General features: G+C 42.8%; 2 protein-coding genes and 1 long non-coding RNA gene across 5 annotated transcripts; 2 read left to right on the top strand and 1 right to left on the bottom strand.

Annotated features, from left to right (window-relative positions):
• Positions 1–30,253: 30,253 nt before the first annotated feature.
• Positions 30,254–32,143, bottom strand: LOC148049428 (A-kinase anchor protein 4-like). Its single transcript, XM_087713100.1, has one exon. It carries the CDS (start codon positions 32,062–32,064, stop codon positions 30,523–30,525), a length of 1,542 nt encoding a protein of 513 aa, XP_087569226.1. The 5' UTR covers positions 32,065–32,143; the 3' UTR covers positions 30,254–30,522.
• Positions 32,144–45,920: 13,777 nt separating this feature from the next.
• On the top strand, positions 45,921–50,991 carry LOC148049427 (uncharacterized). Of its 3 annotated transcripts, none has more exons than XR_015696413.1 (6): positions 45,921–45,960; positions 47,059–47,092; positions 48,096–48,175; positions 48,453–48,589; positions 50,612–50,728; positions 50,847–50,991. It is a non-coding gene; the product is annotated as an uncharacterized LOC148049427 (long non-coding RNA). The 3 variants fall into 3 exon arrangements; XR_015696412.1 differs by having other exon boundaries at positions 50,571–50,728; XR_015696403.1 differs by lacking the exon at positions 48,096–48,175 and adding an exon at positions 49,391–49,420 and having other exon boundaries at positions 45,927–45,960; positions 50,571–50,728.
• A 14,604-nt stretch (positions 50,992–65,595) lies between these two features.
• On the top strand, positions 65,596–66,856 carry CDK5R2 (cyclin dependent kinase 5 regulatory subunit 2). Its single transcript, XM_087713088.1, has one exon. The coding sequence runs from the start codon at positions 65,803–65,805 to the stop codon at positions 66,733–66,735; it is 933 nt and encodes a 310-aa protein (XP_087569214.1). The 5' UTR covers positions 65,596–65,802; the 3' UTR covers positions 66,736–66,856.
• Positions 66,857–72,089: the final 5,233 nt, after the last annotated feature.

The following is a 72,089-nucleotide window of genomic DNA, read 5'->3' as shown; positions in this document are numbered from 1 at the left end:
AACCTGTGATTAAAGGCATGCGATCATGTTTCATTTTATAATTTGTAAGAAGACTAAATTAATCTGAGAGGTTTTGTTAAGCATCTTCAGAGTTTTGAAGTAGAAATTAAACTTAAAAAATGTATGCACACAACACAAAACAGAAATACAAAGGCTCTCCATTTTTCTGAACTCTGAAATCCCTTGGGTTTTTCCAAAAATCCAGCACAGGTCAGCAAATATTGTACTGCATTGGGATTTCCCCTTGCTGGAGACTGCGGCATCCTCTGGAGAGAGGTGGTGAATGATTGTGTGGAGAGTGTGTGTGTTTTTGGGACTGTGTGTAAGGCTTTTGGTATTCATTCTCTGCTTAGAACATCCATCAGGTATTCTCCCAGAGGCACTGTCAAGGTATTGGGAACACCCAGCCACAGCCACACGCTGGTTTTGCTCAGCAGACAACCTAGGCAAAGGTAGAAGAGTGTTACAAGGAAAGGAAATATGCACCTCTGTTCTTTGAAAATGGCAAGGAACAGAACTACCATCAAAGAAGGGAATTCTTCCTTCATAACTGGACATCCAAATTGTAGGCACCCTCCTTTCTTCTTCTCAGAGGACTCCTGGAAAAATATATGTCAGCCAGTGGTGAGATTCAAATAATTTACCAACCAGTTCTCTGCTCTAATGACCAGCTGGGTAGGCGGGGCTCGGTGGTCATGTGATCATATGGGCATGGCCAAGTCAATGTCACTCAGGTCGATGGGCACTTCGCCTTAGTTGTTACAATGTAATAAGGGTTAACTGGAGAGGCAGTTTTTGTAAGCAGGGCAATAAAGATTAGGCTAGAAACAACACCAGAATGTTTCTTTCCTGCCTTCCTTACAGGATTAGTCCTGTAAAGTGGGGAAAAACAAAAGATTTCTTCCAACAACTGGTTCTCCAAACTGCTTAGAAAGTTACCAACCAGTTCTCCCAAATAGGTGCGAACTGGCTGAATCCCACCATTGATGTCAGCCATAGAAACAATGCCATCTCATTCTAAAACGGCTTTTGCCAACATGTTATGTTTTGGGTATAGGACACAGTTTCTCAGAAATTTTGACAATGGTACTAGAAGAACAATAATGCCACACATCTGGGAAACATCTAGAAGGGCGTTCTAGAATCTCACCAAAATGTCATTTTCCAAAATTGTATCTGCTTCGTCGCCCGCCCGCCCGCCCCGCCCACTATCTAAGCCAGACAGTCATCTCTCTTATCCTTCATTTTTTTTCTCCCCTGGCTGAACCTTTATTTCTAACACCACTTATTATTTGGAAAATAAGGCTATGCTTTTTCCATTTGCAATGAATGGCTGTGAAAGTTAGACCGTAAGAAAGGCTGAGCACCAAAGAATTGAGGTCTTTGAATTATGGTGCTGGAGAAGACTCCTGCGAGTCCTTTGGACTGCAAGGCAATCAAACCAGTCAGTCCTAGAGGAGATCAACCCTGACTGCTCTTTAGAAGGCCAGATCCTGAAGATGAAACTCAAATACTTTGGCCACCTAATGAGAAGGAAGGAGTCACTGAAGAAGAACTTAATGCTGAGAAAGATTGAGGGCAAAAGAAGGGGACGACAGAGAATGAGGTGGCTGGATAGCATCATAGAAGCAGTAGGCATGAGCGTAAATGGCCTCCGGAGGATGGTAGAAGACAGGAAGGCCTGGAGAAACATTGTCCATGGGGTCGCAATGGGTCAGATACGACTTTGCAACTAACAACAAAAATCTTTAAATGGAAAATGAGTAAGGGAATCAAGTCAGCACAATGACTAAGTTCTGAGGAACTGAGGAACACAGAGACGCCTGTGTTCAGTCCGTGTGCCGTGTGTGTGTGTGTGTGTGTGTGTGTGTGTGTGTGTGTGTGTGTGTGTTGAGTAGGGGATAAAGTGGTAAACAGGTGTGAATATAGTCCAGGCCTGTGTTTCTCTCTGGAATCCCTCTTTGGTGTTTTTAAACGACTTCAGTAAAAGGGAACTGAGCAGATGTACTTTGTATAATTGGAAGCTATCAGATAATGACACCATAGTAAGGTCCCTAATTTAGCTGTCCACATTACAGCATACTTAGCAAAATGATTGATCTCTGTAACAAAGGAGGTTCTAAGTGGCAAGAGATCTGCTATGGAAAATGGAGGTTTAGGGAAGGAAAACAAACACTTGTAAGTGACAGGAACATTCAAAGAAGAATTCCTGTGCATCAGATTTCATGTCTTTGCAAGGTACGAATTTTAACCCTGAGCTTTAATCACATTAACCTGTTTTTGTACGTAAAGTCTGACAAATGCTGATATAGAAAGATTGCAGCAAACTTTCCCCTGCTACATAATTTAGGGATTTTGTACATTTGTAAATCGAGATTAGTTGTTTAATATAAATTTTCCAAATCCAATTTTCCGAACTGTTAAATATATTAGATGAAGCGATATTTTTCCACTGTTTTAGTTATCATTTTCTTGAGACTTGCTTATAGCACATTTTCTTGAGACTTGCTTATAGCACATTAATGTGCTTATAGCACATTAAAACATTGACTTTGCACTATACTGAAGAAGTTTCATTCTCATAACCTCTTTTCTTTTCCTGAGAAAATGAGACTTTTACTTACAGCATCAGACAAGTCAGGATTAGGCAACCTGACATCCTCCTAATAATTTGGACTTTATCTAGTACAGTTAGTACTCAATTTACAACCTAATTGAGCCCAAAATTTCTATTACTAAGCAAGGCAGTTGTTAATTGAGTTGTGTGCTCCATTTTATGACCTTTTATTGCCATAGTCGCTAAGTGAATCACTGCAGTCATTAAGTGAAATTTGGCTTTCCCCATTGACTTTGCTTGTTGGAAGTTATTCACATCACCATGGGGATCATTCAATTTACATAAGTGTGAAAACTGGTAATAAGTTACTCTTTCAGTTCCATTGTAACTTTGACTAGACACTAAATGAATGGTTGTAAGTCAAGGATTACCTGTATAGATTTTGACCATAAATTTATACCCCAAAGGGCATCAGATTGTTCCCCCTGATTTGGAAATCAAAGAAAATACAAACTCAAGGTAAACTACTTCAAACTCGATTGCAGGAAATACGACTTCAGCAACAGAATGGTCAATGCCTGGAATGCTCTACCTGACTCCATTGTTACATCTTCAAACCCCCACAACTTCAATCTTAAACTGTTTACGGTGGATCTCACCCCATTCCTAAGAGGTCTGTAAAAGGAGGCATGCATAAGTGCACCAGTGTGCCTACCGTCCCTGTCCTACTCTCCCCATTTATTTGTATTTACTTCCTTTGTTCACAATGTTCATACTTATACTTGTTATCTTGTACATGTCTGGCAAACAAACAAACAAATAAAATAATTTAAGGAGATAATAAATACAGCTTAATGTGTTGTAGATTTTTGTTTAAATGAGGTCTTAGAAAAAGAATAAGTTGATTAAAGAAATTTCATAGAAATTAGCCTTGCCTGATGTCTACTTCAGTATCTCTACCTATTTATACATGCTAGGCCTTTTCATTGCTAATCTGAACATCAATATAGGCCTGATGGCTGTATTCTTGCAGAGCATTAGTCTGTCTGGGATTATGTCTTAGGCCTTCTCAGGCAGGAAAGAAAAAACCTAGGTCAGGGATATCAGGCCTGACATCGAATGGATGTGTGAAAGGGGACTTTTTGGGTGTGCATGGGGGTCTTCTTCCAGCAGCCTCTAGATCAGGGGTGCCCAAGCTTTGCAACTTTACAACCTGTGGACTTCAACACCCAGAATTAACACAGCTAGCCATGCTCTGGGAGTTGAAGCCGACAGGTCTTAACGTTACCAAGATTGGACAGCCCCAGGAGCAGTCAGCTATGGGTTTGCCTAGGTTCAGGAGAACCCAAAGCTAATGTTATGACCGGTTCAGAGAGCCTGCAAATCCCACCTCTGGCTGGCCCCTCCCACTCTGCCCTTCCCTTCCCACCTTTCCCTTCCCAGGAGTCTCCACATGGCCCATGTTGGATGCGAGGTAAGTGCAGGACCCACACGGAGGCTCGGGGAGGGGGAGAAATGGGCCTCCTGGAAGTTCCAGATGGCCAGAAACATCCAGAGCCCAAGGAGGCAGTTTTCACCTTCCCAGAGGTTCGAGGAAAGCCTCCGGAGCCTGTGGAAGGTGAAAACGCCCCCCTCTGCCCACCTGCCATGGTGCAGAAGGGCAACTAGGCCATGCTCACCATGGCCATGCCCACCCAGCAACCGGGCAGAGAACCTGTTGCTGAAATTTTTGAAGCCCACCCCTGGACACCCCTAATCAAGAGGCTGCTGGAAGAAGACCCTCATGCACACCCATGTATGAAGGGACGTGTGCAGTTCCCTTTCACACATCCCTTCAACTTCAAGCCTAGGATCTGGTGCCAGCCACCTGCCCGGCAATTGGCTTGCAACCCAAACTTTCTAGAGCTGTGGGTAAGCCTGGCAGATCAGCAGATGCACTGATTGCCACTGATTGCCATGGAAATGAGGTCTGAGGAAGGGCAGGGTGTCCAAAGCTGCTGCCTGAGCCTGCTCTTGCTGATCAGCATGAAGGAGATCAATGGGCCAGGTGAGGTCTGTCCTCTAATCCAGGCTCTCATGTGGGTGCCTGCAGCTGCTTGTGGTCTGCTCGAGCCCCCTCTCCCCAGTTCTTGGGTGCTGGGGCTTTCCAGCTGCACTTTAATTACAACCCAAGGGATGGACCGTATTATGTAAAAGCAATGTTCAGGGTTTGTGGATAGGGGGTTGGATTTGGGGAGGCTGGTTTCCCCCCACCCCTCCCCTCAGTTTCATAGCACCTTATTCCATTCAGTAGAGTCTTCTTCCAGGGCTGGTGACTTTATCAACACAGCCATGTTGCTTCCTTGGCAACAATATGCAAGTGATGTGCTCTTTATTCATGGGGAAGCTGTATCTATGTAGTGGCTAGGAGTCAACAACCAACTTCATAGCACCTAATCAATCAATCAATCAATTTCCTTTAACTTTTTCCTGAGTTGTATTGATTTCCCAGTCTAGTCCACACTCCTGAGATTTCCTAATGGTCTCCTATCCTGGTATTAACTAATACAGACATTCTGAGAGAAACCAAAGTGAGCTGTTGGCTGTAAAGAAAGGGAATGGCATTCCTAGCTGCCTTATGCTGAATAATTAGGATTAGGCATTCACTTTCAATTACATCCAATGCAGAACTCCAGGGTTTAGTTTCAGAGCCCAGGCCTTCTGCTATGACTGCTGTTTTTAAATTCCACCGAGACAAAAACAGCAACTTAGAGTACTGTTTAGCTCAAAGACAGAACAGTGTCAGTGTTTGCTTGGTCAGTTAGTTCTGGCAAGCATTTCCAAGTTATAAAGAGGGATCTATGAAACCTTTTTAAATACTTACCAGCCAGGCCACCTTAGGGGATCTGTTGTGTAGTTCAGCATTCCTTAACAGACAATTGAATACAAGAAGGGAGCCCAGAAATCTTGCCAGTATTAAATTTTGGGTAGAGGCAAAATGTGACAGATTCAGGTAGGAATGCATATGGAAGATTGGTAATTACCTAGAGATTTTTTAAATATTTGATCAGAGTATATTTTATTCCAGAACTGGGTTGCTACCGTTACGGACAAACCGGTACTGTTGCTCTGGCCTGGGTCGCAGAACCAGCAGCGACCCAGGCTGGCCACGCCCCCAAACTGGTTCTCTAGTCACTGCTGCCATTGCCAGCATGTTGTTTAGTAGTGCGCGTGCACAGTTCACTATAAATTGTTCTGCACATGCACAAAAAACAATTTAAATTGAACTGCACGTGAAGCAAACCCACCTCTGTTTTATACTCTATTAAATAGACGAAATAAATAAACTCTCCCATAAAATTCTGCTACAGAACATGGTAAAAATGCTGACTAGACTGTATCATCATTAGTTAGATACAAAGCTGGTTGAACAATTGTACTCTGCAAGTGTATGTTAATGGGTGGAAGGACATGTTGAGGGGAGTACTGAATTTCTGTGCTGTTTAGCCATTTATAAATGGCTCGGAAAAGGCATTATAAAATATGATAACTCTAACCCTGCTGTGGCCAAACACATTGTTACTTTTATTTGTAAAGTAGCAATAACAGGGTAACAGAGTTGGAAGGGATCTTAGAGGTCTTCTAGCACAACTCCCTCTCAAACAGGAGACTCTATGCCCGTGATGGCGAACTTACGTGATGCGTGCCGGAAGTGGCACTCAGAGCCATCTCTCTGGGCACGAGAGTCCTCGCCTGTTGCTCTTCCGGGTTTCAGTGTGCCAGTTACCTGGTCTTCACACGCATGGGAGTGCCGAAAACTGGAAGAGTAGCCGACCGGTGCGCATGCACCCTCAAGGTCACTTATGTTGGGGGCGCCTGTGGTGACCCAAGACTCTGCCAGTGAAAATGGAGCTCAGGAGGGCTGCGTATGGCCTTCCCAAGCTCTGTTTTCTCTGGCAAACGCCTCGCGAGCCGATCCTTCGCTGTTTCCAGGATGGTCCCACGGACCAGATCTAATCACCCTGCGCCAACCTCCATGCCTTGAGTTTGACATCCTGCTCTACAAAAATCTGAAAATTCCTTTGGAGATCCAGGAATGGAGAATATCTTCTACATGTTTTTCTAAAAAACGAGATCCTGATCTTTATGGTGTTACTTTTACAGTTGTAAAAGTTACTTTTACAGCTCCAAAAAGAGCGCATAAAGTCATCTAAGATCAAATTGTGCCATTAGGCCTTTTAGTTCACTACTGTTCGAGCTGACCTACAGTGGTTCTTCAGGTTTTTCAGAAAAAAAAAGACTTTATGAGCCCTAATTGGTGCTACTAAGGATTGAACCTGTGACCCTTTTCCTTGCAAGCAGGTATGTTTAGCAAGCTTTTGGTCCTTTATTATGACGCTACACACATTCTTTTCAAATGAGAACATGATCTCATGTTGTCCACCTGCAGTTTGAGAAACATTCCCACCTGGCTTCCAACTTTGCAATGTGAATAAATTTCCACGTAAAGTTCTTATGGCTCCAATCTGAATGAGCATGACATGTACAGCTTTAAAGGCCCACATTCAGAATATAGCTCTTATTTTTCATCAAATAATCAGCAAATTAATCATTTATATTTGCAGACTAATCTCAATATATTGGATTTTAAAGCAGTCCAAGATTAGTTGGCAGACTATTTCCTTTAAAAAGTCACGTTTTAATTGCATTTCAAAATTATATCTATCTATCTATCTATCTATCTATCTATCTATCTATCTATCTATCTATCTATCTATGTATCAACACACACACATATACATATACATATACATATACATATACATATACATATACATATACATATACATATACATATACATATACATATACATATACATATACACATACAGAGAGAGAGAGGGAGAGAGAGAAAGGGAGAGAGAGATGTTATAAACTTCTCTTTCTTCACTAACTCTTGCATAGAAATAATTGCAAATGTATACATTATTTGATTAGACAGCACTGCTTTTCCAATCTGCTTTGAGCAAAACCTATACAAATATTTTGTGAAATATAAGTATTTTGTATACATTGGCTTTATTTCACATCCACTGACGTTCTGAATGAAAAGTAAATTGTCCTAAAAGATGTGGCTATGTATGAACAGAAACTACAAATGTAGAATTTGTGTTTGTGGATCATTCTGTCTGCTATTACATGCACTTGGAACATTTCTGCCTGTAAAATAAAAAAAACATTGTTGAACCATCTAGAAGAGATTCAGAAGTGAAGTCTGAATACATAATTCAGTTGAGCTACAGACTCAGGATTAAACTTGTAAGTACAGGTAGTCCTTGATGTAGAACATTTCATTCAGTGGCTGCTCAAAGTTACGACGTCACTTAAAAAAGTGACGTATGACTGTTTTTCACACTTATGACTTTTGCAGTATCCCCATGGTCACATGATCAAAATTTGGATGCTTGACAGCTGGCTCATATTTATGACGGTTGAGTGTCATGTGGCTGACTTTTATGAACTTCTGACAAACAAAGTCAATGAAAAAGCCAGATGACCTAGATGACTGAGAATCTTCAAAGACATTTACCCATGGGGTACAGTAACAACGAGCACCATAGAGCTTGCAGAGATAATATTTGTTTAACATGCAGCTGTCAAGGTAGAGAGAAATGCTAGTGATTCTGAACCTGTTCATTGAAAAGAAAAAGCTGCAATATAAATAAGATTTTGATAGTTAAGAGGGATTGAATGGAAGGAACAGGCTCTTGTAGCTATAGCCGTTGACTCCCCTATACTACCTGTGGAAGACTGCACACCCTAAGAACAGGGGTGGGCTTCAAAAGTTGCAGCAACGTTGCTGGGTGGGCATGGGCATGGGCATGGTGGGCGTGGTCTAGTCTGCCTCCTGCACCATGGAGGGGGGGGGGCATTTTTTTGCGCCCTCCCCAGGCTCTGGAGGCTTTCCTTGTGGGGAAAGCAGTTTTTGCCCACAAGGAAAGCTCCTAGAGCCTGGGAGGGCAAAAACTGCTTCCCCCGGGCTTCAGAGGCTGGTAACAGGCCTATTTCTGGACTTCCAGAACCTCCAGTAGGTCCATTTCCACCCCTTCCAGAGCCTCCATGCAGGCCCTGCACTTACCTGGCATGATGAATAAGCCGTGTGGAGACTCCTAGGACGGGGGGGGGGGGGAGGACCAGCCAGGGTGGCATTTAGGGGTTCGCTGAATGGGCAGAATAGCTAGAGGATCTCCCGAACCCGTGTGAACTCCCAGCAGCCCCACCCCTGCCTAAGACTGGCAAGATGCTGGCTTGACCTGACCATTGATCATTCCCAATGAAGTAGGCCTCTCATTTGGTTTGGGAAGCTGAGGTGAGCTTCGGTTTGATCAACCAGCATATTCCCAGCTGCTGCTTGGGTAAGACCAGATGCCCAGAACGATGCCATGTATAGCCAGGCTGCAAACAACCCAACTTCAACAGCCATAGCTCTGTAATTACCGCTGCATGGACTGTGGGGATAGGGTGGGGTAGGGGAGCGAGTCAAACCTGTGTATACAAACACTGCTGTGCTACCTTCTTGATGGCATCACCCTCAAAGGAAGGGCTCAAAGAAAGCTCTAATTTCAGGGCTTGAGGCTGGGGGTGGTTGTTACCGAAAGGGCTGTGACCATGGACTTTCATCTCAGCTGGCTGAGGAAAAGCACACTTTCAGCACGAGGGCTGGCAGTTCTGAGCCATTCCCAAGGATGTGCCAGCAGCACCACTGCTTGGAACTGAGGATTACTGTAGGTCACTGTATCCTTTTGAGCCTAAGGTCCAGGAGCCTGTTGCGTGCATGCATCCATCCTTCTGCTCAAGATTTCTAAGAAGGGGATGAAGTAACTCCATATGTAGAGTTTTGCACTTCCCCAGGATTGACTCCATCACTGTTATGTTTCTATAGCATTTCATTCTACTTTAGCTGATACTTCATAGGAAACCAACGTCCCAGCAGAAACCCTGGAACTCTCTGGAGATTAAAATGGCACTTTTCTCATTGGTAGACGCTCTTGCCTCACTCTACCTTCCATTTCTGACCTTTGCCCTCAAAGATTAAATGGCTCTAACTTCATGATATTATTTCTCTGTTGGGACACTATAATAAACTGAGCAAGGAAATGGTATCTTGATGGTTTTGAAGCTCCTCTCGTTGCAAATGCCTGGATGTTTTTAGTACCATATCCAAACATACGCTAGAGCCAGACATACCCTGTGTGCCAGAGGTGTGCCAGAGGTGTGCCAGAGGTGGCACACAACACCCTCTCTGATGACACTAAAGCTGTCACCCCAGTTCAGCTCTACCAGGCATGTGCGCGTGCCTCTCACCCGACCAGCTGGTCTTCAGGTCTGTGCCATGCATGCATGGGGCAGGGTGCATGGGTGAGGGCGCAGGGGGGGTGTTGCACATGCAAATGCAGGGGCTGGGTATGTGCGGGGTATTGTGGGTGCATGCACGGGGGTGGGTGCATGTGTGGGGATGCGCGCATTGCATTTGGGGGGGGCGGTGATGGGCACTCAGACCGGAAAAGATTAGCCATCACTGCCCTAGAGGCATTGTTTGGATTTGGTCTTGCATGGAATGGGACAACTTGGTATGGTCAACTCACTGTAGCCAACTCACCACGGCCAACTTGCAACAGGACAACATGCTGTGGGACAATTCAGTAATTCAAGTATTTAAAGTAATTAAAAAATATTTTAATTGTTGTCATTCATATTTCACTTTGGCCCTCCTTTTGCATCCTTTCTTTAATGATCCTTTTCCACTATTTATTTGATATTAGTGTATCTCTTATCCTGTGGCAAGTTGTCCCACGGTGAGTTGTCCCATAGTTAGCTGGTCTAGTTAGCTGGCTCTTGTCTGCATCAAGTTGTCTTAGACCCAGTTTTACAGCCTCTTACTGATCAGTTGGAGAATGCAATGGTTGCCTCCTATTGGATTATCTATGTTTCAATGTAGTGGCAGTGAGCATGACCGGAAGCTGGTTTAATACTTTCCAAAGATCTGAGAAATAAAAACAGAGGTTCTATGGAAGGAACCTGACTCTCATTTTTTAGACATTTGTGATTAAAAAGGTTTTAGGAATACTGGGAGTGGATGGGAGATCATGGAGAGCCGGCCCATGGTATTTAGCCTCTTCCCCTACTGGCAGGATTCCTTACATTGAGCTAACTTTTGATAGATGGTTAATTGTCTCCTATTATAGAAGGCAAGTCCGTAACATCCTTTCTGGAAATTAGTTGGCTTTACTTGGAATTGAAAGAATTGTATCTTGTTATTTATTTTTATTTTTTTTGGCAGCACTGTAAATATTGACTCTGTATTTTTTTTTCTGTGCAGCTTTTCAGATGTTTTAAATTCAGCATTTTTGCACCCTTCATTTTTTATTTTTTTTTGATACCCAAGGCAATTTCTACTAGCCCTTTCTTAAAAGATGGGTGCAAAAAATGATGCTGGGTCCAAGAAAGATGAGAAGCTTCATGTTAGTTGTGTGGAACCCAATCTTAATAGGTGTGTGTGTGTGTGTGTGTGTGTGTGTGTGTGTGTGTGTGTGTGTGTGTGCGTGCACGTGCACGTGTGCACATGCACACACACAGCCTTTGTCTCTTTCTCCCTGGTCCTTTTTGCAAATTACCAATCCTCATTTTAACATCTTCTGGCAATTATAGTTGTGAGTTAAATCAGTAGACTGTTGTGTCAGACAGTTCCTTGATCTCAAGGGCTTGGTATGGAATCTTCCTCATTGTAATGGCAATGAGTGTTCATTAATAAAAACTTGCCTTATCTGTACATTGTAAACTAAGTAGAATTGCTATCTTAAGTGTGCCTAATTGGCGTAAGTCCCATTATGGAAAGCAACAGGAGTTGCTTTTAATTAAATGAGATTAGTATGTGCCTCTGGATGCAGAACTAAGAATCTTATTCTCTGGAAATTCCAAATGCTTTCCTCTATTCTTATGGGTGGCATTGATTCTTCTTCTCATCCTGATAGCTTCCAGGGCCAACAATACTGATTATTGGTGGATAGGTGCTGAAGTCTTTTTCTCTTTTGGGCTGGTTGATTGTCTCTTTTGAGCAATATATAAATATTGTTAATGTCTATGTGTCTATTGATGGCTGATTTGTCAGACTGCCAGGCTTCTAGAAATTCCCTGACATTTTTGGATTTGGCTTAGTCTAGGATTGTGACATTTTCCAAATTGAATCTATGGTTACATCTGTCTATATGTTGCGAAATTAAAGAGTTTTCCTTATGCCTTCTGACTGCCAGTTGGTTTTTGTGGATGCATTCTGCAAGAAAACAAGCAAGCTCAGAGAACACCAAGGACTCCTTGATTGATTGGTTGATTGATTTACAGTACCAGGAGGATATAAATCTGAGAAATAATTAAACAGATAAATTGTCCTATAACTTGATATACTAAAAAGGCTGCTGATTCGCTGAAGAAATTTTTGTAAGAAGAAAAAGATTGTGTCAGTCCTATAAAGCAGACCAGATTAAGAGCCCAATGCCATACTGATTTAAGCTGTTTTCATTAGAATAGCTATAGTAACAGAATTTTGCATCTATGATGTGTTTCCACCGTCCTTCACTTTAACTTCATAAGAAATGGGGAAGGGCTTTCCTAAAGCATTTTCTTAAATTTGAGTGTTGGAATGGCTCCATACCACACGTCTGATCGTTGCCTTGGTAATGGGCCTTCCTACTGTCCTTCAAGGCCTCTACAGGCCTTACTCCCTCTTTCCCCAACATCTGGTAAAACCAAACAACTTCCCCTCTGCTGAAGACAATATGAGAGACAATTCACTCTTGCTTTTTCCACAGCCCCCTCTCCAAAATAATTCAAGAAGGCACAGGTCACCTAAGCTAAAACTCATTATGGATGAAAAAAATATAATACCAAGAAGTGAATTGTATATCTTACCTAGTAAGAATCAGAAAATGAAATGTTGTGAGAACACAGCTCAGCCATGTATTTTTATTAAGTAATCAAACACTACTGTTAAAGCCAACAAAACAGGAAACTTTGCTATGGAGTAATCTTTACTCCATTCAGAGAATGACATGGGAAAGGCACTGTTGTCCTCAAATACATCCTGAAATGGCACTATCAAAGGGGCTCAGTTATGTCAGAAGTTATAGACTCTAGACAGAGTGCAGGAAAAAACAACAAAGTTGATTAGAGGACAAGAGGCTAAACCACATGATGAACTGATATGTCTAGTCCAGAGGTGGTACTAGTTCAGCAGGTTCTGACCAGTTTTGGAGAACCAGTAGTGGAAGTTTTGAGTAGTTCGGAGAACCGGTAAATACCACCTCTGACTGGCCCCGTCCCCATCTATTCTCTGCCTCCCGAGTCCCAGCTGATTGAGAGGAAATGGAGATTTTACAGTATCCTTCCCTTGTCATGCCCACCAAGCCACGCCCACAGAACCGGTAGTAAAAAAAAATGTGAATCTCACCACTGGTCTAGTCTAACAAAGAAAAGGACTTTGGGGTGACATTATATCTTCTAATATTTGAAGGGCTGCCATGGAGAGAAGGGGGTTGGCTTATTCTCCAAAGCTCCTGAAGGCAGGACAAGAAGTAACAGATGGAAACTTACCAAGGAGAGATCCAACCTAGAACTGGGGAGAATTTTTCTGACAATGAGAACAGTGGAATGTAATCAGTGGAATGGCTGGTCTTCAGAAGTTGCTGGTACTTTGGAGGTTTTAAGATGAAATTGGATGGCCATTTGTTCAGAATGGTATAGTGTTATAGTGTCTCCTGCTTGAGCAAAGGTTTGGACTAAAATACTTCCAAGGTCCCTACCAAGCCTGTTATTCTGTATTTTGTACTGGCCAAGTCAGTGGTAGGTTTCAAAATATTTTAGAACCTCTTCTGTAGGTGTGGCCTGCTTTGTGGGAGTGGCTTTCTGGCCATGTGACTGGGTGGGAATGGCTTGCCAGCCATGTGACTGGGTGGGCATGGCCAACTTGTAAAATGTGGTGAAACTCACTTAACAACGCTCTTGCTTAGCAACCAAAATGTTGGCTCAGAAACTCTGGCATTGAAGTGTGCAAGTCTTAAAGCTGTCAAGTTTCAAGACCCTTGCACCCCTAACCCTTTAGAAAAAAACCCCAGAGGTGTTCAAACTTGACAGCTTTAAGACTTGTGGACTTCAACTCCCAGAATTCCTCCTCTCGCTCTTCATCTTGATGATGTGCGGATGGGCGGGGGAAGGCAGCTGGAACCAGTTCTAAACTACACTCTAGATTTGTGGAACCTCTTCTATAGGTTAGAACTGGCAGAAACCCACCCCTGGGCCAAGTGTAATAATGTGGCTAGCTCCAGAAAGAGAATGATAACCTCATAGGCATTTTTCTGTTTGCAAAACGGGGTAGAACTTTCCTCCTCTTTTATACCTGTTTGGTTTGGGAAGGCATCGGGCAAAGAGTGGGCAGTGAGTGGAAGTTTGGCAGGACCTCTGTTCCTGCAAGCCCCATAGTGGCTGCCTCCCCTGCCTTGGCTAGACTTACACCACTCCTGCCTCTCTGCTCTTGCCCTCCAGCTCTGGTACCACCAGTGTCTTGCAACTACCTTCCCCAAGCCTGCAATTAACATAGTACCTTATGTGTTTCTCTTCATGTACAATACATAGCAATTACGTTTTCCTTCAGTCAGCAGCTACACCAAAAGATAAAATAAAACAAAACAAAAACTATAGCCAAGCAGATATAATTAATTCTCTTTGGTATTGCAGGTACTTCAGTACAGTACAGCATTTCAACATGTGTTTATAAAAACTTTATCTCAAATAAAAAGAATTGTACAATATTCCTTAAACTATAAGATAAAGTAAAAGTAGTATTTATTTGGTGACTGAAGCAACCATTCTCAGTTACAATGGCAATGAAAAATAAATGTTATAATCAATCCTTGCATGTATGACTTTTGCAAGTCTGTAAAGCCAAAGAAAGCTGAAGTAAGATAATAAATTGTATTTGTATTTGTATTTGCCTTTATTTGTATGCTGCCCTTTTCCCTGAAGGGACTCAGGGCGGCTCACAATTCAAAAGGGAGGGGGAAAACGACAAACAGTAAACAATACAACATATTAAAAGAGAAAAAACGCAACAATCACACCATTCGAGTGGGGCTATAATCTTAGCCCCAGGCCAGCCGGGACAGCCAGATCTTTACAGCAGCGCGGAAGGATTGGAGGGTGGTGAGGGTCCGAATCTCCATGGGGAGCTCGTTCCAGAGGGCCGGAGCAGCCACAGAGAAGGCCCTCCTCCGGGTAGTTGCCAGTTTGCACTGGCTGGAAGATGGAATTCGGAGGAGGCCTAATCGATGCGATCGAATCGGTCTGGTGGAGGTGATTGGCAGTAGGCGGTCTCTCAAGTACCCAGGCCCACTACCATATAGGGCTTTATAGGTGATAAGTAGTTGTGGTTTCCCTTAGCAACTGTTTCACTTAACAATTGAGTTTCTGGTTCCAGTTCTGGTCACTAAATGAGAACTGCCTATCGTTAAGATAAAGAAGTTCAGTTCTTGATTGCTTTGGACATATTTCTTAGCCTCGCCTTTCTCGGAGGGTTTTGTTCATATGGGTGGAAAATTAGAGGAAGATGTTTTAAGGATGCCACCTACAGCTCTTGGGGAAAAGGCAGCATATAAACAGAACAAATTGACTCATTCACTCATTCATTCAATGTTCATCAGGTCAGGGTTGACTGTTAGGGATTATATAGTTCAATGTTTCTCAAGCTTAGTAGTTTGAAAATGTGTGGACTTCAACTCTCAGAATATTGTGCTGGCTGGAGAATTCTGGGAGTTTAAGTCCAGACAACTTTTAAACTGCCAAGGTTGGGAAAACACTGATTACAGATAGATTTTATTTATGATTATCTCTTCTTATTCTACTATTTTAGATCTTCCACTGCCACTGTAACTGAGACCATGCACATTGCAGCTGGCTGTCCTTTTCTTTCTTTCCCTCTCTCCCAACATCTGTGGCTTCTCCAGAGAGCTAAGTCTTTGGAGATCATGTCTCCAAAGTAAGATCATTTGAGTCTGGTCATTTGTGCCTGGAGTGAGAATTCTGGAGCGGATTTCTTTGATCATCCATTTGTATGACTTCTTCTCAGAAGTCTTCTCTAATATCAAAGTTCAAAAATGTCAATTGTGTTTTTTTTTTTGTGTGCTACTTTTTTAAAGTCTAAATTTTGTTTCCATGGAGTGTCACGGGGATTACTATTGCATATGTTGTTCTGATCTTAGTGAGGAAAACACATTACAGTATCTGAATATCTTTTCCTCAGCGTTCATGGATGCTAATCTGTGGCACACTTGTTCCTTTATTATTGATGGCTGATCCTAAAAGACAGAAGCTATCACTTCTGTGTCTTCATTGTCAAATCTAAGGCTGTTTGTTGCACCTGTGGTCATTAGTTTGATTTTTATATTTGATTTTAATCCCATTGTGAAAGAAAACAAATAACATTAATTTAGTAATAAGATTCATACAACAAATAAGCTTTCCTTTTATTATTTGCCTCCCCTCAGCACCAATGCTATTACGTAATGTGTTTGGTTATTGATCCATAATTCCTAAAATCCTTTTTTGGGTATTCCTCCTTGGTACTATAAAATACATTTAGAATTCAAATATGAATTTACATCACTTCATTGTCATTGCAGCAAGAGTTATTCTAGTTTTTCTGCATCCAACTTCAAGGAATTTTAGTTGTGGAATTTATGCTTATCTCTCCCAGTCCTATTGCTTTAAGGTAGCAGAGAATTTGAGTACTCTGACAATGTAAAGTCAACACACATCCTGGAAAGTTGCCTAAATAAAAATTCTCTATTGCTCTTAAAAGATATGCAGGGCTGGGTAAGCCTTACAGCATTTAGACCATATTTTGCATATTCCTGAGGGACTAAATCTCTTATCTGGATCTACTGATGAACCGGTTGCTTCCCGCTGATATGAGATAACATAAAAGCACAATTCTTTATAAAAAGAGAAGACTTAGCAAAGTAATCATCAGTATTTACTCCAAAACGAATCTTGCTATGTTTCAGTGTACCCTCAGGCAAACAGGTTGAGGTTTACAACCTCATATGGCAATGCACTGTATCTTGTTTAGAAAGAAATTAATCCTGCTCTTTTCTTCTGAAGAGTGCATTACATCGCAGTCTAAGGAACAAATTGCGTCTGAGATATTTTATGCTTTTTTTAAAAAAAAACCAGGGTGATAAAATGGTGCTAAATAGATAGTTATCGAAGGCCTGAACTTTGTCTTCCAGGTTTGTTGTTTCCAGCAACCATATTTGTATATTCTAGCAAGAAATTGATAAAAATAATAATTTCAGGTCAGCTTGATAACCTGCACTCTGATCCGGATCAATGTACGTGCTTTGACTTTGTCAATAAAACTGACCAGCTTATGCAAGTTTTTAAAATATAAATCACATAATTTACAGCTTGCCCTTAATACACTTTAGATCTTGACCAATTAAGCCTGGATTAACAGACAAGAATTCAAGGCTCATTTTGGAGCAATCCTGACACATGACTGTATTTCATCTGTGCCCCCATCTCAATCTGTGATGTTCTGTACCAGTTTATGGTATTGAACTGCCCTCCAGGGTGGCTCCTCGCAGACTCTATTGAAGTAGGCTAGAGGGAGGCAAGGTTATGACCTCTTGGATGATATCACCAGGCCAAAACTGGAGGGCTTGGGGGAGAGGAATGTTTGTAGCCTTCCTATCTGTTGTCTCCAATCAGTCTGTTCTCTGGAGCTTTGAAATTATCATGCTTAATTCTTCCAAACATATCCTATGACAAATAAAAATATAATTCTGGAGTCATTTGCTTTCAGGAGGAGAGTTGGAGGAGGGGAGGGTGGAAAGAAACAGCTTTGCCTGGTGCTTTCCTTGTAATCATAGGCGTATGACCCTGCCAAGGCCCTCTCTTCTGCCATTTTGTGGCTGCCTAAATACAGGTTTCCTCCGAAGCGCAGGCTGGCTTTTGCCAATACCGAATGTGCCTTACAAAGCTAGTTTAAACAGCAGCAGCTGTGTGAAGCATGGACATGTGGCAAGCCCTCCATGGTGACCCCCAACTGTACTTTGCCACTTCTGGATGAAAGCAGGCAGGTAGAGGGAAGACTGGAAATCTCTACAGATCAATACAGGACTCCAGACTTTGGGATAGTCCTGAAAATAATGCAGCTGAACGATAGGCCTAGTCATGGTGGTGAAGCTTCTTCCTGGTCTGACTCTGCAGCTCCACTGTTCTTCTGAGCTGGCCTTCCACCCGCAGGGCCTTTATGAGCTATTATGGTGAGTAAAATGGTCTTTGTTACCCCAGACTGGGAGATGTTTGAATGGGAGTGAAGAAATAAATTGTGCTTTATACGGGGCTTTCCTTGAAGAGCACTCAGTAGCTGCGCCTGGTCCAGAATGCATATGACATTGAGTGTTCCTGGGTTCACCCATGTTACAGCTCTCTTGTGTGAGCTGCACTGGCTTCCAGCTTCCTTCCAGGTGCAACTCAAGATGCTGGCTATCACTGTTAAACTCCTACATGGCATGGCACCAGGTTACTTGTGGGACCGCCTCTCCATGACAGTACCTGCTCATCCTATCAGATCAGACAGGGTGAGCATACTCCATGTCCCCTCCCTGAAATCTTCCAGTTAATGGGTCTCACAAGCGTGGCTTTTTCGCGACTGCCCCTGCCTTATAGAACAGCAGTCCCTAACATTTGCGGCTGGGAGGGGAGCCAAGCTGCTTGTGCGAGTGGAGCTGCATGCACATATGCATATCAGCCTGCTATTTGCATGGCCCTGTCCCAAAAAGGGCCCTGCCCACTAGTGGGCTATGACCCAAGGGTTGGGGATCCCTGATATAGAACATCCTCCCCCAGGCAATTCGACAGATCCCCACCCTCTTAGCCTATCAGAAGGCCATCAAGATCTATTCCCCCACCTCCCACCCCAGGTGCTGGGATAGAATGAAGATACCTGGAGCTGGTTGTGGGGCATCTAGAGGGGATGATTGAGGCACTGGGTTTTTGTGTTTTTTGTTAGTTTGTTTTAAGTTTTTTTAATTGGTTTTATTGTTGTCAGCTGCCCAGCCTTGGTTTAAGATAGGCCTCTATACAAATTTTTTAAATAAATAAAGTCAGGAATAGAAAAAGGAATTGCTGGATGAAGAATGTTCTCCGTCTACCTGCTGCTCTCCTTTAACAGAAATGCTCACTGAACAACTCACTGAAATAGTAGGGGGTGGTTTCACATTTATAATAGTTTATGCCAGTGAGACACAGCTGCCACTTTAGTAACACTTCCCTAATTCTAAGCATTTTTATAAATCAATCTAAAAAAAGCAATAGAGTACCAGTGGTACTATTAATTCATGTTCAAAATATGCAGAGAGCTACAGTACACCCTTTTTCAGCCAAACTTTTTCAGCCTACCAACACCGCTTTATGAATGTGTAAAAATAACAAGCCAATAGCCATCACTAGTTATGATCTTACAATCATGGGTGTGAGATGAAGGCTGCTTTTCTCCTAATATGCTTTTTTTCTGAAAATACACTCACAGTCGATGAAGGGAATTAAAAGATGTGGGCAAAAAAGGAATAGTCCTAGCTCTCAATTTCAGACAACTGTATTTTTTTTTTCATTTTATTCACTCAATTCAACGGGGAACATGAAAAAATAGTTTTGTAATAGTGACACTATTTGATTAGCAAGCCAGCTAGATGTGCATTTAATTTTTGTCACAGAAAGACCTGAGGATAAGATGCATCCCCAAGTTTTGAAACTAATCTGCAAAACCTTCCCAGCCTTGGAATGCCTGGCATTGAGAAAAAAGATGGGTGGGTACAAAACTCTGAAAATCTGATATCCAGCTAAATGAAATGAGGAGGAGGCCTATATTGATTATGGCAATAGACAGGCTGCAACAGACTTTAGGACCGGTTCACATCTAACAGGTGGTGGGACAATCTGGACTGCGAGTGCCCTCTTGTGGGTTGTAAAAGTAATTGCATTAACATAGGTGCTGATTGAGCAGAGAAGCAAGTTATTGGTAGGAGGGCAAGAGAGTAGAAAGAACAGCAATGAATATCCAACCTGATTACTTCTTTCTTTCTTAAATGGAGAGCTTATGCATTAATAGTAGTTTCTGCCAGATTGACCTCTGAGTCCAACCCATTCTACTCTAATGACTCTGAGACACTGGCAGGAGCTGGTGGTATTGCTATTTTCCCAAATGTATTTATTTTTATCTTGGCTTTATTATGTTTATAAATACGGTGAATACCGCAAGGTGGTGAAAATACATAATATTCCTTCCACCTCCAGCTTTTATGCCTAAAGGAGTACCAGAACTCACTGTCACCTGTTTTTTAGCCTGGTGTCTTAACCTCTAGGCCAAGCTGGTCTCTCCAACCCAGCAGGAGGCATGGGTTACCACATTACCCACAATTCTTTTCCCCTTCTCTACAGACAAGGACATCTCAGGTCCTTAGGCTCCACAGCCCCAAAGGAAAATTTCATCCCCACTGTTTAAAGTCAGATCCATTCTTGCAAAATTAATTTCCCTCTAGGGCTAACCCAGGGGTGGGTTCCTGCCAGTTCTAACCTCTTCTATAGAAGAGGTTCCACAAATCTATCGTGCCGTTTAGAACTGGTTCCTGCTCCCTCCCCTCATCCGTCGACACATCATCAAGATGAAGAGCGAGAAGAGGAATTCTGGGAATTGAAGTCCACAAGTCTTAAAGCTGTCAAGTTTGAACACCCCGGGATTTTTTTTAAAGGGTTAGGGGTGCAAGGATCTTGTAACTTGACAGCTTTAAGACTTGCGTGCTTCAAATGTCAGAGTTCCTGAGCCAACATGATTGGAGGAGGAATTCTGGGAGTTGAAATCCACAAGTCTTAAAGCTGTCAAGTTTGAACACCCATGCCAGAGTTCCTGAGCCAACATTTTGGTTGCTAAGCAAGAGCGTTCTTAAGTGAGTTTCACCACAGTTTACAAGTTGGCCACGCCCACCCAGTCACATGGCCAGCAAGCCACTCCCACAAAGCAGGTCACACCCACAGAAGAGGTTCCAAAAATTTTTGAAACCAACCACTGGGTTAACCATCTTTGAAGCCGCTTCATCAAGGAGAATGCATTATAATAAAATCTGCCCTTTAACAATGTGCAAAAGATGTCTGGCCCTGATTGGTACTGATGCCTTGAAAAGAGAATTCTAAGAATCATCACTGAAAGTGTTGGTTTGAGAGCTGTCAGTCTGGGTCAATTCAAAGACATTTAGAAATAGATTGTGACCTTTGTTTAGATTTTGCTCAAAGGAGTGAAAGTGACTGGTTTTAACTTCCTTTGCTTATATTGGGGTTCTCAAAACATGAAGCCCTGGGGAGTTTGTGAGCAAATCTGAGAAGGGTTGAGCTCATGTTCTGTCTGTACATGTACATCAGTGGTGGCTTGCTCCCGGTTCGGCCCGGATCAGACAAACCGGTGGTGGTGGTGGCGGGAGGCTCCGCCCACCCGCTTGGAAGCTTCTGCGCATGCGCAGAAATGTGTGCAAGCGTGAGCGCACATGAGCAAACTGGTAATAAACAAAATTGAAACCCACCACTGATGTACATATTTTATTTTACTTTATTAAATTTGTATGCTGCTCATTTAAATATTAAGCCAGCGATCCCCAACCTCTCTGCCTTGATGACCCAGTCGGGGGATAGAGGGACTGGTTTTGTGTGAGTGGCAGGCATATGTGGTCACACATGAAGCTTCCCATGTGAGTGACTGGGGCAAACCCTTTCCACTCTCACAAATGGAGTTTCATGCATCACGCTGCTCATGCAAGTGGCACTTCCACTTGCGCGGCCCAGTTCCAAGCAGGCCACAGCCTGGGGTTTTGGGAAACCTGTATTAAGCAACTCTGGGCGTCTTCCAATACTATAAATAACCCAATAAAAATTGTAGGAGTAAAACCTTAAAACATAGGCCATTAAAAGTTGAAAAAGTTGAAAAATTAATATTGAACCAATCTAAAAGAACCAATATGTAGTTGGGGTGGAGATGGGATCTTCTACTAGTCTACTCATCGTCCCAAAAATGGGATGCTCTCATTGGGGCCCCAAGCTAGTTGGCAGAACCAGGTTTTGAGACAAACAGAAGTTCCTAAATGCATGAGCTGCAGCTCACTTCTGAGGATGGGTTTTTCTGGATTCCCACCTAAGGCCATTATGGTAGGTCCTGGTCAGTGGTGGGTTTCAAAATTTTTTAGAACCTCTTCTGTAGGTGTGGCCTGCTTTGTGGGAGTGGCTTGCCAGCCATGTGACTGGGTGGGCGTGGTTTTCTGGCCATGTGACTGGGTGGGCATGGCCAACTTGTAAAATGTGGTGAAACTCACTTAAGAGCGCTCTTGCTTAGCAACCAAAATGTTGGCTCAGGAACTCTGGCATTTGAAGCACGCAAGTCTTAAAGCTGTCAAGTTACGAGACCCTTGCACCCCTAACCCTTTAGAAAAAAAACCCAGGGGTGTTCAAACTTGACAGCTTTAAGACTTGTGGACTTCAACTCCCAGAATTCCTCCTCTTGCTCTTCATCTTGATGATGTGCAGACAGGCGGGGGGAGGGAGCTGGAACCGGTTCTAAATGGCATGGTAGATTTGTGGAACCTCTTCTATAGAAGAGGTTAGAAGTTGCAGGAACCCACCCCTGGGACTGGTGTTGAGCCATTGTGCCCATGGCAACCTGCGTGCTACACCTTCTTTTTACTTCTGGCAAAATGATGCCTTGCAACATGCTTCTTTTAGCTGAAGATCCTCCTGAAGCATTTCACCATGTTCTGGATTTTCTCCACTTGGCTGCTCTTGAGGTGATACAATCCCTGTAAGCTGTTTCTCAGTTAGGGCACATGCCTCCCTCCTTATAGTGCCTGTCCAATGGCCTGTTCCATAAGTGATTTTGCACTTAGTTTTCTGACATATTTCTACTTCTGGTATTCAGTCATTCTTTCTAAGATTGCTTTCCAAGGCAAACTACTCTCCTGGGGCCTCTTTAACCTGTTCCCACTTGCAGTTTAGCACATCATCACCATAACATCCTGACAATCCCCTTCTCACAAAGTTGGCCCATCTCATCCCTAACCCATGATTTAAAGTCTTAGATTGTCAGTTAGTTCTTCCTGTATCTGTCATTGCTATCTGCCCAAAGGTCCCCCCCACACACACACACTCTTCACTTGACTTACTGTGGCCCAAATGCCTCCTGGCAACCTCTTTTCTTCTTCTTCTATAATGTTGCTTAATTCTCAGCCCAGTCTGTGAATGAAACAAGCTTAACTTCCCCTGTGCTGTCTTCCCACTATCTGATTCTGTCCAAGGGCAGCTTCAGGTGTGCAAAATTTCTTAAGCTCTGTCGTCCATTACCTGGATGAACAACCAGGTGACAGAAGTGACTTCAAATAGAAGCAGGATAGGCCGAGGTGATGAATTCTGATTTGGGCAGTGGAATTAGAGATCCTCGGGAGACAGATTATTCTCCAAAGAGAAAGAAGATAAATCCTGCCCTGAGTGTTGCATGGAAGGAACTGCTTTGATTCTGGAGCACTTTAAACTGTTTTACATTCTAGAATGTCGCTCGAACAGGATGTCAAACTCACGGTGTCACAGCAGCGTCACATGATCCATCGGGACTTCCCCCCATTCGCTAAACTGGGCATGGTGTGGACAGCACATGATGTATCTAGCCCACGGGCTGGGAGTTTGACAGTCCTGATCTAGAAGAATATTGGTTGTATCATAGGGTGAAGATGAAATAAGTGGGCATGCCGATGGTGATTAGAGAGATGAGGGTTTGTCTGTCTCAGTGCAAAATGTCCAAATCACAGCTTTTCCAGGCATTGTGTGTGCCCCAACTGACAGCAGGAGCCCTGCCTGAGCCCTGCCAGTTTTATTTGAGAGGCAGGGTTGGTGTCATGTACTATTTTAGGAACCTAGAAGCGACGTGAGTGCAAAATCTGTAGCTGTCTTTTTATCAAAAGCATGGAAATTGCCCCTCTCCTTCTCCCCTTGGCCAAAACCATTTTTTGTAATAGCTCAACACATCTAAAACAAAAGCTACTGCCTGTTTCTAAAACTCACCCTTCTTCAGGTGCAGATTTGAGACCAATGGGGAGTCCAGAATATCTTCCTCAGATTTCTTCGCCGCCTGACAAAAATAATCTTGTTCTTATTAAATGGCCACAAGATAATGGAGTCTCCTTTCCTTATTGGTAGGCATAGCCGTACGATGGAATCAGTACGATGGGTCATATGAAGAATTGGGCTGATAGTTTTAGGCTAAAGGTATTTCAATCCCTCTCTCTTCTTTCCCCAGCTATTAATTTTTTCTTGTTAACCTGTTGACATCCCAACAGAAGGATGCACTTGTCCATTCTTTGCATTCTGCCTTTCTTTACTTTCTGCCCCCCTCTGTGAAACCTAGAAAAAGAGGAAAGTCCAACCTTTGGACTCTGGATCACAGAACGTCCGTTTTGTCCTCTTCCAGCTTCCTGTTCTTGAAAAGGCATGGACTTCAACTCCCAGAATTCCCCAGCTCTAGACAATTATACCATATCTGGTTATTCTTACAGGCGTGCTATCCCTTTGAGAACCGCTGCCCTTTTATGAAGGCCTCATGTGGAAAGGTGGCTTGGGGAAGCCCTGAAAGGACAGCCCAGAATGGCCACTTTCAGCAAAGCAAAAGGGATGCCCGTCATTCCCTTGTCTGACTGACCCTGCGATGCAGACTTGCCGCCTTTTGCCTTGCAGAGATGGTGTGCCTGTTTCTGTCTGCTCCTGCCTGCCTACGTCTTTGTGCTTCAGTGTGTGCACGTACATGCCTCAGCCTTTTGTTTGGCTTCTCTGGCGCATCACTCATGTCTCCAGGTCCAGCTCACTCTGCTGGAATCTCTAGCCGTGGGCCCCCGTTCTAGATGAATACTTTCGAAAGCATTTTTCCCCTCCCTTAGTTACCACATTTCCCGGGGACAAGAAAAGCTCCACCTCCCTCCCCTCTCTCCCTTAGCATTGGGGAGCCTTTGGGAGCTTCTGTTGCCCCAGGGCTGCTGTTCCAGCCCCTCTCTTGGCCCCTCCCTCCTGACTCATTGGGATACAGGCAGCGGGCCAGGGGAGGAGGCTGCATCTTTGCCCTGACCTGCCTACTGAACCAAGGTCACCTATTTGAAGCCCAAAAAGTACCATAGAGCAAGGATGCTGGAAGTCCAGGTGAATATCTCTTGGTCACTCTTCCTTTCCAGCTGTGCTGTGCTTAGACATAGCTTTTTGTGTAACAGGAACTGCCCACTGCCCCCACCCTGGCAGTGGCCATCTTCTCTTCAGGAAGCCCATCAAAGGGTGTGGGATTACGTCTTAGTGCAGGTACGGCTGCCTCTGGTATGCTTACTCACTCCCTTCTTCTCCCCATTCTTTGTTCTGCTACTCAGGCTGAGATTCTAAGTGTACGTTAATGCTTCTAAGTGGCATTTGTAAACACTTCCCATTGTTCTTTGATTTACTTGTTGTGGCCTATGACTATGCATCAAGCACACGGCACTCTTGGGCAATCCATTCACACTTTCACGGGCAAACACACCCTGGAAAGAAAATAGCCCACACCTACAAAAATATTTATCTTCCAAAGTAGTAAAGGCATAAGAGCGCTGTCCCTTTTTGTGTTAGAAATATTGCCCCCACTTTTTTTAGCAGCTTAAACTGTTTGTTCATTTAGACTAATACTGTCCATTTGGACAGGCAACAGCACCCGTTGTCACCACCTCCTGTTGACGCTGATGAGACTGATTGAACTCGGGACCTTCTTCATGCAAAACATGTACTTGATCCCCGCTGTATCTTTCATTAAGCAGGAATCAAAGTGTTCTTATCTTCTCCACATCAAAGTCGAGGCAACGCACTGGTGTGTCTGAATGAATTGCTTAAAGTGATGCCATTTCTACAAGCAAGTGGGTATAGATGAGCCTGCCTAGTGCCTACAGCGGGATGATAAACTCTGGTGAGGCAGAGAGCAAGTATATCACTAGAAACTGCCTTTCCCTTTTCCCCTTTAGCATCCAGCAACAAATACAACTTTCCCCAGTAAGGACCAGCTTTCCTTTAGATCTCTTTTAAGACAACTGCAACAATTTGACAAATAACTATTGTTTAATTAGAACCTATATCCCCTGCTAACATTTTGCTTAACAAGAGAGTTAACAAAAGAGACAACAGATCTCTTCTACCCTAACAGAGGAAGGTAGAGAGTTGTTTGAATAGTCTCTGGATGAAAAGTGACAGTGGACGAAGGTTCAGCAGCAAAGAAAGAAGGATAAATGAATAGGTAGAAAAAAGTAGGAAGGGTTTGCTGGGGCAATTTATTGTTGTAGTAATATAAGTGTTTTGTTTATTAAATGTATATGCCGCCTCTGTCACCAACAAGATATACATTGTCCGTTTCCAAGTGTCTAGGTAGTTGTGACTCATGTCTAGAGCAGAATGAGACGTGAGCTATGGTTATGCAGTGGTTAGAATGTGGTATTGCAGGCTAACTTTGAAAGCTAAATCTGCCGACTGCCAGCAGTTCAATCCTAACGTGCTCAAAATGGCTGCTCTTCCACTTTCTGGTGCTCCTGCGCGCGTGAATACCAACTGGCCAGCGCACTGGAACCAGGAAGAGCAACAGGCAATGGCTCAAGTGCCTGGTGAGATGGCTCAAGTGCCACTTCCGGCACCTGTGCCATAGGTTCGCTATCATGGCTCTATAAACAGCAGAAATATTCTGAATGCAGTGCTGAGTTCAAGATAGGGCAAATATTTCAGAATCAATATGGAATATTAGTCAGAATGCTGGATTACAAGCAGAAAGCTTAGGTTCAAAGCTCAGCTTTGCTCCAAGGCTCACTAAGTAATTTTGCATCAGGTACAATACAGTGGTGGATTCCGAATCCCGTCACAACTGGTACACTGCAACGGAACCGGATGTCCACCTCGGGCATGCATGCACATGCCACCACTCTGTGATGCCCCAGCAGCTCAGCGAGATCGCACAGGCGCCGTACACTGTGCGCACGTGCATAATTGGCCCTTTTCCCTCAAAAAGAGATAAGGAACATGGGCAGTCAAGTGGGCCCAATGAAACACCATTCCAGTATGGTGGCCACTGCTCCCAGCTGCCACTGTTATGCCCGTACCAGGCCGTACCACCCAGAACCCACCACTGGTACAATCCGTCAGCTTAATTTACTGAGTTTTTTTGCATTTATAAGAGGTAAATGGATTTCTCCATGAACACTTGAATTATAGGTTGGGAATAAATGATGTTTGGATTCATAATAGTATACAATCAGCATCTGCAGAAGTTTGCTGCTTTCGTCATTCCGGCCCATCCTTGTCACCCTCATAGTGAATTTGAAATATGGGTAGAGGCAGTAATTTCAGACAAGCGAATTGATTTTCACCTAATAGAACATAGAATCATAGGTCTGGAAGGAACCTCAGTGATCTTCTAGTCCAATGCTCTGCTCTCAAGGCAGGAGACCTTATACTGTTCTAATTAAATGGTTGTCCAAGTCTATTTCTGAAAACCTCCAGTGATGGAGTACGCACAGCTCCAGGAGGCAAACTATAACAGGAAAGTGAAGTATAAGACTATTAAAGCTATTGGTCATAGCACTGTTTGATACATTTGTATCAGTGGTGGGTTCCGGATCCCATTCCAACCAGTACGGTTGGAACGGGCCCAGCGGCATCCACATGGACGTGCGCAGCGCACACATGCATCTTAGCATTTCTGCGAGCCTTCGCAACACTCCAGCTGTTCCATGGAGCGTGGCGCAGGCGCTGTACACACCATGTCCATATGCAGAAGCGCGGAAGCCTTAAAAGACAGGTAAGGAGCTCGCCCTCCGGAGCACCATACCAGAACAATATCCAGTGCTCCGGGCAGGCTCCGGTACGCCCATACTGGGACGTACCACCTGCAACCCACCACTGATTTGTGTACTGGAAATATCAAAGGTCTGTCACTAATCCTTTTCCTTTTGTTCAGGTGGTGGTATAGATCCGTCTTCTGAGTTACAAACTGGCTTCTGAATTAATTTTATTGATCTCTGAGGGATCTCTTGAGTATACACTGGTTTGGACTTTGGGATGATCACCTCTCACGTTGACATTCAATAATTCTCTATTTCTTGCATACGCATCCTGTTACTTTCTTAATTCAATATTTGTGTATTACAATTCACAGCTCCTTTTCTCTGTTTATAATCCAGGCAGGGGTGATATATATGTTCTGACCTAGGCTTCCCCAAAAAGCACAAAGCAGATTCCTGGTCCCAACAAAACCCCTTTTATTAAACGAATGTGAATTCCTCTCATTCACATTCAGCAAAGGTCTGATAAACAGTCTTTCAAAGGTGAATTTATGACCACAGACCTTATCTAACTTGGAAAGCTGCCACATAAATATTTTCCAAATGAGATGCTGTGCAAGAAAAGATTTCGCACAGAGTCTCGGAGATTTATGGACAGATCTTCACACTCCTGAAATGAACAAACGAATAAACTAATTGTTTCCTACAAAAGCTCACTCCCCTTTTGTTCCTCTTTTAATTCCTATGGGAGGGGCCATTCATCATCCACCTGTGGCTTTACTCCCAAGTTGACCCTGATTTCTTAGCTCTTCTTTTCTTCTGGCAGCTCTGCGCATGCACACACTGGGAACAGGCTCCAGCTGTTCCTCTGCCTCACTGCTGTCTAGCTCCGAAGGCAGTTGAGAACTGCCAGACGGCCTTGGCCCCATCTCTGCCTCTGATGCAGAGCCCTCGTCTGAGCTTTCACCTGCCTCCAGGACTGGCCCATGTTCCTCCCCAATCTTCTCACTGTCCGACTCTGCTGCCAGCTCCGCTGGCGGGCCCCAATAATATATTTCTGCATGTGAAATAAGACTATATGTATGCAGTTCACCCAACTGTCCATTTTGAATTTCCTAAGCTCATGAATGAAAGGGTTAAATTCAATATGTGTAATGGAATGTGTGGATGATCTAAGCCACAGGTGTCAAACTCGCCACATCACGTTGCCGCCATGTGACATTTGGTGGCGTTTTTTTCCCATTTGAGGAGCTGGGGTGGGCGTGGCCTGCATGTGATGTATCCGGCCCGCATGTGATGTATCCGGCCCGCGTGTCACCAGTTTGACACCCCTAACCTAAGGGAACAAGGGGAAGAGATGCTGCCTAGGAAACAATGAGACAAGAGAGGCAGGAGCCCCCCCCCCCCCAAGGGTCAGAGGAAGAAACTTAAGAAAAACCAAGCAGTTAAAAGTAGTGGCAGGAAGTACTTTCGGACTTGCAGGATTCTGTTAATGTAGCCTAACAATAAAGTAGAATTATTTCATCTAGCCGTGTTTCTTGTTTGGCTTACATGGGAGTGCTGGCAGTAAATAAGTACCATAACGTTTGGTTTATAACAAAATGGGAAACCAACGCCCAGCTAACTAATGGGATTCATGTGGGAAGGGATGGCATCTGCTATTTATTTAGCATTCTCATCTTATTTAGGCTGGGATGCGGCAGCCTTATGCAAAATAAATCATGGAACTGTTTGGGTTTCATAAGGTATTGGGGTAGAATCAGGGGTGAAATCCTCACAGTTCGGCCGAACCTGGGGATAAATTGTCCTTGGTTCTGTGAGCCGGTAGTTTAAAAAAAAGCTGTGAGCTGCACGATCATCAGAAGCTTTTTTCTCACTTTTTAAAGCGTTTTCCCCTGCCAGTTCAGGGAAAAAATGCTTTAAAAAGCCTTTTTAAAAGCTTCCAACAATTGCATGACTCACAGCTGAGCCACATGATCGTCACAAGCTATTTTTTAAAGCTTTTTAAAGTATTTTTCCCCGCCAGTTTGCCCGGTTTTAAAAAAAGCTGAAAGTGAAAAGAAAGTTGGCCACACCCACCCAGTCACATGACCTCCCCACAAAGCCACGCCCACAAAGCCGGGGGGGGGGGCGGAATTAGATTTCACCACTGGGTAGAATTGCTGAAAATGCAGTTTGTTCTTCTGTGATTGATTACCAAATTGAAAAGTTAGGAAATACTGGCTGAAATGAAGATCTGCTAAAGTTCTTAGAAGTTAGAAAAATGGTGTTACTCACAGGGTCTTACTCCCCCAGTCACTACAGATAGTCCTTGACTTAAAACCTTTCGCTTAGTGGCTGTTCAAATTTACCCTGAAAAAAGTGACTTATGACTGTTTTTCACATTGTGACTGCATCCCTATGGTCACGTGATCAAAATTCAGATGCTTGGTAACTGGTCCATAGTCACATTGTCCCGGGGTCATGTAATCACCTTTTGTGACCTTCTGATCAGCAGAGTCAATGGGGAAGTCAGATTCACTTAACAGCCGTGTTACTAACTTAAGAAGTGCAATGATTCACTTAACAACTGCAACAAAAGAGAAAAGAAAAAGAAAACTGGGCAAAACTCACTTAACCACTATCTTGCTTGACAACAGGAATTTGGGGCTCAGTTGTGGTGGAGGGCTACCTGTGTTGCTCCATTGATCTAGGATCAGTTGATATGGGGCTACGGCTTAAGCTCCAAGGAAGCAATAAATAACAAACTCTCTTTCCTCTTCTTTTAGTTTTTAATTGATGATCTTGCCCAGCTACCTTTGAATCACCCAGTCTGAATTCACTCCACCGCAGCTTGCAATGAGGCTGTGATGATGTTACCTAATTAGCTACAACCAAGAGCAAATGCCTTTAGTTATCAATAAAGAGATCATTTGCATCCTACAGGTTGATCAATAAATGTTCTTGTCCATCTGCTGCATACAGATCTGCTATTGGGCTGGTTCAGAAGAGGAGATTCTTCACCTGTAGGTCTTCCTCAATCTAGCCTCTGAACTTGTCTGTGCAAAGGTCGTCAGGATTGAAGCCAATCTCTTGAAGGATCTTCTGGATCACAGACAATAGAACATTGCCTTTATCTCTGCCATCACAGTCCATTCTTCCATCATAAGACTTTGATGAGCGCTTCAGGCTTCTGTCACCACTTCTATCATAGGTGGAGTCATGGTGAAGATAGCCACATGAGTTGCCATGGTTTTCCCGGAGTCTGGCTTTTTTTGTTTTCTCTAACAAGTGCTGCTGTATCTGCATTAAGGCTGATAAAAGAATCTCTTTTCCATACACATCTGCTGACCCTTGCCCCTTGTCTGGCCCCCGACTTCCTGATGCATGAGGTTTTCCTGGTCCCCCCATTCTTTCCCTCCCCGGGCTGTGGCACTCGCTTTTCAGGGATGCAAATTGCATGCCTTGAGCTCTTTGGTTCCCCTGCGCTCCTAATTTATACGAGGTAAAAGCCAAACTTTGTGCCCGAGACTTATCATCTCCGGCGAGGAGCTTGAACAAGCGTCTCACCATGGCTTCCAAAACCTCTGTGGACTTTTGGCTTCCCACGCTGTAGAGATTCTTCTTCATCCCGCAAATGAAATCAGAGTCTTTCATGAGTGCCCCTGTGATATTGTGTAAATTTTTCATGGAGGAATCTATCAAGTCTGAGACTATTTCCTTGGCATGATTCACCAGTACCTCTTTTAAAACAATGCATGCTGCTGGAGGGTGTCTTCCCTTCTGGACATTCATGGTCTTCAGGAATGAGAGCATCATGTCTGAAGCCACCTGGTTTGCGTATAACATCAACCCTTTATTGACAGAAGTACAATCTTCTGATCTTCTTGTTCTCTCCATATACTGTCCCTCTTGTTCCTTGGCTTCGTCTTCAGAAGGTGGTTTGGTTTCTGCTGCACTAGCTTTCCTTCCTGCGTTATAAGAATTAATGTTTTGGCATAGGTATTTTCTAGTATTCTCCCACCTATCCTTGATCTCTTTACGTGTCATCTCAACTACTAAGGAACAGAGCTTATTCGCGTAGTAGGCAAGATCATCTGAATTTCCAGTTTCAGCCATTGAACTGCAGGAACCGGTGTTGTTGTTGTTCTGAGATCCCTTATCAAACACCTTCAGTTTCTGAGAGGTCCTGAAAGGAGTCAGGGCGTGTTCAAATCCAAAGGCATATTTCTGGAGATCATTATTGAGCCAGCTGACAATGTTGACATCTTCCAAAGAACCTGGCTTGAAAAGGCAGACCGCTCCGTCGGTATTCATGCATCTCCTTTGTTCATTGTTCTTGATTACAATGACCTCCTTCTCCTCCAGGTTTTGTAAGTTGAGTTCACTGGCAGGGTCGTTGATGTTGCCAGGTTGGTCACTCAAAACATTTGGGCCCGAATTCCTGTCTTTCATGTTCAGATTGGCAACATTAACAAAGCAAACCATTTTATGTTCGGAGTCCTCTTTCGTTTGTTTGGCTTTATAGGAGTTAATGTTGCACACTCCAGCCTTACTGTTGATCCAATCAATTTCGTGAGCCATCTTTGTCACTCAGAAGTGTAAATGTATTAAAAGGCGTAGGTGTTCTTTCAGCACAGCAGCTTAGATGACCCGGGCAGACTTGAGATGTTGCTCCGTCTTAATCTTCCATGCTCTTCTTACTTGAAAATGGTATTTCCACTTAGATGAACACATAGCAGTAGTGACCTCACAAAGCAGCTGTATCCTCCACCAACCAGCAATGAGTTGCTAGTGTGCCTTGCCACACCCCCTCTACTGTATCCATAGTTATCTTTCTGCTGAAGGGCTTTGATGAACCTTCCAGACTCAAGATATTTCCTTTCTCATTCTCTTCTGCCAGAAAAGGGTGCTTTCTTTTGGGTGGACAAGGAACAGCAATGGCATTATAAAGCTTCAGCATTACCTCCCAGCCAGTAAGCGGCCAATGTTTCAGGAGGAGAGAGCTGGGGCATCTTCTTTTCAGCTCTGATTTAGCTCAAGTATTAAAGAAAACCCTTTAGGAGGTCAGGTCAGGTCAAGTCAGATCAGCTGTGAGGCAGATGGGCGGTTGATTAGTTTGATAGATGATAGCAGTGGTGGGATATGACCGGTACGCCCCGGTACGGGCATACCGGTGTCTGCTGGGAGCACCAGGTACTGTTCCAGTACAGTGCTCTGGAGGCCCCGCCCGCCCGCCCTCCTTACCTGTATTTGAGGCAATCAGGGCTTACGCGCACATGCACAGAGCGTATGGTGCCTGCGCGATGCTCCGCCGAGCAGCTGGAGCATCACGGAGTGTCATGGGCGGTAAGTAAGCATGGGCATGCTGCGTGCATGCATGTGGTGGATGCCCAGCCCCGTTGCACCGTACCGGTTGCACCGGGATCCAGAACCCACCACTGGATGATAGATAGATGATGGATGGATGGATGGATGGATGGATGGATGGATGGATGGATGGATGGATGGATGGATGGATGGATAGATAGATAGATAGATAGATAGATAGATAGATAGATAGATAGATAGATAGATAGATAGATAGATAGATAGATGATAGATTTCTTGAAAAATGCTGTGATTTATTTGAGCAATTATGTGATTTATCATCGGAGATTCAGATTCCAACTTCACTTTACAACCCATCCTCAGAGAAATTATTGTGTGTGCTCAGCTTCCCAGTTTATCTTTGAGGAAAGCAGTGTTTTGTGACAGGCTGAATGTTCTGAGCAGCCATTTTGTAAATGAAAAGCCCTTGCTGTGGCTCACAGGAAAGTCATACCACTCTCTTAATATCAGAACTGGCCCAGGAGCCCCAAATACCTCAGAATCTCTTGAGTCAAGACATTTACAGAGAGTTTAGCTTGGGATATTAGACTGTCTCAAAGATTGTAGGAGCATTAGCTATAGGGGCTGCAACATTGAAACTTGTTCATACTTCATTACAAAAATTTCTAATGAATCACAGAGGATCATGGTATGTTTTTAAATAGGTAATTTTACCCCCCAAAACACCCTAATTTTGCCCTCTGACCGTTTGGGATGCAGTGATAGCCCATTCATTATTCTGGTGTGTATGTGAGAGGTCGGGGGAACCTTTAAATCAGCATTGATTCTTGGCGACTGATATAGCTTCCTTGATATATTCTATAATGCATTTTTCCTGCAAAAGTGGGTTATGTTGTGATTGCAAAGAGCAACACGCTTTGAAAAAACTTCTTCAAAGCCTAAAGGCACTTGTCACAAAAGTGATAATGAGTCAATTTTAATCATGGCAAGTTTGGCATGATTCCTAATGGTAAGGACTTAGGGAAGGAGTAGGGTACAGGTGTTAACAATGGCATTCAGAAGGATTGGAGAAGAGAAGGTTACAAAAGTGCATAGCGGGAGGGAAGGAATTTCCACTCCAGCAAAAGGAGCTCTAAAAATACTATTCTAAAAGGTGGGTGGGAAAGTTTATATAAATCAGCAGGTCTTTAAGGCTTTCACACAAAAATGCACTTCATGGATCATACTGATGTTTATTAAGAGGGGGGTGCAAAGAGTGACACAATACTAGAGATGCTCAGTCCAAATTTACTTACCTACCCACTAATCGATTCATGCGATCATGTTGGGGTGTCAGTGGCAAAACGTCAAAAGCATTCTGAAAATGTTTGGGGGTGCTCTGCTGTAGTCCACATGCCCCAGAGTGGGGATATAAGCATTGGGAATGTTTCTTTTGACACTCATCCACAGAAATTAAAGGTAATCCAATGGATAGAGGAGTAGAGGGAAAGATAGGAAGGAGAGGGAAAAGGAGAGGGAAAAGGAGAGGAAGAAATGGAGGGGAAGTAAGAGTAGGAGAGAGGGTAGGAAAGGGAAGAAGAGGGGAGGGGTGGGGGAGAGGAAGGGGAAATAGAGGAGGAAAACGAGAGGAGGAAAGAAGAAAGTAGAGAAGGGAGGGAAGGAAGGAAGAAGTAGGGTTGTTGTAAAATAAAATGGGTATATGGGACTGTAGAAGAGCAATCTCGATTATATTGTTAATTGTAGGAGGAGAAAAATTGTTATAAATGTTAAAAGATAATACACATTAATAATAATAGTTATGAGATTGTATATTTGTAAATGTATATATGAGAAATAAAAAGAAAAAACTTTTTTAAAAAAAATAGAAATTAAAGGCAATCCTCCTTAAGATTCCCTCATAAAAGAGATCATAGATTGTCTGGATCTAACCTCCCCCCCCTCCCACCAATCCACAGGTGTGCAGATGAAGGGAGAAGGTTTTTAAGTCCAGGGTCTGATGGAGGAGGAGGTGGCTACAGCATTTCCCAGAGCTTACAATAGCTTTCTACACCCCCTCCATCTCTTTCCCTAACATATTTTGCATTTCTCTATCTTATCTTATTCTTGCTTTCTCCCTGTTTGCTCCTCTGTCCCTAGCTGTCCTTGTTGTTTTCTAGTTCTCCTCCCTCAGCCTCAGCTGTTTCTTCACTTGTACCCCCACCAGCCCTCCACATGAAGGGGGAGATAACAGGGCTCCTTGATAACCCAGAGGCAAAACAAAGACCTTTTGTGCTGGGATGAGTAAGAAAGGGGGAGGGAATGTCCTCTGCACCAGACAAAGGTGCATAATCAATGGATTTGTGTATATGTGAAAGGGGGGAGGGGGGAGGGAGGAAGAGGGGGGGGGAGAGATGGACAGGCAAAGAGAGGCAGAATAGTGGGAGATGGATTGCTGAAATACTGTAACAATCACCTTTGAAAGTGATGCACAGAGAGAGTATTTGGGTCCATTCTCAATCCTGGTTTTGAAGACCCAGAAGTCTATCTACCTCAATACCCCAACATGTAATATTTAAGAGAAATCTCCGTATAGTACCAATGTGCGAAGGTCTCCTTCAACATTAAAGTGTTCCAAGTTCATAAAGTTGTGGACTGTTCATTAATTGTGCGGTTGTGACCTGGCCAGTGTTGGAAGCAGAGGGTGAGTTCATCACCATTAGGCCCAGCCTGATATTAACAAAAAAAGAAAAAGAAAACCATACTCTGGGCAAATTTCAGAGCTCTCCTCTCAGAAAACACCTTCCTTTGTAGAAAAGCATGTTGGAAGGGAAGCCAAGGGCCCTTGGGACAAAGCTTCAGACTGAGGGCACCTTGGGTGACAACGCTGCTTCCACCCCCACCCCCCATCTTCCATTTTCTTTGGGGTGTTTAATATTCTTTGCAATGACAGATTCCTCTTGTTATCCTTTCCAAGTTCTGGCCAATGTATTAGTCTCAGAACAAGTGGCAATTATTTCCTGCCCACCTGCAAGAAGGCAACCTCCTCGCCTCTGGCTGCCAGCACTGAAATACTTCAGAACCTGCTTCCTTGAAGCAGGAAAAAAAAAACCTGTCCCAGCTGCCCCTCATGAGAAATCGCAGGAAGGGGAGCTCTCCTGTCACCCTGTTGATGTCCTCTCTCCAGCTGGCAAACATACCTGGTCTCTCCTTTCCCTTTTCCCCTTACAGTAGGATTTCTTCTCAGTGCCCACAATATACCTCCAAAAAGGGTGGGGTGGGGGGTCCCCAGATTTGCTGGGCTGCAAAAACATGACCAAAGCCTAGATGGCAACAGAGATGCAGGAAACTAAGCCTTTTTCTACCATATGAATTTTTGCATCCTAAACAGTATTGTTAGATCCTTAGGTTACTACTGTCTCCTTAAATTTCAGGCTCTGTTAATAAGTGTGTGTGGGGGGGGGGTGTCACCCACATAGGTCCTAGTCTTATACTTGAGAAGCTGTGCTGCTTGGCTGTAGGACATTTCATTTAATCGGACGCAATTCCCCATGATGATTCTTTGAAACATCACTACCTTGTTCAAGGAGTAACTGGGAGATTTATAAAGAGTGGTTTGACTCAGCTGGCTTCTCAGTTTTTCTTGACACGTTGGAGCATGTTAAGTCATGTGCAGCTAAACTCGTGTCTTTCTTCTCTGGATCTACACACAGAAGAATCTAACATCTTTTGCTCTTGAAAGAAGCAGCTATGCAATAAAAATGAGTTTATTCCTCTAAGGCCCCAAAGGAGACAGAGCAGTGAGAGACAGCATTTGCTATGAAGAGCCTATGTAGTATTTGGTGGCTTTTCTTCATTTTAGTAGAGGAAATGTATATGCAGTCTGAGATCAGAACTGTAGGAAGTTAGCACTCACCCTTCTCCTAGAAGAATGTAATATCCTAGGAAATATTGAAAAGGCAGAATGTTGTATTTCCCTGGATAGGAAATGGAGAAACATGTTTTTAGGCAGGAAACAGGCTCACTCTTAATAGCCCCCACCTTTGTCAATGGGCCATTTAAAAAGCCTGAGCTACTCTACATAACAAAGGTGGGATTAGCCTTCTACATAAACTCACCACATGGCATGTGGGAACTCAACTTGGGACTCAAAAGACACACAACCTACAATGTTAGCTAAGACCCCACCCCCACCCAGCCCCACCCCTGGGAGCCTGACAACCAATCAGAATACATTTCTTGCACAGGAACAGGAAACAGGGAGGTGGGGCCGAACAGAGAGTATAAAAAACTCAGAAGGTCTCAGCAAGCCCCTTCGTTTCTTTTTCTTCACTCAACACCTTTGAAGCATGTGATCCCCTTTTTGCCTAGGACCTCAGGCCATGTGGTCCTGTCCACCATTAAAACCATCTTTCCACGCAGCCTCCGTGTTTTCAGTGTCTTTTTTCTCCACTTGGAACTGAACCCAGAAGGATATTTACCCCAAAAGAACAAGATACACTAATTTGGGCTTGCACAGATGATCTTAACAAAATATAGACTCCACACAGCAAAAGACCCCACCCCTCTGGCCTTCAATTTAAAATACTTTTATGTTGTTGGAACTCCCCAAATTAGACTATGAACAAATAAGAGCTATTTGCCCTCAAATGATCTCACACCGTTTCCCTGCAAACATTATTAGGGGACATTTCTTCAAGGACAGTCAATTCTACTGCAGCTCTGCACGATCACTCGAACCCAAAACAGATGGAGTACAGTGATCTGATAGCAGAAGAAACGTATATTAAAAATAAGAACAAAGGAAAAAAATGAACATTCTGTGCAGTGGCACATATCTTGCAATCCCAGCGGTCTTCCATTGTTTCTGGTTGTACCATAGACAAACAGTTTTCCTTCAACCCATTAAGGAATCTCAGCACAGCTTTTGGGAACTGTGGTACCCTCTGTAAATGCATAGAATAATGTTCGTGGCAGGGATGGTCTCATAGATGACACGATAACCAGGCCAAGAAATAAAAACACACAAGAGCTGCAATGATGGGAAATAGACCCCTTCTGAATATAGTTACGACGAAAGGTTCACACAGACATGTGCGCTGGGACTAACAGATGCCGGATGCCAAAAGCTTGTTCACTCCTAATTATCATTTGGTACTCTGCAATTCCTCCCAAAGTACAAGGCACTTATTTGTGTCTTACAGTTTTATCTTATTCTTCTTTCAAGGATCTCCGGATAACCTACATGTTTTCTCACTCCTAATTTGAGCATCTGAACAACCCTGTGAAGTAGATAAGGCTGAGAGCAAATGAATGGGATGAAGGTCACCAGGGAACCTGATTACTGTACTGAGAAGTTTATCCAGCTCTCCCTCTTAGTAGACAGACATTCCACCCACTGCAACACATTGCTACTTTTTCTAAGTTGCAATGACATTGTGCAGCTATGAGGAGGAGTGGAGAAATTTGGGGCCTTGGAAAACCACAAGGTTTTCAAAAAATAAATAAAACATGAATTTGGAGGAAAACTATACAGAACCACCTGCCCCAAATAAGCAGAGGCAAGTAATTGCAACATTCTCAAATGAAAATTCTGAAAAGGTTTTTCTCTCGTTCTCAGTCCACAGGAAGCAACAGGTAATAATATCTGAGTTTCAATTGTTGGGGAAGGAAGGAAGGAAGGAAGGAAGGAAGGAAGGAAGGAAGGAAGGAAGGAAGGAAGGAAGGAAGGAAGGAAGGAAGGAAGGAAGGAAGGAAGGAGTGCCAATGGACTGTGGAAGGAGAAATACAGAAAACCATTTGAGATGCTTGAGAATTTAGTTCTCTAAGTTTTAAATGAAAACAATACATGAGTATTGTCCCTCAGTTCTTAAATGCTCCATTATGTCCAAAGGGATAAAAAAGCCACTCTACAGGTGACATAACAGCCTTCCAGTACTTGAGGGCTGTCACAGAGATCGGCCTATTCTTCAAACCATCTGAAGATAGGACAAGAAGCAATGGATGGAAATTAATCAAGGAGAGAACCACGCTAGAAATAAGGAGGAATTTCCTAACAATGAGAACAATTAATCAGTGGAACAGCTTGCCTCCAGAAGTTGTGAATATGCTATCACCAGAGGTTTTCAAGAAAATATTGGATAACCACTTATCTGGAAAGGTATATAAGGTCTCCTGCTCAGAGGGTTGGACTAGAAGATCTTCAAGGTCCCTCCCAACCCCCTCTGTTCTATATTCTACATTATGTTTTGTGAGTCAAAAGTCTTTTTAGCCCCTTTTTTAGCCCCAGGATCAATTCTCCTCTTCTTTCCCAACATTTCCCAACCCTACTTTTTGCCTTCCTATGGACTATCAGTACCAAAATATTCTGTCCCGTCTGGAACAGTATAACACAGACAAATCTAGTTTTAATACTATATCATTTTAACCAGCTCCCTTTATTCATTTTTAGGTCATAAATGGAAGCAAATGGGTTTTCTCACCAAGAAATCACCCACATATTTTGCCTCTTGTTTGGGCTGAGTCAAGCTTTCCTTTTCTTGCACTGTTTATATCACAAGTTGCTTTAAATTAATGTTGAGTGTGTATTCACAACTTCCGGAAGCAACTCATTCCACTTATTAATAGTTCTCACTGTCTGGAAATTTCTCCTCAGTTCTAGGTTGCTTCTCTCCTTGATCAGTTGCCATCCATTGCTTCTTCTCCTGCCATCAGGTGCTTTGGAGAATAGGCTGATCCCCTCTTCTTTGTGGCAGCCCCTGAGATATTAGATATTGTGTCACCCTCTAGTTCTGGTTCATGCTGGAATGGAGTGGAATTCTGTGCAGGAGAGAGCAAAATGACTGGAGTATGCAAGTGAAAGAGTTCAAGGTATTTTTGACTCTTAACTGTGGACCTTAACCCTACTTTTTGCTGCTGCTGTTGTTGTTGTTGGATTCTATATAGGTAGTTTTTAAATGGTTTTGCCTGCTTTCCTCTTCTTCGTGGATCCAAAGAATCCACCTTGAGTTTCAGGCGTATATATCCTCTTTACGGCAGTCATTCATTCAGCGCTAGAATGAGCTCTTCTCCCCTGTTTTGTTTGCCAAGAACAAGTTCATCCTTGTTCAATAGGACACTTGTTGAAGGATCTGATTGCTTGTTAAGATAGTTCCATTTTTCCCAAAACCAGAAATAGTTTGCTACTGCTACTGTAAAGTTTTCCTATAAAGGAGCAGGGACTCCTTTATTTCAGACCTTCTTCTCCCTTCCAGGTATTTCAGAGTACTTCCACTTGGGCTAATTTTGAAACACTAGATTAATATTAGGAAAAGAGACCAACAGGAAATCATGGGTCTATAAATTAAAGTAGGAGGCTAACCCCGCCCCCAAAGCAAACTTCTGTATTTTTGCCAAGAAAACAACATGAAAGCTTTTGTGACATCATCAGAAATCAAGCTCAGAGTAGATTTCATTTTTACCTGCCTGGACACAGGTGCCCTTTGGCAGGACCGCTAGTAAAAGGTGAGCAGCAAATTGGATGGGATAGGAGGAAGTACTCAAAGCATCATCCAGCAACACCCCATCCAACACCCTCTCCCCAAGCCAGCCATTACCAAGATGAAGAGAGTAGCTAAAGGGTCTGCTAGGTTGAAAGATGCAATTCTTTTCCCTTTCCTGCAGAAATGGACATATTCTAAATAAAGAAATAAATTATAATTTTAATGAATCAATAAATAAAAATAAATAAATTCTCCAAGGAAAGAGACAACTTCCCCAGCCTCTCACTCCAGGCATAGTTACACAACATTTTTGTCATTACTTAATAAGTTCCAAGTGCAATGGTCATATTTATGGGAAGACCTAAGCATTTCCTACCTAGGTATTACAATACTTTCAGGCATTGAAGGCTTTCATAATCCAGTTAACCCTGATCAATACTGTGGATTTACACCCACTCCAGGCACCCATGTTTGTGTCCGGTGATCCTTAATGAGGGAGGTAAGCCTGGATCTGAGAAGATGGTGGTACCTAGAAGAGACTATCTCTCTTCCGGCCTCTGAGCATCTCAAGAAGAATTATGAGGTTGCAGCACCACCTGTTGGCACCGACTGCATTTGACAAGTTGCTCATTCACCTCAATGAGAATCTTTTGAGTCTTACAAGTATTCACAAAATCCATTTGGAGCAGCGAAATTGTCCACCAGCATACAATATAAACAAAAAATCATTTGTTTTGCCTTACATTTTGCATAGTGTCCTGTAATTTGCATCCCGTTTGCTCGCAGTCAGGAGGCAGGATCAGTGTCACAGGCTGACATTGTCCAACATCTGTCCAAGGCCATGTCTCAACTTATTATCCCCTGGCCAATACTGCTTGTTGTGCTCCCTTTTCAAGTGAGTGAGCTTAGCAGTGAGAAGAAAAAAGAGGGATAATTAGAGGATGAAAGCACTATTTGCTGTAATTTCTTCCTCTGAAAGGGAAGCAATGGTCAGCAGGGATCAGGAGAAGTGCCTAAGCAGCAAAGAGCAAGACAGAGATGGATTTGGCTGCTCCCTCCTCAAACACAGAATGATTGACTGCTCTGAGAATATCTCCCTTCAATATATATATTTTACAGAGTTCTAACAGCCTGGGTTTATGAGTTGGTCTGTAAAAGGTTTCTATGGATTAACTAGTTTTTAGTGCGGGCCTTGGACTAAAGAACCCCTGGCTTTGTGACAGGTGATTCACAGCATACCCTTTAAGTGATAAGGGGGGCTTTGTGTGAACTTTATTTGTATTTGTTTTACTGCATGGTCTCCTGGTCCCTATTACAAGGAATCTGAATTTTGTGAAGAAGCTAATCTGGCTCCCTTGCTAATAATTGCCCAGAGCCTGGAAATGGGAGAAACTGAGAGCAGTGATAACTATTGTGGCACCGTCTCAAAGCTTATGAGTTTTGGGGTGTGAGGGACTTATAACAAACTTATAGTATTTGAGCTGTCAATATTTTTGCTACTGAGTTTACTTCTAGAATCACTACAAACATCTTTTTCTTTGACAGAAAGGGTGAAGAATTTATGGCCCTCCATAGATTAGTAGATTTCAAATCTCATCAGTTTCAGTAAAGTAGGAATGATGGGAACTGTAGTCCAACAGCTTCAAAATAACAAAGAATAACTACAAATGAAATCTGGCAAGGGACAGGTGGTTCTTTGTGGCCATATTCTCACTTGTGCTTAACCATGAGGCCGCCATGCCTTAGCAATTTCTCTCCTTTTCTTGCATTTTTCTTGTTCCCCAGCCCAGGACTGAAACAGGTTTAAATTGTCTCTTTCTGACATACATTTTTCTCTCCTTATTACAGTAGGATCATCACGTGCATCATGATGCCCTTGTGGAAAGGAAGGAAGGAATTCTGAAATTTGCATGAGTTACACACAATGTGTAATTCACATCACCTCCGTGATGACATCATAGTAGAGATGCCATCACTCCCCCCCCCACACCTCCCCACCTCCTGCAGACACCAGGTTTCCTTAGATTAGATCCTCTGACACTCTCTTTTCCTTCCTCTTTCTTTCTCCATTAAATATTTCCAGGGTAGAGAAAGGTCATTTTTGTTAGAAGGCCAAACTGCTCACAAACAAAGTGCTTTTGAAATTAGGTCAAAGGGCATTTGAAAATAGATCAAGCAGCACAAATAGGTATCCAACCTGGGGGGGGGGGTAGGAAATTAAGAGGCCTGGAAAACAGTTCAAAGTGTTTCTGGGTTCTGTTAATTAGCATTAAAGTCAGTACAGATGCAATACTGCAGGACAATTATGGGCAACTGTGGGAAGTGGCAGACATTGGCAGAGGCAGGATCTGAGTACCCAGCCTTTTCTGAATAAGCACCTACAGCAATATTTCTCAACCTTGGCAACTAGAAAGCATGTGGACCAGGGGTGGGATTCAAAAATGTTTATTTCCGGCTCTGTGGGCTTGGTGAGCGTGGCATGGCTTGGTGGGTGTGGTGTGGCAGGCATGGCTTGGTGGGCGTGGCAGGGGAAGGATACTGTAAAATCCCCATTTCCTCCCAATCAGCTGGGACTCAGGAGGCAGAGAATAGATGGGGGCGGGGCCAGTCAGAGGTGGTAATTACTGGTTCTCCGAACTACTCAAAATTTCTGCTACTGGTTCTCCAGAATGCCACCTCTGGTGTGGACTTCAACTCACAGAATTCCTCTGACATTCAATGGAATTAGCAACTAGAGATCTCTGTTCCGAAAACTATACTCACTCCTCTCTAACCTCACTCTCTCCATCCTGATGTTTTCCATCTATGAAGAGCTGAAGTGAAAAAATATCAATTTTGGAAGCACATTATTTACATTTTGGATTCATATTTGATTTGCTTTATCCAAAGTAGCAAACATTTGTGTATATAGGTTAGTCCTTGATTTACTACTGTAATTGAATCTGGAATTACAGTCATAAATACATACAGTGGTAAACTGAGGCACCCACTTGACAGTAAATAATTTTCCACCCTTTTTCACAGTGATCATAAAGTGAACACAGTGGTCATTAAATGAATGTTGCATTTGTTAAGCAAACCTGCTTGTGTGAATGGAAGTGCCAGAAACCTGCAAAAAAAACCGTTGTGAATTGCAGACACACATGACCACAGAACAACACAATCAGTCATAAAGCTGACCCATCTGACATGCAGTCATGTGACCAGGGGGAGATGTGACCACTTACAAAAGTTGGAGCTTTACAGATGGTAAAACATCCATTTTGGGACCAACATAACTCTAAATGGCCATAAAATGTCCACTTGTTAAGCAAGGTTTATTTGCATTTGTTTATTAATCAGGGTTGTAGACCACTTCCGTTTTAACTTAATAAAAACAGTTAAAATCTAACATAGCAAAATACATAATAACTCTGCCGTTCCTATTGCACTGAGGACCATAGCCTCAACAATATTTAAAAGGGGGGGGGAGGAATAATCTACTTTCAGTTCCCAAAATTTTTGTAGAACAATGAAGTCACAACGCCCTTCCTAAATCCCAAAAGGAGGAAATGCTACTCCAGAAAAAGAGCAGCAACAGATATTACAATTGATCACAAATAGCTGGAACAGCCCTTTCTTTAGATACAAATTGGAAGGCCACAGTTCTCCACCAAAGGTGAAATGTTCTGCTTCACGCATACCTCCAAAGTTTCTTAAGGGAAAGATTTCTAACATAAAGTTGCTTGTTCTTTAAGAGCTACATGGCAGTATAGTTTCTCTCACAATCATTGTTCGTGTGCCACACAAATTCTTCTGCTCCGTTCCTCTCAGGTGCGCATGCCATTATGATTAGCTTCCTTCTGTTCTTCAGGCAAATCCTATATGCGTTTCTCTGTTCTTCTGTGTCACCCAGAATGACAGCAAGATCTGTTTACTCACACAAATACTTGTTTTGGAAGGGGGTGGGGAACTGCACGGCTATAAAATATTAGAAGAGAATCAAAGACATGAAGTGCTAAATGAAGTCTGCCAAGGACAATTTTGGTGCAATGCTGGATTGGAAGAGGTCTCTACCTCTTTCACTGCTGCTGCTGCTAGCTCAGGTTTCCTTGAAGCAACTTGAACAAGCTCTTGATTTCTTAAGATACCTTTCCACTCACCCATTAGATCAGGGATGTCAAACTCAAGGCCCATGGGCCGTATCCGTCCTGTGGGGGCTGCATGTAGCCTCCTCATGACCTACTGGCAGGGTGTTGCAGGAGGCCGTCCAGGCAAAAAATGGGGCGCGGGAGGGCCTCATGCAACCGCCCCTGCCCTGTTTTGGTCGGCAGGGTGCTGCAGAAGGCATCTGTCCTATCTCCACCACCATCCCCTGGTCAGCCTGCAGAGGACAACTACAATGCTGATCCATCCCTTGAAGAAATCCAGTTTGACATCCTTGAATTAGATGAATAACCTAGCTCTCAAGCATTTTGGAGTAGAGAGAATGCAATCTAGTACAGGAATGACTGCTCTTCCTTCACTTAGCCAACATGACATGTATGTGCAGATAGTTGTCATTCCATGAATTTTACCCCATGCAAAACTCTGCAGGAATATGAAATTCACATCTGTTTTAGAATTGCCAGATCGAGGACTTTAAGCAAAGAAACTGCGGGCAAGATTACTGCTATGCAGTGAAGATCAATATATGTATTACTCAGAAGCAATGCTTAGTCATAGAGCAATATGCATAGAATTGCTGCCTTAGGTTTCTAACCTGTCATTTTTAAAGTTGGAAGATACGGGTACAGTGTTGTATGTAAGGATGGAGTTTGAGATATAAAAGGAAGGGTTTGTATTGTGACGTGTTTTGTCTTCCTACTCTCACTGACTGCAGCAGCATGACGGCAATGGTCTAACAATGCACTTAGGTTGCGATGGACTGACAGGCTAATCCTGCAATTGCTTCGTTGATGCAGAACTTGAAATTCTAACACAGCTTGAATTAGCAGGGCAAGGAGGACCAGAAGTACTTTACTGTACACATGGCAAAGCAGAAGGACATTTGATACCATCTATAACTAAAGGCCTTAATAGATCTTAAGTCATAATGGATCTATAACTTAAGGCCATTTAGCACTTCAGACACCAGAGGGCTCCAAAGAGAAAGTGAGCCTTCCAGTCGTAGAAAGATTTTAATAAGAAATGAAACTCCGAATTGAACCCCTATTTGAGTATGATGGAAGGAATAGGCTTCCCCGATCGCTAGTTATGGATCCAATTCCAGAGTTTGGATAAGCGAGAGGAAGGGGCAGTTAATTAATTTCTCAGCCCCTGGTATTTGATCCCACTCTTTTATTAGGTTCCCCGATTATTTAATAGCACTGCCTAAGTGGCTTACAAGAAAGTTAATGTAACGACCACTAATCTGGACAGGGAAGGATAGAAAAAAAATCCATGTATTCATTACCCTAAAACAACTGTGGTTATTTCTTTTGTTAAGGTCAGTTAAACAGACATGACTTTATCAGTCAGAGTTGTTTGTTTAAAACCATTGGTCATCATCAGAGCTGACAAAACTAGGTTTACTCACCGTGCTAAGTCACAAATGTGAATTGTTTGGCTTGGCTTTAGCATATTTTTCAACTAGGCTATTGTGTGTTGCTTATAGCAAACAATGATGTTCGATGGTATCAACTGCAGCTTGTACAACAGACCAGAATTGGGGGTAAATCCACCATGATTTTCTATTAAGTGTGAATTTAATTCTCAAATAATAAAGGATTAAGTTGAATTTAACCTGCTGGGATGTCTGGATTCCACACACTCCTCTCTGCAGGAGACAGAAGCAGAGAACAAAATTGCATCATATTGTTTCACTCTTCAGATGCCTCGAAAAAGCTTCTACAACACTCTCCTACAGAGGGATATGTTTATCTTATTTATTTTATTTAGTGTATGGCATCTACAGAGGTCATGCAATCACTGATATACAAAGAGAGATATGTAAATTGGATCCATTATGGAAATACAAGTATTCCCTTTCGGAAGGAACAGAGATTTTATTTTTGAATTGGAGACAAGGGCAAAGAATATAGGATACAATCTTTTTTGTTCAGTCCTATGTTAAGTTAGCGAACAATAGCTATGTTTGCGCTTATCCATGGTTTGAACTATGGTTTGCCTAATTCAATTTTCCGAGTTTGGAAGACACACTGAACTACAAACCATGCAAGCTGGGATCACATAGCTTTCTGTGCTAATCCATGGTCATATGGTTGGTGGTTGGATGTGGTTGGACATCTTGCATTTGGGAACGTGGGGGACTTTTTCATTGATGAAAAAGCAAGCAAGCTTAAAATGTAAATGCTTGCCAAAGAATCAGCAGAATAATGCATATTTTACCTCCGCTCAGCATAATGTGCTTGAGGGTTTCCTGTAAGCAAAGATAACAGCATATTTTTGTGCATCAGAAAGAGTTGGCTCTCTGTTTTAGACTGGTAGCCACCCCTCGGAGAGAGCAAATTGCCTTGCTGTGCTTCACTCAATGGAAGCTTCCCTTAGGGCAAATCACTGGCTTCTAAGACTGGGTCTGAGCAGAACAGGGAAGAGCTGCTCTTCTCCTGAGGTTTTGCAATGCATTTAAATTACAAATAGGAGTTTCAAGCAGGAAATGCCATCAGGGCAATCTTTTCTCAATGGAGTTGGGCAGACAGTTGCAAGCATGTTTACAGGGGCAGCTGTGAATTCTAGAATCTTGGTGGGAAGATTTCCCCCTAGGTCACAATTTCTTTTCTTTTATCCTTTCTGTTGCCACGGCAGGCAGCCTCGCTGGATCTTTGATGTCCATTAGGAAGCAGGTAAGAGCATCCACAATGTTTTGACTTAACTTGCCTCAGGCCGCAATCCTGTGAATAGCGATAGGAGAAGCCCAGTTGCTGGCTGGTATGGCACAACCTGATACAGTCTAATAAAGCAGTGTTTCCCAACCTTGGCAACTTGAAGATGTCCGGACTTCAACTCCCAGAATTCCCCAGCCAGCGAATGCTGGCTGGGGAATTCTGGGAGTTGAAGTCCGGACATCTTCAAGTTGCCAAGGTTGGGAAACACTGTAATAAAGAGAAGTTGCTAACTTTCTCAGGTAGTCAGGCCTTTCAGTGAGTTCACACATTATGACTTGAATCAAAAATTAAAATGCCCCTCCCCCACAATTATGACATTTTTGTAGTCTTTGGTCTAGTCCAGGGGTGTCAAACTCACATTGTCACCATGTTGTCACGTAACGTATCGCAAGATTTTTCCCTTTCGCTAATCCCAGCATGGGCGTAGCCAGTGTGTGACACATCCGACCCACGGGCCACAAGTTTGACAACCCCGGTCTAGGGGTCAAGACACCAGGCTACAAATTGAAAGACTGTGAGTTCTAGTCTCACCTGCATGAGTGATTTTGGGTCAGTCACTCCCAGCCCAACCAACTCACAGATTTGTTATTGTGAGGAAAATACGTAGAAGAAGGAAGGACCATATTTAGTCCATTCAAAGGAGGAGATTTAAAATATGTATGTATTTATTGGTAGGCATAACAACCAGAAGATAAACTAAAGTACAAGCAAAAAATATGCCAGGGCTAATGAAATTGGGAGTATGTATGTATGTATGTATGTATGTATGTATGTATGTATGTATGTATGTATGTATGTATGTATGTATAGTGTTATTTATCAGCACAAATACTATATATATAGTATATATAGGGATATATATGGAAAATAATCAATTAATGTGTGATATTTGTAGTAACAAAAAGTATATCCATAAAATGTTAATATAGAAAGAGTGAACCAAAGTATTGCTTTTGCACAGCATCTGGAATTACATTTCATTGCCTGTTAGGAAAACTACTATGGTTTCTCTTTGAATCGCATTAAAGTTTCATCTGTCAGGTAAGATAAAGCAGGTGGGAAAATTAACCATAAACTCCAGGGGTATACAAGATACCAGCACCTTGACGCTTTACACAAGGCCACGGTGCAATGAATTATTTGTTATATAGTACTGCAGGTTGTTTTATTCATATCTATATCTCTATGTATATATAACTGGGGGAATCATTTGGGGATGAGAACCACATAGCTGGGCCGATTTGGTGGTAACTGTCACCATTAATAGAATGATAATAGAAGCATGGGGTGAAATAATTTTTTTTATTGTCCAATTTAGAGGTTCCACTCTTCAGCATCTACCTTCAAAATAGTGGGCAATGTGGACGCTTTTAGCAATCATGTTCCTAGAGAGCTCCATGAGATGCAAAATGAGATATTGAGACTTTCGTGCGGCTCTATAATCAGTTGCATAAGGTAAGTCGCTTGATCTTGTTCAGCTGAGGTTGTCAGAAAAGGCCTTGTTTCTTGTTTTAGCCAGTTTAATGTTCCTTAGAGGAGGGGGAGGAAAGTGGGAAGCTCCCCCCTCTCTTTCTGGATATTGAAGCTGATTGTTGTTGTTAGTTGCGAAGTTATGTCCTCCAGGCCTTCCTGTCCTCTACCATCCTCTGGAGTCCATTTAAGTTCACGCCTACTGCTTCAGTGACTCCATCCAGCCACCTCATTCTCTGTCATCCCCTTCTTCTTTTGCCCTTAATCGTTCCCAGCATTAGGCTCTTCTCCAGTGAGTCCTTCCTTCTCATTAGGTGGCCAAAGTATTTGAGTTTCATCTTCAGGATTTGGCCTTCTAAAGAGCAGTCAGAGTTGATCTCCTCTAGGACTGACTGGTTTGATCGCCTTGCAGCTCAAGGGAGTCTTCTCTACACCATAGTTCAAAGGCCTCAATTCTTTGGCGCTCGCCTTTCTTTTTTTTTATTAAAAGTTTTAATAAGTTTTACAATTATATACCTTTCCCCATCCCTCCCACCCCCCCACAATCCTACATCCCCCCCACCCATCCCCAACCTCCCAGAGCAAATACAGGGTATAAACATTTAGCAATATACACTAAAATAAACTAACTTTAGCATCGTCCCTTCACTTGTACTTTAACTCCTCTTTTGTAAAGCTAACTTTAGATAAGTTGTAACATTCCTTGTTCATTCATTCATAAGCTAACTTAAATTTCTTAGTCCCATATTTATTTTGAATATAATCAATCCATCTTTTCCATTCCAGCTTGTATTTCTCATCTGAATGTTCCTTGAGGTATGCTGATAGTTTAGCCATCTCTGCTAAGTTTGTTACTTTTAACGTCCATTCTTGAATAGTAGGCAATTATTCCTTCTTCCAGTACTGCGCCACCAACAATCTTGCTGCCGTTGTTAAGTTCAGAATCAAATTAGTCTCTATAACTGTACAATCTGTAATTATACCTAACAAGAATAACTGAGGAGTAAACTTTATCCTCTTTTTAAGAATATTTTGAATAATCCACCATATTTTTATCCAAAATGCTTTGACTTTTTTACAAGACCACCATATATGATAATACATAGCATCAGCACAATCACATCTCCAGCATTTAGGTTGTAGGTTCGGATACATACAAGCTAATTTTTTAGGATCTAAATGCCATCTTGTAAAAATTCTCTCTCAAGTTTTGGGCTTGCGTAAATTTTACATTTCTTACCCATATCTTTTCCCATGTTTCCATCATTATTGGTTCTTCAAAATTTTGTGCCCACTTTATCATACAGTCTTTAACTAGCTCTCTTTCAGAATCTATTTCTATCAATATATTATATAACCTTTTTATATACATTTGACTCTGGTCCCTGGCGCTCAGCCTTTCTTATGGTCCAATTTTCACAGCCATACATTGCAACTGGGAAAGCCATAGTGTTTGAAGCTGATAGCAAAGGTATTTCTACACGGAACGTGATTCCAAAGTGTTTAAATGTTAACATTTGGATTGGGAGGCAGGTTTATATGACTCCATGGCCTTTTTCTGCAGCCCCAGGATATCTCAAAATTATGCTGCCAAAATTCAGTAGCACATCTTTTAAAAGAGTAATAAAATATATTCGGCAAACCTGTTTCTTTAGCACATTGTTTTTATTTAGAGGGCAAGATTATCTGCCTCTTTAAAAGAATGAAATCAGTATTTTGTGCAAACTGTTCATAAGATTTCAGATATTCGTAAAAGAATGGAAACTCAAAGCGTTTCATGTACCTAGTTAAATTTTGTTATATTGTATTCTACTTTAGCTTTAAGAAGAAAAGCTCTTCTAATTCTCCTTTATTTTATACATAACCATCTTGGGTTTTTAAAAAAGGATGAGCCTACTGCTGTGTTTTCTTCCATCCTTTTGTCTACCCTTGAATTCCCCTCCCTGCTTTTCCATTGTTATTCCAGTGCATGCTCAGCTTCACTGGATCTTTCTCTCACCACTAAAGGCATTAAATCTCTCAGAAGGAGTTCAACCAGATTGACCTTCACCTGCTCATAAGCAGACATTGTTTAACAACATGCTTCCTGTTGATGCTCCTCCAGTCTTAACTGCCTCTGATTCGGTAAGTGCTGGGAATCCTTACAGCTCAATCTGTTGGCCACTAAAGCTCCCAAAGATTTTTCCCCTCTGCCCTTGTTTCTATCGTTTCCTTTGTTTGTGTTGTTTGATTGATTTTTCAGGTGTACCTATTTATAAGAAATATACAAAAATCTACACAGTAGGAGACAAGGAAGAAGCAAGAGAGATGCTCATAGTATACTTCTCCAAACTCAAGGGTCAAGGTGCTGGCGTCTTGTATTCTAAAAATAAAGTATTGTTGCTTTATACTCTGCTTGCAAGTGCTGTTGATTTGTATAAAAGTCCTAGAGGTTCCACTGACATTTTCCTGTTATTTCAGTGGGAAGATAATTTGCTGGTCCTAGTGAAATCTCCTTCCTTTGCTGCCATTTAATTAAAGAGATTATAGACCTTTTTTCACCCCTCAACTGTGTATTGCAAGCTCCAAACTCGATTACAGAAAATACGACTTCAGCAACTGAGTGGTCAATGCCTGGAATGCACTACCTGACTGTTGTTACATCCCCAAACCCCCATAATTTTAACCTAGGACTGTCTACTGTTGACCTCATCCCATTCTTAGAGATCTTTCCCCATATTTTCTGGTACTGGCACAAGGCAACGCCATCTTCTGATATTTCTGAACATGCCTGACCTCTGAGTGTGTGCTCCTATGCCCATCCATGCCACAGGAGGAATCCCCATGATACTCCCCATTCAGTCCCACTAAAATCAGGGGATCAAAGCAATAGCGCTTAGAGTTATATACCGCTTCATGGTGCTTTACAGCCCTCTCTAAGCAGTTTACAGAGTCAGCCTATTACTCCCAACAACCTGGATCCTCATTTTACCCACCTCGGAGTGATAAAAGGCTGAGTCAACTTGGAGCTGGTCAGGATCAAACTGCAGCCAGCAGTCAGCAGAAGTAGCCTGCAGTGCTGCATTCTAACCACTGCGCCACCACATCTCAGACGTCAGACTTAAGACATCCAAATGCCATATGACAGCTAGACTATCACAGGAATGACTGCATCTAGGCCTTTGCATTTCAACTCTTCTCCTGCAGTTTCCTTCCAGGGTAAAGGTGCAAGATATTATGTAAGGATCGGAACCTGCAATGTCACCACAGTAAGGAGTGGAGGCACTTTAGTTAATGGGACCTACATTCATGATGCCACTTCTGTGGATTTCAGTATTCCAAAATGGCTCTTGCTTTCATACGCTAAGACCTGCAAGGTGGTGTTGACAGTTTTAGTTGAGCACTATTCTGTTTGTTGACATGAGCATATGGAAATCTTCTTACCAAACTTCATAGATCCAGTTTTGTGGCATATTTAGAACCACCAGTTAGGCAGCTAAAGCCTGCTCCTCAGCCCAGCTGTCTCCCCTAAAAACAGCCTACACTGAAACAATACTTTATCATTATGCTTTTCTTTCAATTTTCGCTTTAAAAGTACTGAGAAGGCATTAGTACAGGGGGGACAGTGGTCGAGGACTTATGACCACTTTCCCAACTGTACTAATGTCTTCTCAGTACTTTTAAAGAAAAAGTTGAAAGATAAGAAATTGTGGTCATAAGTCGAGGACATATGACCACAAGCTCAAAATTTCTGCTGGGAAGTTGTGCCTCATTTTATGATCTTTTTGCCACAGGTGTTAAGCGAAATATGCAGACATTTGCCAAATCTGGCTCCCCCTCCCCTTTGACTTTGCTCATCAGAAGTCATCTGGAAGTTTACAAATGGTGATCACATGACCACAGGACCTGCAATTGTCACAAATACATGCCAGTTGATAAGTGCCCGAATTCTGAGATACTATGATGATAAGTGTGAAAAGTGGACACATGTCACTTTTTTCAATGCTGTTGACAACTTCAAATGTCCCTAAGTGAACAATTGCAAGTCAAGGACTACTTTTGCAACAACTGGATTATGGGCAATCTTCACAAAGGAAAGTTCAAAGGCTTATGGATATAGAATATGGTTTATAAAAATACAATAATATAAACCAGTAGCATAAAACACATACAAAAAAACCTAACGTGCCAGATCAAAATAGATGATTTCAACCCCTTCTAGATGGCGATCAAGAGGAAGCGCGCCAATACAATTTGTTCCATATATAAACCCTGGCATGGAAAAACGATGGTCATGTTATAATTATTTCTTTTGCTGAAGCTATTTTTTGTCTTTTGTCTTTGTTGTTGTGTTTCCTTTTTTTAATGTTCTAATTGCTCTGTAGGCAGCTCAGAGAATTAATGGTATTCAGTGATTCAGAGGTACAAATGGCTTCCTTTGAAATGAATTCAGAAGTGACACTTGTTCCTGATTGCTTCAGCCTTTGATCCGTCCAGCTGTGGCTTGTTGGAGAGAGATGGGATGTTTCAGTGGCTGCCCTCAGCTCTGCCCTCCCTTCCAAGATGGGGTGGGGGGATTATTTCCCTTATTAATAATCTTTAACTAATTAAAGACTTTAACTTTTGGAAGACTTTGATTGTATAATTTTTTTTCAGCATGTTTACTGTTCATATAGACTTTCTGTTAGTTTAGTCAGTCAGAGATTTTAGTGATCTTATAGCTACAATTCTAAGATGATTGGCGACATATAAATATTAAATAATATAACAACATGCAACTTTAGTTCACCCACAAACTGACAACTCTCCACATATGTGAACTTTAATTCCCAGAATTCCCTAACAACTGTGGCTCTTAGTGAGGATTTTACATTTTAGATTCTATACATCAGAGGGATGCCCCAGTTAGAAAATGATGTGATGATACGATGAATAAATAATTATCTGGCATATTTTTGCAACGCATGCAATAGTGGAAAATTTGTTTTCCTAATAAAGTCGCAAAATCTTATTGGGATTATACAAAATTTCTGTTTCAATCTGGATAACAAGATTCTTTGAAGCCTTTCCTTATCAATTTTTTAAAAAACCCTCTCCTTTGCTGATGTTCTTCTTGCTTGATTTGGCCCAGGGATGTTCTCTAAATTAAGTTTTGACAATAATTTGGAAGAGGAGGTGCATAGAGAAAATGGCCTCTCTCCTTTTAATTTTTGACTTTGGATGGAATATTTGGGATATATTTGCCAAGATGTCTGGAGCAGGTCAATGAAGTACATTTGCGACGACGATGACGACGATGACGATTTCAGTGTCAAAATTAGCACTGTCATTGTCAGGATCAATCACTCTGATTAATGAAGAGTTTAGCTTTACCTTTGCCACTGACTCCATGGAATGTCTTCTCTTATACTGTGCACATATAACATCTCTGCCAACAAGGTTAATGACAGCCTCTTGAGCCAAGTGGGTGTCATGTGCCTGGGATATAAGAAGATTCAGGCAGTTCAAATGAGTATAAAGATGTATTGCAAGAACCTGACCAACTAACGGTCAAGGGAAATTAGCGGGAGTTAAGAAAGGAATTCAAGGTAAGAGCGCAAAGACTCATGACTTATAATGTGTTTGACCCCCTCCTTAGGGCTCAGCCTGGTCATCTCCTTTAAGTGGCTTCCAATTCCCCATTTTCCTCAAATGGAAGCATAGGCTTCTTCAGTAAAAAAACAGATGTTTGCTTATTTTCAATGTTAAGCACCAAGCAAAGTTAACTGTTTGCTCAGACTCTTTTCTTTCACCCATTGTGTGTGCGTGTGCATGAAGTCCCTTTGAGCCTCCTCCTGAATGTCAATTTAAAAATTGCTCACAAGACATCCAGCTCCAGTGTGCATAAAAGACTAAAATCACATGATGTTGGGAGTTAAATGAAGGAAAGGAAATACGAGTAATTCTAGGAAAGGTGCCTTCTTCTCTGCCATACTGCCTGCCTTTTGGGTCTCCTGAAATTCAAATGGCCTGATTCCGGTGTACTTCCTCTACAGCCTTTTGAAGAGCTGGCATTCCCCGTGAGCACAGGTTTGAAGCACTGGATGACCTTTGTAATTGAAATATGTATGGTTTGGCTCAGTTATTCTGTCTTGTGGTGTGTCTTTCTGTAATCACTTCACGTGAACCAGACCAAACCAATTAGATAACATCCTGGCTTCTGGCAGGGCCACAGCCTGAGAACTGCCTTCTGGCCCATCATCTTTCATGCACTTCTTCCTCTACTGGGGAAAGGGTAGGAGTTGCTCCCAAATTGCCAGATCCAGGTAAGGAGTCCTTTTATGCGTTTCCAACTTCGGCCATTATTGGCAAAGCTCTTGAAAACAGTTGCGATGTTTCCAGTGACGTGCGGTGACGGTTACCATTGGTGAGGCAAGACCCCAGCAGCGGCGAGAAGCAACGTCCCCGGCACTGTGTCCAACAGGTGTCTCGCATTTATGGCGGACATAAACGCGAGACGCCTGTCAGACACAGTGGCGGGGGTGTTGCTTCTCGCCGCCGTCGTGCTCCACCGCCTTGCCCCCCCCCGCCTCCTCCGACAAACAATCCTGATGCCCCGGCCTGCAGCCAGCCCAGCACCGAGCCTGGACTCACCGCTCTTTTCCTCCTCCTCCTCCTCGTCCCCGCTCGGTGCTGGGCTGGCTGCAGGCCAGGGCATCAGGATTGTTTGTTGGAGGAGGTGGGGGGGGCAAGGCAGTGGAGCGTGACGGTGGCGAGAAGCATCTCAGATGGAGCCGGGACACCCGGAAGGCAAGCCAGCACTTCGGCATGCCTTTAAGTGCCGGCTTGCCTTCCGGGTGTCCTGGCTCCATCTGAGATGCTTCTCACCACCGTCACATTCCACCGCCTTGCCTCCCCCCACCTCCTCATACGGACAATCCTGATGCCCCGGCCTGCAGCCAGCCCAGCACCGAGCCTGGACTCACCGCTCTCCTCCTCCTCCTCCTCCCCACTCGGTGCTGGGCTTTAAAAGGGTCTCCCCTCCCCAGCCAGCCCACCCAGCCAATTCCTCCCACCACCACCACTGTGTTCAACAGGCCAGGTGTCTCGCGTTTATGACGGACATAAATGCGAGACGCCTGGCCTGTTGAAACACAGCAGCGAGAACATCCCTGCCGCTTCTGTGCTCCGCCGCCTCGCCCCCCTGCCGCCTCCGACCCCACCGCTGTGAAGAAAGAAAAAAAAACACACACACACAAACCTCACAATAAAAAATTAATTTTTTTATTAAATTACAAATTACAAATTAAATTACAATAAATTTGAAAAAAAAAACCTCCGTCTGATCCACCTTTTCCAGCTGTGGAAACTCTCTCAACTCTCCTCTTGTCCGCCCAACGTAAGCGTGCTCAACATAAGCTCATAAGGCATGATTCGCTGCTCCCCGATCAGGAGGCGGGAGAATCAGTGCCTCTTTTGCATATGAAAGTGTTCGCTTGTTAACTCCACCTTAACTTTTAAAAGGCGAACAATTCCTTAGGCAAAAGAGGCCCTGAGTTCTCTGGCCTCCTCCCATAGTTAACACTGAGAGCAGACACCAAGCCACTGTGACTTTGAATCTGGTAGCAACTACCCTGGCTTTAATTATTTAAAAAAAATTATTTAAAATTCTTTCTTTCCCTCAGGAGACTGGTGAGGCCCTGCCTCCCCTGCCTCTAGTGACTGCACGTCCCTGGATGTTTCTGATGCTCTGACTAGGTATTGTGTAAGAGTCAGTGTGACTTATCTGTGCTGGCTTTAACAGTCCCCCCCCCTTCCTCCCCCCTATAAGCCTTTTGCTTGGTTCTCCCCCAGAATTCCCTGTTGCTTTCCATCTCAGCAGTGCAAGGGCCTACTTTTCTCAGATCTTCATCTATTTGGCTTCAGGCACTCGTTTTTTCCTCTGTACTCAAGAACATCTCTAATGAGGTCAAAAACTTCCCCCTGCTCCAAAGCTACTTTGAATGCTAACACAGAAAGCCCTTGTTTGATCTCACAAGTCCCATGAATCTGCATTCGTTCAGCAGGAATTATTGTGGGCTGCAGATTAGAGATATGATTCTATCAATCCTAGGATTAGCAGAACTTGGGTTAAGAGGTTACTACAGACAACATTTTCATCCAGACAGTACCCTGAAAGAACAGGCTTGTTTGTCCATTATTTGGGGAAGTAATTTGGACAGCGGTTGCTGCTTCTCATAAAAATGAGCATCCTTTGTATTTGAGTTTTTGGATGACAGAAGGAAGGTGTTAACATGTTTGGGTGGGTGGGTGGACTGTCTACATACTTTGTTTTTGAGTCCCTGATAAAAGAAGGGGGAGGGAGAAAAGACATTGGGAAGACTTGGTTGGGGTCAGGCAACATGTTAGAGCAGTGTCAGAATAAAGGGGGGAAGGTAGAGAAGATTGGATGAGTAGGTGGTATGCTGGAGCAACTGCTGAGTCAATGAAGCTTGGGAAAATACCTGGCCAAGTCCAGCGGTGCACTGGGTCAGAAGCTGAAAGGGAAAGGAGGAAAAGAGATATGGAAAGTACTGTGAAGGGGAAACCCCTTGGATTTTAATTAACTCTTAGTCCACCTCTCTTTCTCTCCCCGTCCCTTTAAATATATTTTCCTTCTTTTATTTTCTCTTTCCAAAAGGTTTGACTAGGAAACAGGGTGACAAATCACAAATTCTCTCCTCCAGCTTCTTTTTTCATAGATCTAGTTCAAAAGCTCACCCCTACCACCACCAATTTTGCATAAGGATCAATGAGAAAATATCTGCTAGTTTTGAAAATAGCTTGGATACATTAATTTGGGAATAAGAATAAGAAAGACTAAAACTAAGACTAAGACTAAGGGTAGGGTAGGGTTGGAATAGCATAACAGTGTTGGAAGGAACCTTGTAGGTCATCTAATCCAACCCCCTGCTCAAGCAGGAGGCCCTATACAATTTCTGACAATTGGCAGTGTAGTCTCTTCTTGAAAAGCTTCCAGTGATGAAGCTCCGAAGCTGTTCCATTGGTTGATTGTTCTCAGTGTCAGAAAATTTCTGCTTATTTCTAGGTTGAATCTCTGATCATTTTCCATCCATTATTCCTTCTCTGGCCTTCTGGTGCCTTGGAAAATAGCTTGACTCCTTCCTCTCTGTGACAGCCCCTCAAATATTGGAACACTATCATGTCACCCCTGGTTCTTCTCTTTACTAGACCAGCCATGCCCAGTTCCAGCAAATTAAAGTTTTAAAGGATGTGAAGGCAGGTTCCTAAAAAGGCAGATTAGCATGTGTGTGGTCACCTACTTTCTCATCCTTCTCTCACCCTCCCCTTAGATAGGGCACCAAAAATTTAAAAAAATCCAACAGCATCCTGACCTACAGTAGTCATTTCTTCTCTACTCGAGCCACTTCCATAACCAAGAAGTTTCTCTCCTAGGGGAAGTTGTCAGTATAGATGATTGTCAACCTTCAGCTACTGCAACATTCCAGGTGAAGTCAGGCTGCTGAATCTCAGAGCTCAGCCTCTTGGGAAGTTCATCCACGGACTTTTCTAAGAAAAGAATAAAAGGCAAGGTTGGTTCAATGTGACCATCTCTGAATTTAAGAGCTTCATCACAAAGAAGATAACTCATGTGCACAAACTCTCTTATGCACACATGTGGGGACAAGGAGATGTAGTTGAAAATGTTTTGGGATAGGTGGAGTAGTTCAAACTGATGCTGTCAAACAACTATCTATAGAAGAGAATATTTATAACTCAGGGTTGAACGGTGGGTCCTTCGTGCTCTCTGAACTTGGTTGTTTTCTTGCAGATGTTTCATTATCCAAATTAAGTAACATTGTCAATGCTGATGAACATTTCACCTCAGTGCCGATGATGTTACCCAGTTTAATGCCACAATGATCTTCCCTTCCAGTGGAAATAACCAGTGATCTTGCAACACTTGTCCACTAAAGCTCTGGTGAGAGCAGTTGGAATGTTCCTGATGATAGTTCCTTTCTTACTGAGTTCTTAAGAATCCAGAGTAGGTTGTAACTTAGAATTCTTCATTACACAATAGAGTTAGAAAAAGCATTCTCACGGTTCTCCATTTTGTTTCCCCTTCTAAAATCCTCCTTCTTCCTGTCTTGGAAGTTGCAGGCCTTCTCCAGACCAGGACCATTCTAAACAATCCAATACCATTAGTGAGCAAGGCAGCAGATTCAGACAAACTGTTCCTTTGCAAATTGAGTTCACTGTAGGTGACCATAAAGCCATGCTTTGGCTGTCCATTTGGTATAATATCATTCATGTAGCTCATAGCTGCAATCACCACATTTGCCAAGGGAACCATGGGCAGCATCTCCCTATATAGTGTGGGCAACCTGTGACATGGCCCTTCACTACTGGAAATATTACCACCGTAGCCCATCCCCAACAGTACGTCATGAAGGAAAGGTAAGAAGTGTGCACTGGACTATCTGAGATGATGTGATCATTTGTAGGGTTGCTGATCACAGTAGACCTAATGCTTAGTCCCTGTACATTGATAGTGGGAGATCTAGAACAAATTAGCTTTTCCTGCTCAGGTGTCATCAGGTAGCACCACTGAATACACAGACATGGATATGTCACTACATCTTTTTTCAATAGTCACTCTGCTCCACCTTTGAGCAGCAGACCTTGGCACTGCCCTCCCTGTGACTAACCTTGCTCTAACTGATCTTGCTCTCCAAGTCATTGCTTACACAGTGGGGTTTTATGGGAAAAGGAATATTGTTTAGCAAACATTCCTAGCTAAGCCTAAAAAGGGGAAGGGGAGGAGGGGGAGCAGCACAGAAGCAAAGTCCAAGAAAAAAGGCCTCGCTCCACATAATGCAGGGGAGCATGGATCCAGTGCATAATCATGTGGTCACATTCAATACACCACACACAGAGGCTTAATTTCCCCAAATAAGAAAGAAGGACTTGTGGGGGAGGGAGTTTTGGGGAGGAAGAAATGTTCTTTTAATCTCAAAAGCAGAGTGATTTGAAAAGCAAAGGAATGGAATGGGGTGAATGAATCCTTCTCTCTATCTCAAATCACCATCTGCCCCACCAAACTTAATCAAAATTAAAGCCATTTTTTTTTTAAAAAAACTAAAAACTAAAATGGGATTGGGGCTGAGAAAGTTGCTTAAAGGATGGTCAGGCAGAGGGGGAATAGTAAAAGGAGAAACAAGGGATAAAATGTTCTACAGAATGCAACCATTAAGAAAAGTGACACCAACATTAAATGTGACACCGACATTATTTAAGTGATAGACTGTTAGTTATGGAGGTAAATTGTATGTTGTTAGAATATATATAACATAGTATCTACCTTTGGTCTGTGATCTGTGAAAAAAGTCTTCGAAAGACGAGGAGGAGGAGGAGGAGGAGGAGGAGGAGGAGGAGGAGGAGGAGGAGGAGGAGGAGGAGGAGGAGGAGGAGGGCTTACAAACCAAGCAACAGAGAAAAGGCAGCTTAGCCCACAGAAGCAATGGAGACATTGCAAGCATCTCAGGAGAGAACTTCCCTAGATTTTTAGACCATACAGTTGAGAGGAGGGAAATGTATTTTCAGACTTGCAAGATTCTGTTACTCTTAACCTTACAATAAAGATGGTCCTAATACCTATGGTGGGTGCTTTTTGCCTGGCCTACCTCAATGGGCTAACAGGTCTCTTTTTAATCCATGGAGAGCCCTAACTTACGACTGTATTTCATGCATCTGATGTGGACTGCATTATCCAAATTAGACCTAATGGCAGCTAAAATCTTCAGTACACTTACAATAGATAGAATTCTAAATGGGATTTTTGGTGGACTGTGATCCAGTAAATTGTGTGTCATCACAACCATATCCGATTTCAAGCAATTAGAAGATTCTTGTTTTTGATATTAAGCAGTAGTTTCTGTACTGCTCCTAAGGCACAAGAAATACATATAGGTCAGATGCACTCCTTTTTATGTTTAGCAATTGAAGTGGGAGAAAACTAAGGATCTGAAAGTAGTTCCAGACAAGGTAAACATCATCTGATTGATGTCCTTCAAGTGTGGTTGTTCCACACAACCTCTGCCCCAAGCAGAGAATCCTCCTAATCAACGTAACCACCTTTTCCTTGATGGGATCAAGTTAGTGATCTGTCAGAGCTAAAGGCTCCGGATGTGACAGTCTGGCATAAATTCAATTTACAAGCAAAAGTAGTTGACAAATTACATCAACCAAGCAGGACCTGCAATTGCATAAAACGGGGATTATTACTCTCTAAATGATGGATTTTTATCTTAAGGCTATCAGATGCATGTTAGAGATACAAATCTGGGGTACATATATCTGTAGAGCCAGTAGAGGGAACCAGAGAGACAAGGCTAAATCATTGGCTTCCATATAATGGTCACATGGAGATTTGCAATCTATATCTGGTGGCTCTAATGAAACTTCCATAAATTCCTCCTATTGGCTAGGCTGCCTGGGATACATGATAGAGTAATAGCATCTACATGGCAAAAAATTGACAAGCTTGAAGAATCATTAAATAATGAGCTGCAACTCATCCTATTTGTTTAATGGGGGAGGAGGCAACTTTGTGCTGGCTGGCAGCTGCCCCCCCCCACACACACACTTTAAGCTGTTATTCTGAAGAATCTACCATAGTGCAAAGTAAGGGAGGGTAGCTTTTCTGTTTGAGTCTACAAGGTTTTTAACTATACCAAAGCTACATAAAACAAGGCTTTTATTTGGTTTCCTGCCTGAAAATGGCAAATATTTGTCTGAGCTTCAGTGGCATGATGAGAGAAGGTTTTGGAGATTGCAAAGTAATTCTGAAGCTGAATGCAGATCCAATACCTGTTCATTTTTGCTACACTTTACAGTATATTTCACCAGCATATATTATCGCATCATACATGCACTCCTCAAATATGAAATGAATGAATGAATGTATTGCATTGCTGTAGAAAAGAAAGATAGCAGCATTATGACTTACTGCAAATGAAACTATTTCACCGAAATTTGTCCCTACTATGTTCTATGTGTGAGATAATGCATTGTCGGTAGTGTAATTTCTGTCTTTTACAAGTCTGGTTTCCAATCTGATAATATTTCCTGCTCTCCGATCTTGTCTTTAGAGCTAGAGCAATTAGGAGCTTCTGGATGTTTATTCAGGAGTAAATCCCATTGATTTTGGTGCAATTTACTTTGAAGTAAACATCAGCAGGACACAGTCCCAAAAGGGAAAACACCTGTAAAAAGGTGAATGATCCTAGGAGAGCATAAGAAGAAGGGGAACAGCCTGGCTGGATCTAAATAAGTTTGGTTCAGCAGAAATGTGAGGCCACAAAGCCTTCTTATGCAGGAGCTGGAATTCAGATGCATACAATTTTTATGAAATCCCTTTTAAACCCTTCAGTTAGTAGCCATCATTCTATCCTACAGTGGCCAATCCCCTTATTTCACTATTTGTTTTATGGAGTACATTGATTCACATTATTTGCCAGCTGCTGTTAGTGCATTTATGAATGAGCTCTTCTGGCATTTCTATCAAAGGGAAGAAGATGAGAAATGAATATCCAGATCTGCAGCCTTTCAAATACAGAAGAGATTGGCATAGCTTCCTATATTTAAGCTACCGTTCTATCTTCCTAAAAGGAACTTTTAGGAAGAAGCCTGGTTAAAATAGCAGTGTTATACCTATATCAGAAGAAAGAGCCTTTGCCTTGCCTGATCCCTGACATGAATGAATGAATGAATGAATGAATGAATGAATGAATGAATGAAGATTATTCCATTATAGAAGCAAAGCCTCAAGTAGAACAGTCCTAAAATAAATTCATCCCACCTATTATTTGTGCAAGGATGGCTAAAATAAACCTTGTGTAGCTCTACTGGATGCAGTATTAGTGGTGGCAATTAACTGTTGACTGAATACTATTTGCAAAATAAACTTTTTAAAACTTAAAAGTAAGTAAAACCAAGTAAAACCAAATCTTGGGTTATCCAGGTACTCTCTGACCCACTCCTTGTTCAAGGCTCCCAAACACCCCCATATCCACCACGTTCTTTGTCCTTATCAAAAGATCTGAGGTATGTCATCCAGTCTTTCTTGGCCATCAATGCATGTTGACATATTTTTTAAAATCTTGTCAACTATTTGAAACTAGTCCAAGCCTTTGCACACGCAGGATTTATTTTCGTAATATCGCCTATCATTGTGAGCCATTGCAAATGTCTATTTAGAAAAGTTTGTTTCCTCATGTTGCATCTCACCTCCTGGCTTGATCCAAAGGAGAAATGGGGGGAAATGTACAGAGATGCATATTTTCGTAGACAAAAATATGTATTGGGAGTCCTCTATGCCTTTTTTGTGGAATTTTTTGTGAAGAGCCAAGGTGGCGCAGTGGTTAAATGCAGCACTGCAGGCTACTGCTAGATCAGCAGTTCAGCGGTTCAAATCTCACCGGCTCAGGGTTGACTCAGCCTTCCATCCTTCCGAGGTGGGTAAAATGAGGACCCAGATTGTTGGGGGCAATATGCTGACTCTCTGTAAACCGCTTAGAGAGGCCTGAAAGGCCTATGAAGCGGTATATAAGTCTACTGCTATTGCTATTGCTAATTTGTCATCAAATAAAAATATCAAAGCAAGAGTTATATGGAAGATGTATTTCTTCACCAGTTTGTTAGTCCAATAAAACTTTCTATTCTTGGCATTTCATTTTCTCATGTGATGGTTTTTATGAACTTATTCCTAGACGCTGTAAACTGGAGATGAGGTCCTTTAATTTAGGCCATTGTGAAACATTGTAACTGGTAAATGGCAATGATAATCTTCCTTCTTCCCCACTTACCAAGTAGAGTGCTGGGTCACCCTGAGATAGGATCTGATCCTGAGAGATTGTAGAATAAAGGCTTTATTACTTGAATCCCAAATCAATGTTGGCACTAACACCGTAGGTACAGTAAGAATGGGATGAATATACTGCAAAATGGAGATTTGACCAATGGAAGGCAGAAGCTTGGGATAAACATCTAAGGCAAGCTAAAACTTGCTGTAAGATTATATTTATCCTGAGAGATTAGCTACTTGGCTATTTGGAAAGGGCCAGACACTGTGCAGATAATCTGCTACAGGCAACTTGCTTCAAGATGAATATGTAACATGTCTAGATCAATATAGAAGGTTGCTCCCATCGATCTCGGTGAACTTCTCAATCATCTTTTGAATCATTGATACCCAAATACACTTTTGTGAGATAATCCGAGTTTAACAATTGATACGTAAACAATTGACAATTTATGGCTCTTCATTGACATATGAACTATACTTTTTAGCATCATGCACCATCAATCGTATTGATTATAAATGAAATTCACCAATATAAATGAAATGAAAGCAAGTGTGTGTAATCACCCTTATGTACAGAGTAGTGATGTCTGCTTGATTCTCTAAGACTGTCCTGTAGAATCTAACGAACTTCAGTGTGATTTATATTTAAAATATATGTTGTCAGTTCAGGGTGGATTTGAAATGCTATCAATATGCCATTCCAATATGCAGTTCCTTCCAGCAGTTCCAAAAAGGCTCCACAACCAATTGCACTACTCAGGTGACCCTGAGGACACAGATAAATCTCCAAGTGGCCTCAGCGACTCTCTAAAAGAATGCAAATGACCAGCTCTGTGCAAGGAACATAAATCCTTCCATTCCTCACCATTCAGTCAGAGCTGAAGAAGCTTCTTGGATAAGCAAAATGTTGTTTCAAAGAAAAAACAAGAAAGTCCAGTTGCCTCTTGAAAAAGCATCTTTGGGACAACCATGACCTGGACATTTATCAATATGTTAGCCACACCCAATTACCTTTTTCAGGTAATTTCAATCCAGGTGCAGAAATGGTGCCTCTAGAAGAAACACTGACCTGGAAGAAAGCAAATAGTCTCAAATATATTCCCACGCTTGTCTAACACTGCTACTGCAGAGCTCCTATGACCTGGATGAGGCATCAAAATAGCCTCTGGACACAGTATTCTCCTCATATTAAGCTATGTGGTCTGAACATGCCCTAGTATGTAACCCTGCATCTAGAAGCCAAGCAAAAACTTGTGGCCATTGCATTATTTCTGCATTACTCATTTCTTACCTACTGAAGGTACTCTAGGAGTTGACTTGAAGAATTGGGAGTTCCCAGTTAATAAAGACTTCAGTTACCAATCTCATGACAGAGATTAGGTGGAAAACTCAAGGCTGTATCTATGTTTACTAATTTGTGTTCTGACCTGTAAGATGCTGATTAACTTTTCAATTGTTTTCTGCCCGATGCACAAAACAGATGCCTTGGTTTGACTTCAACTGTCAGAATCTTAACACAACATCGCTATATTGAATTGGGATTATAGGATTATAGCGAGGGGGGGGGAGAGACCTGCGTTAGAAGTATAGGGACCTTCCTTAGAGGGGCAAGGGGCATGCTTAACGACTTCTAGACCTGCAGCACGGCATATTTATTTATGGGTTTTCCCAAAGCCTCCTTTCCTAGCCCTAGCTACGCCAAGATGCTCTTTAGGAAAAGTACTGCTCTGCGCAATTGTCTGACATTTTGTACCAGGCATGAAGATTATTTAACCACCCGGATGTGCCAGCGCGTTACAGTCAATGGCGTGGGGGATAACGCGGGGCATCCATTTCGGAAGATCTGAACGTGGCCTCCGCCAAGCCTTGTAGGGTCACGCCCTTGCCTTAAGAGCCGATGAATGAAATTACAGCTTGAGAAGGAACGGGGGCCTGAGCAAAAGCCGAGCTTCCCTTTTCTATTTTTATTTGGAAGCCCCCCGGAAGAGAGAGGCGTCCCCCCTGGAGAAAAGGAAGCGGCATCGGAGCGGGCGTGGGGGGGGGGCGAATGCTGTGCCTCCCGGCCATTGGCTCCCGGGGAAAAGAAGCAGAGGCTTGGGATTGGCTACCCGTACAGAGGCGGGGCGGGGCCAGGGCGGCTTTCGCTCGGAGCTGCGGGCGACTTCGGAGAACGCTCCTTCTGATCGCCGGTTGACCCTACTTTCTCCAGCCCGGTGGACTTCGCTGCGGCGGCTCCCTTCGGGTCTCAAGGCGCCGGCGCGGCCATTGCGTCCCGCCCCTGCCCATGGCCGGTGTGCGGGGCGCGACTGGGCAGAAGCTGTGAGGACCTTCCCGTAAAGCAGCAACTGGGGAACCCGCCGCAGCCGCCTCCAGGATGGGTACAGTGCTATCCCTGTCGCCCGGCGGGTCTGGGAAGGGCAGCCATGGGATGCTCGGCGAGAAGGCGGCTCCGGGCAGAGCTCACGGCAAAGGCGAGAGCCGCTTGAAGCGGCCCGGCGTTTTGATTTCTGCCCTCACCTGGAAGCGCCTGGTGGCCGCCTCTGCCAAAAAGAAGAAGAACGCGAAGAAGGTGACGCCCAAGCCGGGCTCCGGAGGCGCCTCGGATCCTCTGGTGCAACAACGCAACCGCGAGAACGTGCGCAAGTCCCAGCCGGACGGCACCAAACAGGGTCCCTTGGCTGTCCCGGTGCCAACTGTGCCCGTCTCGGTCCAAGACAACGGAAAACCGCCGCCGCCCCCGCCGCTGCCCAGCAACCGCTCGGCCGCGGGCTCCCCGCGGAGAGTGATCGTGCAAGCTTCGACGGGCGAGCTCCTCCGCTGCCTCGGGGACTTCGTGTGCCGCCGATGCTACAGGCTCAAGGACCTGAGCCCCGGCGAACTCATCGGCTGGTTCCGCAGCGTGGATCGCTCGCTCCTGCTCCAGGGCTGGCAGGACCAAGGCTTCATCACCCCCGCCAACCTCGTCTTTGTGTACCTGCTGTGTCGCGAAGCGCTGCAAGGCGACCAGATTGGCAGCCAGGCGGAGCTTCAAGCCTCCTTCCTCACTTGCCTCTACCTGGCCTACTCCTACATGGGCAATGAAATCTCCTACCCGCTCAAGCCCTTTCTGGTTGAGGGTGACAAGGAGCGCTTTTGGGACCGCTGCCTCTCCATCATCCAGGGCCTGAGCGCCAAGATGTTGCAGATCAACTCTGACCCGCACTTCTTCACGCAGGTCTTCCAGGACCTCAAGAATGAAGGCGAGGGGGTGTCCACAAAGGACTCCTCCAGCACCAACAAACACTGGACTATAAGCTTGGACCGTTAGGAAATTTGGGGGGGGCTCCACAACACCCCCAACCTTCTAGAAAGAGCTCACCTCTTCATCCCCTTCTCACCCAAAGGCTTGACTCAACTAGGGCTTCCCCTGGAAGAATTAAAACCAGGATTGGGGAGCTGCGGGGGGGGGGGCATAGCCCTTAGTCATCCTCTTTTGTACAGGTAGCATCATGGAACTGCTTCCCATTCTGCCCCACAAGCCTTTGGTAGGGTTTGGTCTGTGTATGGGGATGGAGGAGGTTTGCTACAGCCACCCTTTCAACACTCCATTTGGGGGGGGGCACACCCAGAATTACATCAAGCCCTTTTCACAACTGCAGCAACTAGATGATTTGAGGATAGGTAAGATGGGATGGTTTGGCCCATATTGTATCTTTCATCTATGAGCAGAATCAATCTTTGCTATCACAGCAAGCTGCCATGGACAGTGTGGATACATTTAGGGCTATATATATATACCCCTAAATATATATATTGGGGGAGGGTGTCCTTTTCTCTTTCTTCCAAATGGGAGAATCCCTAGACATATTAATGGATCAGCCTGAGGCATTATTTATCGGTAAGGTTCTGACTAGTGCGGGAGAAAACAGCGGCTATGCCCTTGTTTGAGAAAACCCAACCTGTCCGCCTGATGGTTTGGGTCTCCCTGCTGCTACTGTGAATCACAGTACAGACAGGGAATTTATTCCCCTCCACCCACCCCAGTTAAAGAAATCCCTGCATGTATTTATCCTTCCTGCTGTTGGAGCTCTGCCATAGTGGTTCTAAAAAAAAAAGAGATAATGGTCACAAAAGACAGTTTACTGCAAGTCACCTGCCTTTTGTAATTTTCCTTTCTTTTCATCTTGGCACAAGGGGGGGGGGAGGTGTGTATTCATTCCCAACACTGAAAATAAGTGCTGGGGAAGCTCTGCTGCTATTCTTCCAATGCTCCTCCACTTGACCTGTTCTCTCCATCCTGCTACCCCCACCCCTCAACCGCCTCCCATCTAAAGCAGAGGCTGGGAGCTGTCCATGGTGCTAGCCTCTTAGACCTATGTAGACATTTGCACATTCTTGAAGCTGAAAAAAAATCAAGCCATCTCATGGTGTTTGAATGTAACAGAACAATGTCTGACTTATGGGATGTTTGTGCCAATGTTGCTCAAATGTACAATAACATATTGTTTTATATTGTATATTTAAAAGAGATAAAAGTAATGAGTCTAAACAGAACTCCAAAACCGTTCGATATTGAGAGATTCAGCTGTACTAGGAGAGAATACTAAATGCATTGGATCTATGAGAACCAGTGAAAAGGGATGCAAGCAATAGCAATTCATGCTGAGGCTTTACTTCAGGATGGAGGAGGCATTAGTAGCTGGCTGATGATTTCCTAAATGGCTGTGTTGGCAGGAGATCCCAGACTTGCTAATGGGATTTGATATTGAATTGCAGTCCATCTTATTACAGAGCCCTTTTAGGCAAGGACATGCTCTGTGTGTTAAGATTTGGCCTTAACAAATCTCAGTTTTAAAAAAAGAAATTAAAAAAAACTGATTTAACTACTAAAATGTCTGCAAATGTAATTGTTGATAAAATAACAAATTCCTTGCCCACCTGCTTTATTGTTTGACATGTTATCCTCTGTAACTCAGGCCACTTAAAGAGGCCATCAAAGTTGGACCTATTTTGAATTGTTTCTAATTTCAAAAACTAAAAGTAATCCAGAATTTTTCCTACTGGCATCCTGATCTTCTTTCAAAGGGCATCTAGTAAAAATGGTACATTTATTAAGAATACGTTGATAGTTTTTTGTCCTCTCCTTCCAGATAAGAAGTATGCTTTCAGTTTGGCATCCTTAATTGCTGACCCTCTGAAGAATGCTGATGGGCAGGTGTCTCTGCTGTGCCTTATTATTCTTTAATATTATTTTAGGGTGGCAGGCTTGGGTTACTTTGCTTCTTCGGTCTCTCTATTGCCACTGTCGCAGACGTTTTTCTTTTCCAATTTTCATTTCATAAAGTGCTATGATAGCACTGCATAAAAGATTTATTATGTTCTCAACCCTATTTTTTTTAACAAAAAGGTGGAATTTGATCAACTATTCTGTTATTAACTGGAACTGTCAACAATTTTCAGATAATTTTGTTTTTTCATGAAGGAGTTTACTGCACCATTTCACATCAAACAGGCAAAAATATAGCAGCAGAAATTTTAAGAGGAATTCTTTTTTTCACAACAGCATTGAAGTTCGCTGTCCATCTAGTTAAGACCTCTTATGGATTCTTGCTGTGATGGAGAAGTCCATAGTGATTAGTTAGCTGATAGGATTAGTTGGTAAAACTTAGCTGATAGGGTTAATTGCTACAAGTTAATAAACAATTTGACTCATGTTTTAACCAAGTCAAAATGGTTTAGGAATTTATAGACTGATTTTTGAGCTTGACATAAAATAATTTAGAGAAGACTGCTGATTCTGGATTTACAAAGATCAGCAGAGAAACCAAGTCCTCAATTCAAAAGATTCTACCTTGCCTCATGACGCTGTCTCTGTAATTTTGATTTGAAAAGGGTTTTGATCCCAGAATCCTGGCTCTGCATGTGTTAAACAACAATGGAAGACAGCAGGATGCCTGCTGTTTTTGTAAGAAAGTTATGCTATTTCTTCTTCTTTGCATACCTCTCTGAAGGATTACATTATCAGAAGTTTAAGCTTTGACATTTTGGCAAATAATTCAAATAATAAACTTGAAAAAATGGTGAACAGAAAAGAGGAGTTTTGTTTCAGAAGCATGTTCTTAATTATAGTGCAGATGAGTTGTTATTATTAGGTATAAGTAAGTATAAGTATAATCTTTATTGTCATTGTACTTAAATACGAGATTGGTTAGTATTATTAGTAGTTACTCTTCTGAAGTTAGCCTGCCAATTTGGATACCTGTGTTTTAATACACCTGACGTATATATATATATATATTTTTTTTAAAAAACACGCTTGAGCTAGAATAAGAGATCTGGGTCCAGATCAAAGTTACAAAACAATTCACCATTTACATCTTGTATTCTACAAACCTATGCTGACACTGATACTTGTTCCTACTTCTGCTAACATATAGTTATTCTGTTTTTAATTTGAATATTGTTGAAGTTATTTGAACTCAAATTTCAATGGATCATATTCTTTGCCTCAAGACTAGCAATATATTTAGGGTAGTTTCCTCCCATATGGGACTTTTTAGGGTTGTCCTGATTGCAGTCTTCAGCAGGGAGTTTTCATCTCAACCCATTTCGGAATCTTTTTGTCTGCCTTCTTGGTCAAGTGCTGAAATGCTGTGAGTATATCTCTCTTTTTTGTAGCATTTAAGTATTTACATATTGTTTATTTTTAAAACCCCACTGTGATTTATAATAACATAACTACATATATAAACAACCCAATGATTATGAAGAAACAGCAGTTGAAGAATACCAACATACATTCTAAAAGAGGCAATGGTTATATCATTATTGAGGCTAGAGAAGAGGTCACTCCATAAGGCAGATGTAACTGCAGAGAACAGCATATGCTCTCTAACTGAACTTGCAAATCATAGCAAGGCCCTCCCTGAAAATCAAAGATGACTGAGGGCTGATGTAATTGGAGCGATTTTTCAAGGTAGCGGTGTGTGCTACATTTAGGACGTGTCTAAATGATTGTACAGTTCCGTTTATTTATTTATTTTGCTGATTCGCTTTCCCCTCCCCTGCTATGTGTTGAATGAAAATGATTTTTCAGCAGGCAACAGTTTTTAAAGAGAAGTGGCAAATATATCTGAAGATGAGAAAAAATAGAAACTACAAATTATACAGAATGTACAGCTCACAGGGGCTCCTTCCAGAAAGTTCTTTCAGAGAAGATTATCATTATGGTATCAACAGTTTATTTCAACAGGGTTTTTCTTTAAAATTACCGTAGTTTTCGCCGTCTATGGTTATGGAGGTCCAGAACTGATGAATTCAGTTCAAGGGCAAGTTGTTGTCTCATATATGGTAAACCAGTAAGTATGGGCAGACTTCTCAAGGAAATACCTTTGAGTCTTGCTTTCACTATCCAGCTTTCCTGGTAATAGAGAAGGTGTCCTATCCCAAATGGTTTTCTTGAGTTCTTGGGCTACTAGCATTTCATCTTTCTATTCTTAACCTGAATCAGAGATCCAACCACTGCTGGGTCTGCTATAATGCCCATCATCACTATTGCAAGCCCTCAACACAGCTGACCACTATGCCTTCCTGCTGGCCAATATGGGTACACCAAAATCAGCTTGGTAGTGAGTGTGAGAGAGAGAGTACATGAAGGGCAGCTATCTGAATGATCACAGGAAGCCCTTTGTTAGAGCGCTGAGATTCTATGAGAAGTTAGCTGGAGGGGTTAGCTAAGAAGCCAAGAGGAGGTAGTTCTGGGATTTCTTATCAATGGGAAATTGATTCAGCACCAAGTACAGTAACTTTTTGCCATTCAACATTTTGGAGAGTCAAGTTGCGAGAAAATTGGTTAGACTGCTTAGAAGGATCATACCATGGGAAGCCAGGAACACAGTGCTACTGTAAGCAAAATCAAAGCCCTTTCAAAGTACCATTCACATTTTTGGGTTATTCTCAGTTCTAATTCTGGATCTGTTCATTGATCATACCTCCTACTTTGTCCTTTGATTTTGACTGCTGCTTTGTCTCACAGCTTCAAGTTTCCCTCTCACTTCAGCCTCAACACCATAGGTAGGGTGTTACCATTAATACCCAAAAATGATCTTTTACTGATTTGAACCACTGGTTCATCTACGTATTGGCTGTTTTGAGCAACAGAATTCACTCAGGTTTCCAACTGCATGGTATGCAATTAAGAGAATTTAACAGGTGTGGTTGACAAGTGGGTAATGTAAGGATTAAGGAACTTTTTTAGAATGAGGAACTATAGTTCTGTATGGTGTTGCTTGTAAAACACCATAGAGCAAACTTGCAGATGTGGATTTTGGAATTCTTTCCAATCCCAGAATACAGTAGTAACTATTCTCAGTCAAATGATCAGGAAGTAGAGGGACTTAAGAATGGAGCAATTGGAAGCACTCCAGGGTTGTTTCCCAACTACTTCTCCTATAAATTGAATTGGGAATTATTTTCCTTTTGGATTTTTTACTCAGTTCTCATTCCATTGAGGTATCCAAACTAGCAAATTTGCTGTATCATTTAGACCACTTTTATAAGCAAAGCAACCCAGTAAAGTCTGCATGTAAAGCTGGACAGGGTGGGAGATGGGAGATGAGCTTTGCTACTTCAACAGAACGTATCAGGTAGTGGTAGCAAAATTTTGGCTGAAGCAGTGTGCTT

Source organism: Thamnophis sirtalis, unplaced genomic scaffold (assembly GCF_051295495.1).
Source record: "Thamnophis sirtalis isolate CommonGarterSnake01/CBP01778 unplaced genomic scaffold, rThaSir2_p1.2 scaffold_1, whole genome shotgun sequence".
NCBI classification, from domain to species: Eukaryota; Metazoa; Chordata; class Lepidosauria; order Squamata; family Natricidae; genus Thamnophis; species Thamnophis sirtalis.
This window is presented reverse-complemented; position numbering and strand designations above follow the sequence as displayed.

Coding starts and splice junctions, on each gene's coding strand:
- LOC148049428 (XM_087713100.1), bottom strand. CDS start 32,064: ATGGCTCACGAAATTGATTGGATCAACAGTAAGGCTGGAGTGTGCAAC.
- CDK5R2 (XM_087713088.1), top strand. CDS start 65,803: ATGGGTACAGTGCTATCCCTGTCGCCCGGCGGGTCTGGGAAGGGCAGC.